The following is a 72089-nucleotide window of genomic DNA, read 5'->3' on the forward strand; positions in this document are numbered from 1 at the left end:
ATTGCATAGAGAGGCAGCCTAGAGGTAGAGAGAGATGTCCAAAGACTGCTGGCTCTTCCACCCACCAATGTTTCATTCTTCCCAGGCACCAGAGATGTGAGTGGACAAAGCTGCAAGATAATCTCTGAACTGCAACTATAGAAAGACTTCAAATGAGAGCTGCCTGGTGGAGCCCAGTCAACCCTGCACGCATGAGGGAGAAGATGGTTATTGTAGTAAGCTACTGCTGGGGGAGATTTAGCAAGAGAAAACTGAAGCCCTGTTGTAAAGTAAGATACACTGATATTTGCAAAGCCATTTCTTTGATGAAATTAAAGAGTTGCTCTGTGCCTTAACCCTCTTCTCTGGAACCCATTAGAATGAGAGTCATCCTCTCTTCACTCTGGCAGGACACATGAGTTTGCTGGATGCTTGTCTTCCTTTGAATCTCTTAATCATTCCTCACTTATTTCTAACCTGCTAATGGGAGAAGAGGCAATTGTCAGTCCAGTAGAGAAAAACTCTGACTGTGTTCATCCATTTTCATACTGCTATGAAGAAATACTCGAGACTAAGTAATTTATAAAGAAAAACAGGTATAATGGACTCACAGTTTCACATGGCTGGGGAGGCCTCACAATCATGGCAGAAGGTGAAGGAGGAGCAAAAGCACATCTAACATGGCAGCATGTGCATTTGGGGAACTGCCCTTTATAAAACCATCAGATCTTGTGAGACTTACTCACTATCACGAGAACAGTACGGGAAAACCCACCCCCATGATTCAATTACCTCCCACTGGGTCCCTCCCATGACATGTGGGGATTATGGGAGCTACATTTCAAGATGAGATTTGGGTGGGGACACAGCCAAACCATATCACTGACCAAACCTAAGGTAATGGACAGAACTGTAAGAGTACATTGGTTAAAAAGACACAGAGGTAGAGAAACTTGAATTGTTTTGTCTCCTGACTCGTTCATATCTTACACTCTGCACTTCCAAACGTTCCTTTACGATCTTTCCCTTTTCCCACAGATTTCTGGCACATCCGAATGAGTTCCCCTTAGTCCAAGTGTAAGCAGATAAGGACTGGGATTTTATTTCCTCCAGTGATCTCACTGCAAGCTGCTCAGATTTGACATAGCAAAGGGTAATAGACAGGCCATCTCTCTCCAATAAAGCCAGAGTGACAGGGAAGTGTAGTCCTGGTTCACAAGGAGGCCCTGAGAGCTCTGCCTGAGTCCTGTGAGAAGAAGCTGGGCAATGTGCCAAATGTCATAAAAGCTTTATGTGGCTTTCTCTTGAAGGGCCAACCTGGAAGACAGAGTGCACAAATAACGTAATAGTGGATGAATCTTGTCTTTCTTGAGAACATCTTCCTGTGCCAATTTCCATTTATTTCCTTTCCAAATAGTGGCCCTGTGCAATGATGTGTTCCTCACCAAGAGTGTGGTTCAAAACAAGGTGAGATTGGGTGGTCATGGAAATGTGGGAGTTGTGGTCTTCTAAAAAAATTGACCAATCCTTCTGATAAAATCTTTGGGAGTCTGGGATTTAGGTTTCCTTACACTGTTTCTGGGGTGTTTGGGGAGGGCCTAACACTAAGCTGGCTAGTGTTTTCCACAGAAGCATGTCTTCTGAGGAACCCACCTAAAGAAAAGAACCTGGGTTATTTAGTCTAAGAGACTGCTGGTACCCATCTTCTGAAGAGGTGTTTTTAGAGGTTAGTAAAGACAGGGGACACTATTTGCAAGAAACTGAAATGGTTTTCTCCAAGCTGAGGGTGAAGCAGGATATCTGGAGAATAAAAACTATGTACAGGTGAAGGAAAGTAACGCTGCGTGAATTATGCAAGCTGTAGAGAGGTAGGATTATTTTCACAGGGCTTTCTGAAAGGAAAGGAACAGGGCTGCTGATAATCTTTGGTGAAGACTCTCAGTTACTGAAGTCTCTCAGTTTAGGCAGCAGATGTGGCTGCAATCAGTGGCCTTATCTTGGGAGTAGAAAGTAGAAAGAGTAGAAAGTTCTTCTCATCTTGAGAATAAAAAGAGACATGACCATGTGGAAGCACTGGGTACAAAGACAGCAAGCAGGCCCTGGGATGACTGCATATGGTGAATTAGAGCACTTACCCCAGGAGCTGAGAGGGAGAGCTGGGTGTTGAATTTCCTGCTAATATGTATATATGCCAGCTAGGCCATAATTTGTTCTTTTTTTGGGAGACAGTATCTTACTCTGTCACCCAGACTGGATGGAGTGCAGTAGTGCAAAGATGGCTCACTGCAGCCTCAATCTCCTGGGCTCAAGCGATCCTCCCATTTCAGCCTCCCGAGTAGCTAGGACTATAGGTACCTGGCTTTTTTTTTTTTTTAACTTTTTGTAGAGATGGGGCCTTGCTATTTTCCCAGGCTGGTCTCAAACTCTTGGGCTCAAGCCATCCTCCCACCTCAGCCTCCTAGAGTGTTGGGATCATAGGCACAAGCCACCGCACGCTGTCTAGGACAAAATTCACATCCCTCACCAGAGAATCAGGCCACTAATATTAATGCCTTTATGTTTGAATAAATGTACGAATTGATTTTGAATCAATTTTTTCACTTACGTCTCATAACAATTTATTGATGCTGGTGGAGAAGGTGTTATGTGTGTGTTGTTCCCATTTTACAGATCCGAAAACTAGTCAAGGTCACCCAGGGAGAAAGCAGTTGTCTACCAGTAATAGTGGCTGACACTTACTGAGCCTTTCCTACATGGCAAGCACAACAGCAAGCATCTTAATTGTGTGTTAATTCATGTAAACCTCCCTACTCTGCTACTGGCATTATTATTTCCCTGGTTTTACAGAGGAGAGAATGTCAGCAATAAGAGGCAAGTGACACACTGGACAGTCCCGTTTGAAGCCCTCATACATGAAATCAGAGGACTCTATTTTGAGAGGCAGGCTCTGCTCATTGCCTTTGAGAATCCCACATTCACAGCTGTTATTTACATTTAAATGTGGCCTCTGTGTGATGTCAGGGACACGGTGCCCTAGGCTACTGAGGGGAAACTAGAGTGACGTAGTGACAATTTATAGCTGATTGCATCATTTCTCATATACTTTATAACAAGAGTTTGAGGAAGGAATGCCAAAAGACTGGGAATCATTCCTCCAGTTTCCAGTTTTCATGACATGCTATGCGAAGAGCCTGGTAATTTCACAGGAAAGGATCTTGATTCCATTTAGTCCCAATCCCTTTTGCCAGACAGAACATGCTGGAAACAGCATGACAAAGAAGGTTATCACAAACATCTTCAGAGTTTCTAGACTGAACAGTGGGAGCTTCAGGAGGTGCTCCCTGGGATAAAATGAGTTATGGAGACAGGGGACATTTGTCCTGGGGTTCAACCCACTGACCTGCTGGGATATCCGTGTGGGATAGACTTCAAACAAGGTCTCTGAGTCAAAACACCAGGGTTCAAATGACAGCAAGTTAATTAACCTCTCTTCATGCCAGCCTTAGTTTTGTGATCAGCAAACTAGGGATAATAATATCATCTCCTATAGAATTTAGGGAGGATTAAGTGGGTTAATGCTTGCAAAGCCCAAATGCCTGGCACATGGAACACTATTTTGTGGTATTCATCTATATTAGGGTTTCCCAACTCAGCATCATTGACACCTGGGCCTGGATAATTCCCTGTTGTGGGAGCCATCCTGTGCATTGCAGGATGTTAGGCAACATCCTTAGGCTCCACTCTTTAATCCTTACCTCCTGGGTGTGATAACCAAACATGTCTCCAGGCCGGGCATGGTGGCTCACGCCTGTCATCTCATCCCTTTGGGAGGCTGAGGTGGGTGGATCCCCTGAGGTCAGGAGTTCAAGACCAGCCTAGCCAACATGGTGAAACCTCGTCTCTACTAAAAATACAAAAATTAGCTGGGCAAGGTGGCAGGCACCTGCAATCCCAGCTACTTGGGAGACTGAGGCAGAAGAATCACTTGAACCCAGGAGGCAGAGGTTTCAGTAAGCTGAGATTGCGCCACTGCACTCCAGCCTGGGCGACAAGAGTGAAACTCTGTCTCAAAAAATAAACAAACAAACAAATATATCTCCAGACATGGCCAAATGTCCCATTTGGGCAAGGTTGCCCCTGACTGAGAATCACAGATTTATATAAAATCATATAATTGTATATGTAAAATTATTTAAAGGTATTATAAAATTATATACATGTACGTAATTTATAGTTACATAAATTATATAACTGTGTTGGGGTTGCCATGACAGTTTCACAGACTAGGTGCCTTAAACAACAGAATGTGTTTTCTCAGTTTTGAAGGCTCGAGTTTGAGCTCAAGGTGTTGACAGGATTGGTTCCTTCTGAGGCTGAGGGAGAATCTGTCTCGTGCGTCTTCCTGGCTTCTGGTGGTTTGCTGGCAATCCTTGGTAATTCTCGGCTTGTAGATGCAACATCCTGTCTTTGCCTTCATGTTCATGGCATTTTTCTATGTGTGCGTCTCTGTGTCCAGGTTTCCCCTTTTTATAAGGATCCATCATATTGGATTGGGGAACACCTTAATGAACTCATCTTAACTAATGGCATATACAAGGACCCTAATTCCAAATCAGGCCACATCCTGGGGTACTGGGGTCAGGACTTCAGCACGCAAATTTGAGAGAGACACAATTCAACTCCTAGCATGAATAAATGTATATAAATGTGGGGACTACAAACTCACATGCCCACAGCAGCAGGTAATATAGAAGCAAGACATGATAAGTTACAGCAAGTGGATAATATAAAAACAATACATGATCTAAGAGAGGGCTGGGTTGGCCTGGAAACTTGGGCCTAGGCAATTGCTGTCAGGAGGGATTGTAGCTTCATTGATGGCAGACCTAATTTTTGAAGAGAATCCTTCTAATCCAGGCTTTCAGTGGAAATTTTTCAAATTAAAAATGCCAAAGAACTCAACCATTTTTAACTCAAGTTAATTTAAAAATAGTTCAACACCCCCCCCCCCCCCCCCCGCGATACACATCTACAAGTAGTACCTAGCCTGTGGACAGCCAGCATGCAAGCATAAGAATCATTAAATTAATGAAGAACAGAGTTCAGAAACATATTAATTTGTACCACTGAGGCAGAATGGGGATTAATTAAATCCCTAAGCTTTGAGTGACCATGTAATGTAGTGTCCAAAGTGGTACACTATTGATAATGAAAGGAAATGCTATTAATAATTCCATGTAGACTAGAATCATACCATGCAATTGGGATATATAATCATGCTACCTAAATTGCATCTTAATAGAAACTTATTTTAACCTGGATGATCTCAGTAGTTGAGGAAGGACAATGTGGTGGTATGGAGTGGCCTCAAGGGCTGTGGGGCAGCCACTCCATACCATCACGCTCTACCAATTACTCTCTAGTAATTGGGGTACCAATGACTCTCTAGTAAGTGGGGTACCAATGACTCTCCAGTAAGTGGGGTATCACTGTGTTGCCCAGGCTGGCTTGAACTCCTGGCCTCAAGTGATCTACTCACCTCAGCCTCCCAAAGAGCTGGGATTACATGTGTTATCCCCTATACCTGGCCTTGTTCCTTTCAAGTAGAGTCTCTTCAGTGGTGTTGGTCCCAAAGTCAAGTCTTTGTTCATACCAATCTCATTGCCCTTTTCTACTCCTCTGCAGACCCACATCCCACTGATCACAGGAGTCCTTCCCTAACCTATAGCATCTTTGGATAATTATCTGCCTTGCTTGTGGCACTGATGATCAATCTCAGCACTTTCAACAGGGACTCCTGCACCTGCTTCCATCTTACATTCATTCTGTCTGGAGTGTGGTTCCTTTTTCTCTAGCTGAGCTGTAACCACTCTCGATAACTCCTTCATGGATGATAGTATTAATACCAGCGTTTTACACTTCTCTAGCGGTTTACTATTAACAGACTTACTTTACTGTCTAAAAAACATTAGGAGTCAGAAGAAAGATGGGGGTAAAATGGATGGTAGAGAAGAGATTTCATTTTGTCAGTCCAGCCTCAAGGGAGATGGAGCCAAGGCAGGGCCATTAGAAGCTTGGAGCCTTCCCCTGGACTTCTGGGAGGAAGCTGGCATGTGATTGATGGGGGAGGCAGGTCAGTGTGCTACGAAGGGATTTGCTTTGCTATAGTAGGGAGTTCTCCCAGAAGCCAGAACCAGCTGGCTCAGTGCATCTGGAAAGGAGCCAGAGAATCCCTTGGCAGGCATGGAAGCTTCTTTCTCTGGTTCAGGATTTTACCAGAAGTTTGCCCACCACCACTCCCTGAACATCACAGCTATGCATGTGAGACATGGAGAGGTTAAGCAGTTTGGTCCAACATTCCACACTTCAAAGGTGGAAGAGCTGAGTTTTGAACACATCTTCTTGCCATTAATGACTATGTACTTTCCACTAAGCCAGTGGCACATGTAGAAGAGTCATTAGGGATGGTTGGTTAAAATGCAGATTCATGCTCAATCCAGGAATCCACATTTTTACTAAATACCCCCAGTAATTCCAAAATTGGTGGTCCATGCGTCACACTCACATTGAGAAGCCCCTTTCTAGTTCAAGCTGCCTCTCAAAAATGGCTGTTTAAAGCTCTAAAGTACTCATCAGTTTATAAAGTGCCAGGACAAATACGTTCTCCTTTGGAAAATGAGTTATTTTACAAATGCCTCAGAAAGTAGATGATCTTTGCGAGCCTTCCAATCTCCAAGAACCGATGCATCTTTGCTTACAGGACTAGCGTGAGAACTTGGGTCGATGGCGGAACATGCAGACCCTGCTCTGTCACCTTGTTTGGCAGGCTCCCACTCCAAGGACGTGCTGGTCATCCTTTCATAAGAGTTCTGTACATTGGGGTTCTGCATATTTACAGCAGAGGCAGTTGTATGTTTGACCTCAGAACCAGAAGATAAGTGTCAATGGAAATGACGGGAAACTCATTGGCCCAGAGATTATGTGAACACATCTAGAGAAGCAGTCTGTTGTCTTTCGAGTAGCGAACTAGGAGACTGGAGACTCGGTTTCTATTCTGGACCAGCCACTAGCTTGCTAAGTGAATATGAGCACATCACTGTGCCTCAGTTTCTTTCTGGGCAACATAAAGGAAGAAGACTGAACTAGATTGGTGGTTTTCATAATACGGTCTTTGAAGCCCAAGGGTTTGGACGAGGAGCCTTAGGGGACACCGAAGAGAAATGGGTCAGTGGGTATAGGGACGTTGGAACTTCCAACCCTGTTTTATTAAATAATTACAGCAACTCAGAATTTATTTACTTTGTTTATTTGACTTCTGTGTGAGTTATCTTTAATAATATGGGCTCCAGGCAGGGCACCGTGGCTCACACCTGGAATCCCAGCACTTTGGGAGGCCGAGGTGGGTGGATCACGAGGTCAGGAGATAGAGACCATCCTGGCTAACACGGTGAAGCCCCATCTCTACTAAAAAATACAAAAATTAGCTGGGCTTGGTGGCAGGCGCCTGTAGTTCCAGGTACTCCGGAGGCTGAGGCAGGAGAATGGCGTGAACCGGGGAGATGGAGCTTGCAGTGAGCCGAGATCGCACCATTGCACTCCAGCCTGGGCGACAGAGCGAGGCGCTACCTAAAATAAATAAATAAATAAATAAATAAATAAATAAGCCGGACGTGGTGGCTCACGCCTGTAATCCCAGCACTTTGGGAGGCCGAGGCGGGCGGATCACAAGGTCAGGAGATTGAGACCATGGTGAAACCCCGTCTCTACTAAAAAATAGAAAAAAATTAGCCGGGCGCAGTGGCGGGCGCCTGTAGTCCCAGCTACTCGAGAGGCTGAGGCAGGAGAATGGCGTGAACCCGGGAGGCGGAGCTTGCAGTGAGCCGAGATTGCGCCACTGCACTCCAGCCTGGGCGACAGAGCGAGACTCCGTCTCAAAAAAAAAAATAAATAAATAAATAAATAAATAAATAAATAAATAAATAATAATAACAATAATATGGGCTCCAGTGCTAAAAACTCGTTAGAAAGATCATCCAACTAGATAATCTTTAAATATTCTCTCACTTAACGGTTCCTGTGATTGATCTTTGCAGTTCCATTTCAGCATTACCAGACTTAAAATTTTAAAAAAAATTTCTTTTATATCTGTGATATATTTCATGTCCTTGCTTCAAGGGAAGCTGAGTCTTCAAGTCACTGAAGTTAGTGTCTCTGGAACCCCAAACTTTGAGTGAATTCAGATACCAATCAGCACATCAGAAACATTTAATTCATTGACCCTACTTCCCTGCAACTAAGAACCCCAAGTTCAGGTGAGCAGGAGGAGGTTGAATAGTAAATATTGGACTAGTTAGGGCCAATACGTATTTAAATAAACACAGCTGAGCAAACAGAAGACTTAAGCAAAGGCTGGATTTACGTAGCCATTTCCTTAGTGTGTTATGTGCCAAATGAATTCAATGGCTTTTTGACTTTTTTCCTTCTGATCTTAATTGCAACCTGTTTGACTAAGTTGATGAAACTGATTGAAAGGTCAAGACATTAAAAAAACCGGAGAACCTTCTTAGTCAAGAGCATTTTTAGCTACATTTTTCATTATTTAGTGGGGGCAAAACAGAGGGCTTAAAGAACTTCTTGAAATTTAAAACAGAATTATTTGTGTGTCTTAATATTGTCTACATTCTTTATTGCACTTATGAAATGGTAGAAAGCATTTTTGGGACTGGTACATTCATGCAGTCTGGGTGCTATGTCCTGGGTGACTCAGCAAAATCTTCCAAAGTAGCTACTGTGGGGTTTTCCTGGGGCTGGTCTGAGTTGGAGCATTGCTATTTCTTAGATGAGGGTGCTGATGTTATAACTTGAGATTCTCTAGCAGTTTACACTTCTCTAGCACTTCACTACTTACAGGCATACCTTACTGTTTTTTGTTTTTTGTTTTTTTTGAGATAGGGTCTCACCCTGTCGCCTAGGCTGGAGGGCAGTGGTACAATCTCGGCTCACTGCAACCTTCACTTCCTAGGTTCAAGCAATTCTCCTGCCTCAACCACTCTAGTAGCTGAGACTACGGGTGCCCACCACCATGCCCGGCTAATTTTTGTAGTTTTAGTAGAGACTGGGTTTTACCATGTTGGCCAGTCTGGTCTTGAACTCCTGACCTCAGGTGATCTGCCCACCTTGGCCTCACAAAGTGCTAGGATTACAGGCGTGAACCACCGCACCTGGCCACCTGACTGTTTAAAAACACTAGGAGTGAGAAGAAAGAAGGGGATAAAATGGATGGTAGAGAAGAGATTTCATTTTGTCAGTCCAGCCTCAAGGGAGATGGAGCCAAGGCAGGGCCATCAGAAGCTTGGAGCTTTCCCCTGGACTTCTGGGAGGAAGCTGGCATGTGATTGATGGGGGAGGCAGGTCAGTGTGCTATGAAGGGATTTGCTTTGCTACAGCAGGGAGTCCTCCCAGAAGCCTGTACCAACTGACTCAGTGCATCTGGAAAGGAGCCAGAGAACCCCTCAGCAGGCATGGAAGCTTCTTTCTCTGGTTCAGGATTTTACCAGAAGTTTGCCCACCACCACCTCCTGAACATCACAGCCATGCGTAGGAGATACGGAGAGGTTAAGAGGTTTGGTCCAACATTCTACACTTTGAAGATGGAAGTCAGGTTTTGAACACATCTTCTTGCCATTAATGACTATGTACTTTCCACTATGCCAGTGACATATGTAGAGATTTTCAAGCTATAGCATCAGCACCCTCACCTAAGAAATAGGTCTCATCACTTAATTAACACACAGAACATGCAGACAGGGTCTCCATGTAATTTATTGACTTGGGATATATTTTTTTATTTTTGAGATGCTTTTCATTTGATGCATGCATTAGTAATAATGCAAGCTTCTATAACAGCTGAACTCCCAAACCTCAGTGGTGATACAATAGAAGCTGTTGCTCACTCATATTGAGTCCAAAGTAGGTTTAGGCCTTTTGCCTTCCATGCAGTGATTCAGGGACCCAGGCTTCTTCCACCTTGTAGGCAAGGCACACTGGTTTCTTACCTGTTTTAGCCCAGATGTGACACTTGTCACTTTTGCTCATGTTCCAGTGATGAAAACTAGTCACATGACCTTACCGATAGAAGAAAGATAGAATACAATCCTGGTCCCACAGTCATTTTTCAACAAAAACTCTGTATAATAGAAAGGAAAGCACAAGTCTTTGATGGGCAATTAGTTACCTTTGCCACAACTAGCAACAATAAACTTTTGGTTGTTAGATAATCATTCACTAAGCAAACATTTTTGACAGCTTCAATCCCAGAGTTTGATGGCATTGTCAACCTTAATCAAATCAACTGATGAGAAATGCTGAAGAAAATGACACATTTTGAGGATTGGAGAAATGTTCATTCATCTAACTTGGTATTATTTAGGGCAAAACCTTGTCTTTATGAGTACTGTACTAGCAAAGGGTAGCTTCTTTCATGCAGGTCCAAGGGAATTATTTCCTTTGTGTCTCAGCTTTCTTTTCTGCAAAATGAAATTGTTGGAGTAGATAGTCTCTAATATCTATGTTCTAGCAATACACATTTCATTTCTCATGTTATTGAAATCACTGAAACAAACGTATCTGTCTTTGGTGTGATTAAAGGTTGTTCTTCAGGGAAGGCATACATAAACATGTGCTAAAAACTAGCCAGAGGAAATGGGGAGCTAAATGTTTGCTTTTCTCAATGGGTCTTGGCCATGTTTCCACTTATTTAAATGTAAAATATGTATTATTTAACCACAACTTCAATGCTAGGAGCAAACACATAAAAGCAGATGGTTGAACAGCATGTATTTTGGAGTTTTAATCCCAAACCACCTATACATGCAATTTTCAAATAAGAATAAGCCTAAGTTTCAACAAATATGAACTTTAAGAATTCTTATTTGAACTTTAGTCTTAGATCGAATTTTCAGATAATAAATTTTGTGTCCAACTACTTCATGCCATTGTTGGTTTTTGAAAAAGACAAAAGAGTTGCAAAGTGGTGAGGTTTCCCACTGAATCACTGTCCATAATAGGACTCGATCCTGAACCTTTGGGGCAATGCAGTCAATCACTCATTCCACCACTGAGAAGGTGGCTTTGCCTCAAAAGAGTCCCCCCAGCTTGCTCCATCACTGTTCACAGGACTTTGGGTGGGTAAATGCAGGGAGGTGTTAATGTTTTAGTGCAGAAGCACCAACTGATGCAAGTTAAAACAGGAGAGAAGACTTGTGACACATAACTGCTGAAAAATACATTATTCTCTGCAGTGGATATGTGGAAAGAGGCTTCGTTTCTTCCATGGGACAGATCCCTCACTCAGCTGCAGGCAGAAGGCAGAAAGACAGTGATGCTTCCTGGGGGACAGTTTTCTCCCAGGAAAACTCTGCTCAACAATCAGCTCCTTTTGTCCACATTATTTATTTTTATTCACTTACTTTTTTTTTCTATAGCTCCTCTGTCCCTCAGATTCCTGAAGGAAGAATTTTAACCTTTAAATGCCCTGTAGCCCCTTTATTTCAAGTGGCATCAGGGTGCAAGAAATTAGCATAATGCTGGAGTCAGAGTCATCTGGGCTTCATTTTGGGATCTGCCACCTGATAGCTCTGTGATCTTAGGCTGTCTGTGTCTGAGTTAACCCATTTGTAAGGTGGGCCATTGTAAAGTTTGAATAAGATAGTTCATGCAAAGCACTTGGCACATAATAATGACTTCACCCATCTGTAATAGATCATCCTTGCATTGCTATAAAGAAACACCTGGGACTGGGTAATTTATAAAGAAAAGAGGTTATTTGACTCACGGTTCTGCAAGCTGTACAAGCATGGTGCCAGCATCTGTTTGGTTTCTGGGGAGGCTTCAGGGAACTTTTATTCATGGCAGAAAATGAAGCAGGAGCAGGCACGTCATACAGAGAAAGCAGGAGGTAGGGAGAGGTGCCACACATTTACACAATCAATCCTCAAGAGAATTCACTCCCTATCAAAAGGATTGCGCCAAGACATGAGGAATGCACCCCCACAATCCAATCACCTCCCATTAGGCCTAACTCCAACATTGGGAATTACATTTCAACATGAGATTTGGAGGTGACACATATCTAAACTATATCACTATCCAACCATCCATCCATTTATCCAGCCATCCACCCATCCATCCATCCACCCTTCCATCCAACGTATCTACCTATTTATCCTGTCTTCTCTCTCTATATATATATATTTGTAAAACAGGTATCATATATAGGTTAATAGGTAGAAAGAGAGAGGAGAGATTGAGAGGGCTGAAAATGGTAGTGGAAGAGGTGCTCCAATTATTTTGGGGTAACTTCCACTTAGACATTTGGTGATGAAATATTTCAGATATACAAAAAAGTGAATCTTCATATATATTTAAATGAATCTGTGAAGCAACCAGCAGCTTGATTAGATGATTGCTGTTCCTGTGCAAGACTATATACTTTTATGTCTGTATCCACTAACAACTGGCAATATAAACTTTATTTTATTATTACTTTTTTGGAGGCAGAGTCTCACTCTGTCACCCAGGCTGGAGTTCAGTGGCTCCATCCCGGCTCACTGCAACCTCCGCCTCCTGGGTTCAAGTGATTCTCCTGCCTTAGCCTTCCAAGTAGCTGGGATTACAGGTGCATGCTACCATGCCTGGCTAATTTTTGGTATTCGTAGTAGAGATGGGGTCTCACCATGTTGCCCAGCCTTGTCTTGAACTCCTGAGCTCAGGCAATCCACCTCCTTAGGCCTCCCAAAGTGTTGGGATTGAAGGTGTGAGCCATCATGCCTGGCCTGACAATATAAACTTTAGGTAAACGATAAAATACTGTATACCTTTTTCTGCTATTTGCTTCCAGTGTCTGTTATTATCTTTTGAGATGTCTGTGTTGACATACATATGTCTAGTGTAACCACCTTAACTTCTGTGTAATATTCCATGTGTTTTCTTTCTTTTTCCTTGGGACGTTTCTTTCTTCAACCTTCCTGCCTCCTGCCCTGCTTTACTTGTTCTCCTGTCAGATTTCCCTCCCCTCATCCCACCCAATAAAAAGGTGCATCAGTGAAAGAGGATGAGAGAAGCCACCCTTGGTTTATGGTTGACCCATGAGAGTGAACTGTGCTCTGCTTACCATGATGGAGACACAGAATTTTTGGTGTGACTTAAAAAGCACATCACCCACCCGTTAGGCATAAACACATTTTATTAAATAACAGATGTCCTTGCTCCTGGAGTAGGGGTCTGGAATGTGTACTGTGCATATTTTATGGCAGGAAAAGGCCCTGTTTAAGGCACCTTTCCAGAATTCGCCTCTATACTAGGACAAACCATTATCAACATTATTAGGGTACTTTTGTTCTCCTGTCTGCCTCTCTTCTCTTTAAGGAAATGATGTAGATAGAAGTCTCTCACCTGTCCTGTCCTTTACCCTCTTTGAAAAATATTACATTTGATACATATTAAAATATATAATGTATGTATATGTATATTATAAATCAAAATAACATAATTGACATTCATGAAGCCATCTGTTCACCTGAGAACTAGAACATCCCAACCCCAGGGCTCCACTGTGTGACCTCCTGGAGGTGAAGACATAACTTAAGGCATTTCTTGGCTCTAGTCTTGTGCATCTGTTCTATGGGGGAAGGGGCGATGTATCAGGCAGCAGGTGAAGGATGAGCCATTCTGTTTTTGCCTGAAATCATAGCTGCAGGAGGCTAGGTGTGAGCCTGGTTAGTGACACTGGAAATTTAAATCTGTGAAGATACATGTAGGTAACTGCTTAATTCATTTCCTCTCTTTGGGCCTCCATTTTCTTGCCTGTACATGGAAAGGGCTGGATTAAATAATCTCTGAGTTATCTCCTGTCTGTTGAGTAAAACATGCTTCTTTATGTTGTGTCTCTGTATCTTCATTGTACGCACCATTAAGGTAGCACCAGTCTGTGGAAAACAAAAATCAACTGCATCATCTGACTGCTCTGTCCAGTTACAGAATGTCCTTCCTTGGGTGCAGATATGGCTTGGCTCTGTGTTGCCACTCAAATCTCGAATTGTAGTTCCCATCATTTCCACATGTCATAGGAAGGACCCTGTGAGAAGTAATTTCATCATGGGGGCGGGTCTTTCCCATGCTGTTCTCATGATAGTGAATAAGTCTCATGAGATCTGATGGCTTTATAAAGGGGAGTTTCCCTGCACATGCTCTCTCTCTTGCCTGCTGCCATGTAGGACATGACTTTGCTTCTCCTTTGCCTTCTACCATGATTGTGAGGCCTCGCCAGTCATATGGAACTGTGAGTCAACTAAACCTCTTTCCTTTATGAATTACCCAGTCTCAGGTATGTCTTTATTGGCAGCATAAGAACAGACTAATACAGGTGCCATTCACAGGGGTGAAAGAATTCCACTGCTTTTCCTGAGTATTCCAGGGGTTTGTGTCTTTCTTCCCTGAAAGTGACTCATGGCATCAGGGAGCTGAATCCTATCCAAACCTCAAACCAATCCTAGTCATTCATTGTCTTTGAACTCAGTTTTTCCTTTTTATTTATTTATTAAATTTCCTTTTCCCTAGTGTCTAGTTACTGAGTCAAAATTATGGTCTTTTTAAGGGTATGAATATTTTTAAGAAGAGGAAAAAACAGATTTGGAGGAGGGTGAAGCAGAGGATGGATCCTCACTTCAACTATTTGTGGGCCAATCAGATTGAGGACGAAGGAAAATATTCTAAGATAGCCACAAATGGGAGAGCAATGACTCATCAAAAGAGGTTCCAGGGATGCAGTTTTGGCTGATACAATAACTTTTTGACAATTCTAGCCATCTTGTGAGGAAGCTTTTTGTCCAGGAAGGCGTTTGAATCTTGATTAATTGATTAGATCAATAAATATATAATATAAATATAGTCAGGCCCTGGCTAGGTTCCATGGGGGAGGCAAACATGAATAAGTCATTGTCCCCAAAGACAGGGACTTATAACCTGGTAGACATGTACCACATTCTACTTTGCAAAAGAATTAGATGCTCATCTTCAGAGCCAAAATGTCCAGAATGGTGTTTCCTAGGTTTTCTTCTAGGACCCTTACATTTTGTGGTTTTACATATAAATCTTTAATCTGAGTTAATTTTTGTATATAGTGAAAGGTAGGGGTCCAATTTCATTCTTCTACATACAGCTAGCCAGCTATCCCAGCACAATTTGTTGAATAGAGGTTCCTTTCCCTATTGCTTATTTTTGTCAACTTTATCAAAGATCAGATGGCTGTAGGTTTGTGGCCTAATTTCTAGGTTCTCAATTCTGTTCCATTGGTCTATGTGTCTGTGAACAAGTTCCTGGCAATTACCCTTCCCACTAGATGATCTGTGAGGTGCCAGCAAGGTCTTGAAGCATAGGCTGAGCCGCGATCCACCTCAAGCAAAGGGCAGCCTGCCCCTGAGCCATGATGGTGGCACCCTCCAGTAACTTGAGTTGGCACTCACATGGCATGTCACTCTTCTCTGCTTGTCACAGAGGGCTTTTTCTTTGTCTAAAAACTTTTCTGAGACTTTGGCAATGGCACCAGTGTGGGACAGGAGACTTGAAGCCCAGGCATCCAGACCCTAGTTCCCTAGGGCACCCTCCTGAGTTTAACTTTTCTCCCTAAGCCCGAATACTGCAGGATGCATTAGTGCTCTCTCATCTTTGGAGGTGGTTACTTTCTATGCCCTAGAGGGGATGCTGTCATACCACACACGGACACTTTAGGGGGTAGAGTGGAGTGGGTGGTGGGCAGGAAGTGACCCTTAGTGCCCTAAAGATGATTTCAGAGAAAGACAGAAAGAGCAGTCTGATCTGCCTGTGGATTCCCACAGTATTATTAGCCCCCCAGCTCCTCCTCTCTGTTCCTGCTGATGCCACTCCAGTTTTCTTCCCAGGAGCAGAGCATTAGTCTTCTAGTCTTTTCTCTCTTCCATTCCTTGCTGGTCTGGGCCACACTCCCTTAAAACTGAGTATCAGCAATGTCGCTGGCCTTGTTAGCTCCAGAATGACCCCTGACCATTCCCAACAATTTTCCTACCTGTCCACGCCCCAAAGGCATTTTGACCAAAATGAATGAGGAGCTCGGAATGTTTGAGTGTGGTGACCGCACCAATCTTGCCTCTGTTGGGAAGGGTGTGTAGCCTCTACCACCAACATGACTCTGGGGTAGTCACCACCCTCCAGCTCCTCCTCCAAATATTGCCCCATTAGTTGACCTAGGTCTCACATGTGAACATGGGGTGCTCTGTTTCCAAGATCTGCAGAGTATCCCCTTACCCAAGTTTGTATTGTGTCTACATTATTTGGTCCAGATTAAAGGCCTTACTTACTGTGGTCGCACTCTCCTAGGACTCACTGACATGTACCTAGCTCGTCTCTGAACATGCCCTGTATCCTCTTCTTCCAGGACGCTGCCCCAGCCTACTGGATTGCGCAATCCCTTCCTCGCATGCCCATTTCAACTCCTAGCAATACCTAGCACAGTATCAGTCAGTGCTGTCTGATTCATCCAGGTTGAAGGACTGTTTCCTTCAGAACCTCCAGGACTTGTGGTTTCTACCTCATTGATGGTCCTTGGAGTTAATGGCCCTCTACTGGCTTGAGACGTTTTCTTATTTCCATACTTGGTTTTTATATTCTTGAGGCTGGAGACTGCTCTTATCTTTGGACTCCCCCCTATCAACGAAGAACCCTTCTAGGGGTGCAGTGTCCTTTGCCCAGAGAGAATGTTCAATATTTGTTAAATGGAACTGTGTAGGACAAATGGAGGGAGGGGCAGAGGTTGGGAGTTGGCCTGCAAGGGTTTTGCACTCCCTGGTGGGGCTCTTCATTGAGGCAAAGCAAGTTTAGAGTGGTGGGCCATGTCACCTGGATGCCCCAGACTCTAGAAAGCAGGCAACATAAATATGAATTACAAGTATAAATCGGAACTGATGAGGGAGTCTTTTTCCTCCCGGGGAAAGTGAGGTGAAAATCAATATGGAGAACAACATATTTTCCCCTCACTGATGGGTAGTCTTTGGAGCCCTTTCTTCATTTGCACTTTTTCCTTTATTGCTCTCCCTAGGCTTTCCTTTGTACCATCTGCACATATTGTAACCACCCAGTGGGTTCACCGTGACTGCTGCCTAAACAGAGCCAATTTATCAAGACAGGGGAATTGTAATGAAGAAAGAATAATTCACACAGAGTCAGCTGTGCAGGAGACCGGAGTTTTATTATTACTCAAATCAGTCTTCATGATTATTCAGGGATTAGAGTTTTTAAAGACAATTTGGCGGGTAGGGGCTTGGAAAGTGGGGAGTGCTGACTGATCAGGTTGGAGATGGAATCATAGGAGGTTGAAGTGAGTTTTCCTTGCTGTCTTCTGTTCCTGGGTGGGATGGCAGAACTGGATGAGCCAAATTACAGGTCTGGGTGGTGTCAGCTGATCTACCCAGTGCAGGGTCTGCAAAATATCCCAAGCACTGATCTTAGGCTTTACAATAGTGATGTAGAATCCCCAGGAGCGATTTGGGGAGGTTCAGACTCTTGAGACCAGAGGCTGCCTGACCCCTAAACTGTAATTTATAATCTTGTAGCTAATTTGTTAGTCCTGCAAAGGCAGACTGGTCCCTCCAGGAAGAAGGGAATCTTTTAAGAATAGGACTGTTATCAATTTTGTTTCAGAGTGAAACCACGAACTGACTTCCTTCCCAAAGTTAGTTCAGCCTATGCCCGGGAATGAACAGGACAGCCTAAAGATTAGAAGCAAGATGAAGTCGGTTAGGTCTAATTTCTTTCACTGTCATAATTTTCTCAGTGGTAATTTTGCAAAGGTTGTTTCAATATAGCCTTTTGCTCTTCCTTCTCTGCTGGGTATAGAGAAAAAAGGGAGGTGTGATGGGAGTCTCTGGTTCTTGGGATCACTGTGTTCACAGGCATGGAGCTTAGCATTTGTTATTTTTGCGTTTAGGCCCTGACTTCCTTTATGGCTGGCCAGTGGCATATGCGGGCATAAACTTGGGGTCACCTTGCATCTTGCTCTACAGCTGCACAGTCAGGATTCCCAGCTATGTGATCCCTGGCAAGTTTCTTAGCCTCTTTCTGCTCCCCTTTATTTTTTTGTCAAATGGCTAGGATAATAACCCCACCCCAGTCATGTTTATGGAAATGAAATAACAACAATAGCAGCAGTAACCAGAATTTATTGAGTAGTTACTATATGCCAGGCCCTGTATTATGTTTTTACATGTATTAAGTGTTTTAGTCCTCATGGCAGTCTTATGCAGTATATATAGAAGTATTACCATCTCTACTTCATAGAGATGGAGACTGGGGCACAGAGATGAGAAACTTGATTATGGTGACACAGCCAGTAACTGGTAGAACTACGATTTGAACCCGGGGAGTGCCGGAGTTCAAGCTCTGACCACCATGTGATGGTCTATACCAAATGCCAGGCAGAAATGATGTCAAAGAATGTGGCAGAGCAAGGACTTCTGAAAATTATCTCCTTCATAAAAGCAGCAAGAAAACTGACATAAAATATCAGAACCAACCATTTCTGGAACTTTAAATTAAAGGTTTGTAGAAACTTGGAGGGTGTTTATTTAAAAAAAAGGCTAAATCTCAGAACAATAAGCTTTATGGTGTTTTACGTTGCTCTGTTCCCCTCTCTGCCTCCAGTTCTGTAGTAGCTTTGAAAATTCACAGCCTGAGACTAAATGCAACTTGCTCATGAAGTCCTTGCTAATCCATCCCCTAGACATGTAGTTCTCCAGAGGGTGGCTTATGACCTGGCTTTAATATTTATTTCAATTTCCTTTGTATTACAGCTAGTCCATTATTTAGCTATATCCTCATCTCAGTTGAAGGACTTTCAGGCTAGGGACTGTTTCTTATTCTTCCTTCATAGTATATCCCAAAGTGCTTTGTATATAGAACATGCTCAATAAATATCTCCTTATCAATTAAAAAAAAAGAAAATTCACAGCCTGAAAATGAAATTACAGTGAAATCTAGCAGTATGGCAGCCACCAATGGGAGAGGATAGTGGGCCTAGAATTCCTTCAAAGCCTCATTCCCACAGAATTGTCATTATTTTACCTTTAGGGTAGTTTCCTGGAGGATGCTACTTACAAGGCTGTCTTTGTTTGCTTGACTTGAGCTTGTCTAGTGAGAAAAGCATTTTACCCAGGGACACCTGTTGAAAACAATTAGGGGTAGTTGATAAATTCTGTGGGGCAATGGCTAGCTGCTGGGACAAACAATAAACTTATAAGGAAAACAAAAACCAAAGATTAAAAAAGAATAAAACTGAAGCATGAGATGTTCACTGGGACTTTGAAGAGCTTTGACATATTCCAGGGAATCCAGAAAGGCACACACATTCAGAAAGGTGTGTGCATACTCAGGAAAGACCTCCATAGGACCTATTCTCTCACCCATGGCTCACCTTAGGGCTGTGTGCAAGGAGGAAGTGAAGGCTAAGGTAGAGTTGTAAACTAGCTATCTGAGTGTTGAAGGTATGACTGAACATGTAAATTGAGCTCCATTGTAAAGACTAGGAGATTTATTGGTTCCAGAAGTTTAAGTGAAATAAATCTCTGTCCAGTCTTCATCTGGTCATTAAACTAACTGAGTAGAGACTTCAGTGGCCACATATGAGAAAGAATGTAGACAATACAGAATTAGTTCAGAAAAAAAATAAAATAAATAAACAACATACAGCAAGAAAAGGAAAGAAAATCATCTAGATTGAAAAGTAAAAGTAAAACCGTTTCTACTTGATCTTATAAAGATGACATGATCTTATATAGAGAAAAATTTAAAGAATCCACTGAAATATTATTAGCACTAATAAACAAGTTCAACATGGTTGCAGGATATAAGAATAATGTGCAAAATCAATTGTATTTCCATATCCTAGCAACGAATGTATTTCCATATACTAGTTCTGTGTTAATGGATTGGGAGACTCGATATTGTTAAGATGGCAACATTCCCAGATTTGATCTACATGTGCAATGCAATTGATGTCAAATTTCCAACTGCCCTTTTTTAAAAAATAGCCAAAACAATCTTGAAAAACAGAAACAAAGTTGAATGACTTATGCTTTCTGATTTCAAAGCTTACTGCAAGTTGCAGTATTCAAAACAGTGTGGTACTGAAATAAGGCTAGACATATAATCAGTGAAGTAGAATTGCGAGTCCAGAAATAAACCCATATATCTATGGTCAATTGATTTTCCACAAGAACACCAAGGCCATTCAATAGGGAAAGAATAATCTTTTTAACAAATGGTATGGGGATAATTGGATACCTACATGTAGAAAAATAAATTTGGACCTCTACCTCACATCACACACGAAACTTTAGCTCAAAATGGATCAATAAACTAAATGGAAGAGCTACAACCTTAGAAGGAAACATAGGTGTAAATTTTCATGAGCTTAGACTGGGCAACAGTTTCTTAGTTATGACAACAAAAGCACAGCAACAAAAGAAAAAAGAGATAAACTGGACTTCATCAAAATTAAAAACGTTTATGCATCAAAGGACACTATCAAGAACATGAAAAGACAACTCAGAACGGGGAAAAAAAATGTTGCAAATCATCCAGAATGACTAGTATCCAGAATATATAGGAGAATTTAGTATCCAGAATAAATAGGGAATTCTTATAACACAACAATAAAAGGACAAACAACCCAACTGAAAAATAGGCAAAGACTTGAACAGATATTTCTTCAAAGAAGAAATACAAATGGCTGGAGATAAGAGCAAAGGTGTAGAGTATGCACAGTTTCAAATGAGCCCCAGAGTTTGTTTTTCTTATTAAAAAAAAACCCAGAAGTTCCTTTCCCAGGAGACTTGTGTTAAGGGGCCAGGATTTCTGTGGGTTGGGCTTGTGTTATGAGCCATGCAGTCAGAGCAGGCTGAGCATGATGGCTGTCATGCCACAGTGATCCAGTGCTAGGAGGAGGTGGCAGTCCTGGGTCTACACTGCTGGGGGCTTGGTGTGTGATTTGCTGTAGACAAATATTTGGTCCTTTTCAAAGAGGAATCCAGTATCATTCAGCCAAGAAGCTAGGATCTGACAAAGCCCCAACATCAGTCTCTGCTGTGCAATGCTACTTTTTATTTTATTTTACTTCTTTCTTTCTTTCTTTCTTTCTTTCTTTCTTTCTTTCTTTCTTTCTTTCTTTCTTTCTTTCTTTCTTTCTTTCTTTCTTTCTTTCTTTCTTCTTTCTTTCTTTCTTCTTTCTTTCTTTCTTTCTTTCTTTCTTTCTTTCTTTCTTTCTTTCTTTCTTTCTTTCTTTCTTTCTTTCTCCTTCCTTCCTCTTCTTTCTTTCTTTCTTTCTTTCTTTCTTTCTTTCTTTCTTTCTTTCTTTCTTTCTTTCTTTCTTTCTTTCTTTCTTTCTTTCCCTTTCTTTCTTTCTTTCTTTCTTTCTTTCCTTTCTTTCTTTCTTTCTTTCTTTCTTTCTTTCTTTCTTTCTCCTTCCTTCCTTCCTCTTCCCCTTCCTTCCTTCCTTCCTTCCTTCCTTCCTTCCTTCCTTCCTTCCTTCCTTCCTTCCTTCCTTCCTTCCTTTCTTTCTTTCTTTCTTTCTTTCTTTCTTTCTTTCTTTCTTTCTTTCTTTCTTTCTTTCTTTCTTTCTTTCTTTCTTTCTTTCTTCCTTCTCTCTCTCTCTCTCTCTGTCTGTCTTCCTTTCTTCCTTTCTTCCTTATGGAGTCTCTCTGTCACCCAGGCTGGAGTACAGTGATGTGATCTTGGCTCATTGCAACTTCCACCTCCAGGATTCAAGTGATTTTTCCTGCCTCAGCCACCCCAGTAGCTGGGATTACAGGCACACACCACTGCACCCAGCTAAGTTTTGTATTTTAGTGGAGACAGGTTTTTGCCATGTTGGCCAGGCTGGTCTTGAGTGCCTAGCCTCAAGTAATCCACCTGCCTCAGCCTCCCAAAGTGCTGGGATTACAGGTGCGAGCCACTACACCTGGCTTGACTTATTTTCTTTGCAATCATCTTTTTGTTGTTTCGACCTTTAACTTTATAAAATATCTATTGGTTTAGGTTGCAGGACAGGTGTGTTTATTTGAATAAATAAATCAACAAATGAATAAATAAACCAGTATAGGCCAAATGTATATGTCATTAATTAGGTTAAACATGGCAGAGCATGAGGTCAGGACCCTGATGGGTTTGGCTGAAATTTTTTGAAATATTAATCTGAGACACATAGCTATGAGTCTACCTGACTAATGACCAATGATCAACTTACGATGTGGCTTCCTCACTCCACAGGAACCCCCCAGGCAGAAGCAGGGACTATCCACTTCTTATGCTCACTATTCAGCATGAATCAGCATTTTTGACATGAGTATTTCTGTGTAGGTCCCAATTATTTATTTATAGCCTTGGATATCAGCCTCAGCCTCCCAGTGTCCAAGCCTCCTTTGTTTCTTGTTCATTGTGGGTAGTGGTGTGCCACCTTTCACAATTGCCTCCTTGGTATATGAAGAACCAGCTTTGATTTATTTCATTCAGTGCCTGTCAGGCAAATTTTGCCTGCATGATGTTGACAGAGTGAGCTTTCTTGATGAGTAGCCCATTCTTTTTGCCCAGCTAGGCTGATTCTGAGAACTCCAGTTGTGGGCAAAATAGAGATTCCTCATAGTCTTGGGCTACCCTGTGCTATAGACCTCAGCTCTGTCTCTAGAGGGAGACAAATGGAAACGCAATGGGAAGTTGCTGCAACAGGAGGCCAGTCACTAGAGAAAAGGAGACCCCCACTTCCTGCCACCCATAATTTATTTTGCATTTGTGCAAGGGCAACCCAAGCTATGAAATGCTCTTGAAATCCCTAAGTCCCTCTTTAGAACCTACTGCCTTTGCAAAGTGCAGAAGTCAGAGCTAAATGGACATTCCTTTTGATTGGGTCCTGCCTTACCATCTGGTACTTAAAAGGTTTTGGAAGACCTTTTCAAGGCTCCGAAACACTGTTTTTAAATAAGATTGTTGGTTCTGCCCTCCTGAGCTGGAACCTCCGAAACCCTTCCTCAACATCTTCTTTCTGTACTGACCTCTCGATTAGTTGGGGCCAGAGGAAGTGGCTAGCAGCTGAGCATCAGGCATCTAGAAATGGATTATGTGTCTGGCATGATTTCAACAGGAGGTAGGACGGTCTATTCCAGTTCTGCTTCGTCCTGCTGTGTGACCAGGACAAGTTGGATAAGTTACTTTTCTGGTCTCATTCCCCACACTCACAAAATTCTGTTGATAATCACCCTTACTGGGCTTTTGTGAAATTAAAAGTTAAATTAAAAATTCTATAATGAGTGTTTAGCACATTCTCTCTGTTATTCAGTCAACATATCTTTTTTGGAAGGTCTGCTATAGGCCAAGTGCCATTCCCGTTGCTGGGAATAAAATAGCAAATAGTCACTTCTGGTGCTAAACCTAAATTTAAGCTAGATCATCCCTCCTAAAGGCGGGCACCTATCTTCTGCCTTATTGGTCTCCTGTCCTCCTGAATATTGTGTTTTTGCATTTTTTTAAACATTGTTTAATACTGGTGAAGACTGAACACTGGCAGTGTGCTGGCACAGTTCCAAGCTTTTACGTACACGTTTGTTACAATAAACAAGCAGGACTTACAGAGTGTCATCCTAAAGCCACTTTATCTCTGAGTCCCAGTACTTCCTCAGACTCATTCTCTAGGGCCAGCTAGTCCCCTGCCCTGTGATGAAACTCTGGGGCAGACTCACAACTTTTCTAGTTACTCTTAAGTAAGAAAACCCCCCTGGTTGCTCTAGTTTCCCTGAAAAATGTCAGTACAGTAATTCGTATGTCCAGGCCTATGGGAGGGTCATAACTTCTCAAGTTTATTTAGAGTGAAGGCTGCTTCTCTTCTCTCTCCCACTGCTTGGGCCTTGGGCATGCTGGAAGTCATTGGTGGGCAGGGCCATAACTTCCCACCCTGCTTCACGCTGCCTTGGGCAGAAACCAACCAACATGTAGTCCAGGTCTGTGTCTCCCTCCTGCACTCCTGCACCGCCTGCCACTGGCCTATAGGAAACACACTCCTGTCTTTTCTCTTAAAAACCCTGGGAATGGCTGGGCGTGGTGGCTCACGTGTGTAATCCCAGCACTTTGGGAGGTCAAGGTGGGCGGGAGTTCGAGACCAGCCTGACCAACATGGTGAAACTCCGTCTCTACTAAAAATACAAAAATTAGCTGGGTGTGGTGGCAGGCGCCTGAAATCCCAGCTACTTGAGAGGTTGAGGCTGGAGAATCACCTGAACCCAGGAGGTGGAGGTCGCAGTGAGCTGAGATTGTGCCACTGCACTCCAGCCTGGGTGACAAGAGTGAAACTCCATCTCAAAAAAACAGAAAACAAGAAACACCCCCCCCCACCCCCGCCCCCCAAAGAAAAAAAATCCCTGGGAACATGGGCATCCCTAACTCAGCAAGCTCTCCCCAGAGTTCTGACCAGACATGGTTTCTTGCCCTTCACATTTTTCTAGGTGTGGTTCTGATCCCAGTCCTCTGTGTCCAACAGGTTACAGGCTACCGAGACCACTGAGACTCTCAAGTGATCTCTGTGAAGCCCCCCACTCACTTCCCCTAACTGGAGGAGAAAGCAGCCCCTTCCCTACATCTTCCCTAGGAAAGTGAAGAGAAAACATCAATGACTCTTTCTTCAAAATCCTCTACTTTCAATTTTTAAAAAAATACTCTTGATGTGGGAAAGGGGCTCAAACTTTTTGTATTTTTGTCTTGGGGGTGCAATCGTGGATAATTCTATTTCTTCCTCACATCAACCCTATGAGATAGGTACTCTTATGCCTCTTTAAGAGAGGCACAGAGAGGTTAAGAAATGTGCCCATGGTCACACAGCTAGTAGGAAGAACCAAGACAGGCCTAGGCAGCCTGACCACAGAGCCTGTGCCCTTAAACTATATGCCATACCATCATCTGGTCTGAGTTCCCGACGCTTGGATTTGCCATCTGTGTACTTCTAGCCCATCTTTTAAAACTATATACGCTGACATGCTGATTTGTCTTATTGCTTCTGGCAGTTCTGTGTCACCTTGTCAAAGTTTTGACCAGGAATTACTCCAAACACACCACTGATAGCTCTTGAGAAATATGGTTGAAATACATTCAAGAGCTTTATTTTAATTGTTGGTACTCTTGATAAGAATTTTGGAAGCAAAGTCCATGTTCCCACGGTTATTCACAAACACACTCATTAAGTCAGTCAACTCCTCACTCTGGTTTCCCTGGTGCTGACTGCAGGCATGTATGCTCTTAGTTTGTTCTTTGCATGTCCTCAGCAATCATGCATTCAGTGAGTCCTGAACAATCACACACTTGCCCCAGGCCTTGGGGTTGTCCTTCCGGTTAGTAGTTGAGCTCTTTAAAGCAGGAATCTATCTTTTACTTCCTTGGTCTCCTGTCCTCATGCTCCCAAGTGGCAATATCTGGCTCATGCTGGCCTCTCCTGCTGCATCTTCTACCACGTTCCTTTTTGCTGCCTTGACAGAGTCCCCATAGACTTTTTAGTTCCTCATTCTTGCCATCTCTCTTCCCTCCCCACTTTCTTCCTCCGAAGCATCTTTCCACAGATTACCATTGGCCAGAACTCTCTTACTTTCTCACTTCATCTGGGCTCATTCCTGCACAATCTTCAGATCCCAATTCAAGGATTACTTCCTCAAGAGGGTCCTCCCTGATTTCTCTAAGGAATTCAGTCCCCTTAATAATAACTTTCCTAGCATTCTCTCTCTTTTGCAGTACTTGTCACTCTTGCAACTTTACACATACAATTTTGGGATTCTTGTCTGCCTCCCCCACCAATGGTAGGGCCTGTAGAGACAGAGGCAACGTTTTTCTTCTCTCTCTCTTTTATTTCTTTCCCTTGTGTTTTTTCAGCTCTGGGTTCCAAAGCAGCTCTGCCATGTGCTAGCTGTGTGACCTGGGGCAGGCTGCTCCAGCACACTCTGCTTCAGTTTCCTTATTGTATAATGGGGATAATAACAGAGCCTATCTCAAGGGCTTTTTATAAGAATTAAATAAGATAAACTTTGCAAAGTACTTACAGCAATTCCTGAGGCAATTTAGGTACTACGCAAGTATTTGTTAAATAAATATCAGGTTAAAGATACTTGAATTATACATAACAAAGGTGAATTAATACCAACTTCACTGTTAATTTCAGAAGTTCTGGTTCTTCCCTCCTAACCCCCTTGGGGTGATATCAAAGCAGGACCTGCTGATAGCCATGTCCTCCACAGCATAGCTGGTGTTACAGGGAGGGCCTGGAGACCTTATTAAGGACCTGTCAGATATCCAGCCCTGTTTTATTTCTAGCGCTAGGAATGCTAAAAAGTATGTGTCCAGGGAGGGTGACTCAGGGCATTAGAAGGGATGATCCACTGCTCGAGTTCCCAGACAGAACTTTTCAGACAGAATTTCTGGGAAAAGCAAAACCAGTGGTGGGCACTGAGGATTTCATTTTGCAATATTCTGCCTGCCCCAAAGCCTGGTCTGCTCAGGAGGCAGACACAGCCCCGTGGATTATGGGACATTTCTCAGGATCTTGAGACAATTAATGATGCTACTTTTGACATGCCCGAGGGTGGCTAAAACTGAAACACAGAGCAATTATGCAACCCAACCAGTCACGTAGCACCAGCAAGGCTGAGCTGGGTCAGATCTCTGGACTCCAGACTTACGTTTAATCTGATGAGATTCACAGCCATGCTGTTATCCCAGCATAGACTTTGTTTAGTCACAGAAGCTGTTAACATAATTTCAGAGATGTGTGTGGCCAGGGACTCCTGGGTCATCTGGTCAAAATGACGTTACCAGGAAATGAAAGTACTCAAAGCTCTAGAGAAAGTATGTGTCAGGATCAAATAGGAAAACAAAATACAAGTTAAAGCAAGAAGACCAGAACAGGCTTATATTAGTCCATTCTCACACCGCTAATAAAGTAATAAAGACATACCCGAGACTGGGTAATTCATAAAGGAAAGAGGTTTCATCGACTCACAGTTCTGTATGGGTGGGAAGGCCTCAGGAAACTTACAGTCATGGCGGAAGGCGAAGAAGAAGCAGGTACCTTCTTTACAGGGTGACTAAATGGAGTGAGTGCAAGCAAGGGAAATGCCAGATGCTTATAAAACCATCAGATCTCATGAGACTCAGTCACTGAGAGCATCATGGGGGAAACAGCCCCCATGATTCAATTACCTCCACCTGGTCCCACCCTTGACACATTGGGATTACAATTTGAGGTGAGATTTGGGTGGGGACACAGAGCCAAACCATATCAAGGCTGTATATGTAGGCAGAGAAACTGCTGTACTATGAAAAACATAGATATAGGGTAAGAGCATTACTGCTTCACTGATAACTTCTAGAACATGCTGAGGTTGGTGCAGCCTCCAGTACTTAAAATAACATGAATTCAGAAAAAGACAACTTGTAGTTCCATGTTTGTATTTATGTGTATCTAGTTATGTCAGAATTCACATTTATTTTTTTAAAAAAAGCTTTATGAAGACTCAAAAGAAGTTGGAAAAATGTCCATCTTTCACTTCCTACTCTTTCTCAGTTTCTTTTTGTTTCCCATTCAGTGAGACAAAGGGTAGTGGAAAAAGAATGGGTTTTGGAGTTGCATAGATCTGGGGTCAAGTACTGACTGTACTGCTAGTGATTTGACATTGAGCAACTTGCTTTGCCTCTTTGACCTTCAGTTTCCTTATCTATGAAATGGTTGTAATAACACTTGACCTCACAGGACTTAGGTGTAGTTGGTACATGATAGACACTAAGTTAGATTTGAACTGTAGTGTATCTTAGACTCATTTAAAATATATGTTTAAAATGGATTTATCAAAACAGAATAATATTGATGCAAGGATAGACAGAGAGATCAAAGGAACAGAATGAAGAGTTAAGAAATAGAACTGCATATATAAGGTTAATTGATTTTCAACAAAGGTTCCAAGATAATTTTAAACAGGAAAAGGAGACTTTTCAACAAATGATGCTGGAGCAATTGGACATCTGTCTGCAAAACAAAAACAAACAACCCCTCCCAAAAACCCTTGACCCATATCTTACATCGTAGAATAAAATTAACTTGAAATGTATCATAGGTCTAAATGTAAGGCTAAAACCATAAAACTTCTAGAAGAAAGACAGGAGAAAAACCTCATGACTGGGTTAAGCAAATATTTCTTAGGATCCAAACAGCACAACCAAAAACCTTGAAAATAAAATGGACTTCATCAGAATTAGATGTTTGCTCCTGAAAAGACACTGTTCAGGAAATGGAAATGCTAGTCAAAATTGATTTATTTCTTTAACATTGCTGTCTCCTAAAATTGAGGCCTGGGGTAGATATAATTAATAATTCTTGTGCAGTGCCATCCTCTCCCGACAGAGTGCACTTTCTAGATGTGCCCCCTCCCCCTCATTCTTTATGCCACTATTCACTGCCATCATTCTCACAATCCCTGTCACAAATGAGGGCTGGGAAGAAGATTGAGCTATGTGTTTTGAAGTTGGAATTCCCTTCTCTTAAATTCCATTCCTGGGAGTGACAGACAGGGAAAGGAGCAGTGATAAAAAGTCTGGAGATGGGCACACACATGATAGGAGGCAACCTGAAGCCCTTGGGAGCAACAGGGTACTCCTAAAAATGACAACGAAAAGCAGACACCGAGCATGCGCATTAGGCCAGACATGATGCTTTCTTTGCATAATTTCATTTAAATGTTGTATTGTATTGTATTGTATTCTGTTTCTTTAGAGATCTCGCTCTGTCACCCAGGTTGGAGTGTAGTGGCATGTTCAGAACTCATTGCAGCCTTGAATTCCTGGTCTCAAGTGATCCTCCCACCCAGTCTCCCAAGTAGCTGGGACTACAGGCACTCACCACCAGGCCTAGTTACTAATTTTTGTATTTTTTTTTAGTAGAGATGGGGTCTCACTGTGTTGCCCAGGATGGTCTCAAACACCTGGGTTCAAGTGATTCATTAGCCTCAGCCTCTTCAAGCACTGGATTACTGAAATAAGCCACTGCACCCAGCCTCATTTAACTCTAGTAGAAATATCCATGCAGGGAGTCCATGGGAATTGGGGCAGCAGGGACTCCAAGCAGGCGGGTTGTTCCTTCCCTGACTCCTGCAATCAGTCCTGCTCTTCCTTTGGCTCTGACTCGCTCTGTCCTTTGGAATTCATTCTAGATGTTTCCCCACGCTCATCTCTTTTCTTGGTTGTATTCCCTTGGGACTATTGGCTCAGGTTTGGGGATTTATTTTGTTTAAAACTTCAGCCTCTGTTTGGCTTCTTGGCACCAGGCTTTGTACTTCTGCTCCTTGAATCTGGTAACCCCTATCCCCACCTCCTCTCTGCCTACTCAAAGCTTCCAGTCTTTGGTGTTGGATAATCCCTGGGTGATGACCAATCTCGTATGTCCTAAGGTACACAATAAACAATACCAGGGTCAACAATCAACAGGCATCTCTTTCTTGGGTCCGTCTTGTTCTCGTGTCCCAGACATTCCAGTGTAGGCTTAGATGTAGATGATGTAGATGGAAGTGTTCTAGTGCTTGTGATGGACACCTGTTGAAAACGCCAAGTCTACCATGGCCAAGGTAGCTATGGAGGGTTTTACGTATTAACACAATGGGGGAGTGTATCTTTACTGGTGTAAGCACAGTTCCACTGTGTGGATGGTCGTGATGCTGGAGTGGTCTATCATGGGTACCTCCAGTGCCAGCTGGGGATTTACGGGCAAGCACAGGTGAATAGTCAAGTGGGAAAAACAGCAGCATTCAGATAATCTTCCTATTCTTCCTCCAGGTGTCTTCTTAGAATCAGGATCAGGTGCCAACCCAGGGTGGTTCCTGGAGCAGCAGCGAAAATTCCAGTGCCTAAGCTATATATGTTCCAGCAGGTCAGGTGGATGTCGCATGCGTCAGTTTGACTACAGCAGAACCACAAGAGATGTTTCCTTTAGAGTCTGGCTGCAATCCACAGGCCACAGACAACTGGAGGGAGCGGATCCCTCCCAGTTTCCTTCCACTTAGCATGAAAGCCTCAGAGTAAGCAGCCCAGGGAGCAGAGAGACTGACATTAAAGCCTGCAATTCCTCTTCCAATTTTGATCACAGCAGCCATTTAAACACAGCGTCTACCGAGGTTTAAAAAACTTGAACTGTGCTTAGTTGCACTCTGAAATAGTCCTGCTCCTCCCCTGACCTGCCAGAGACAGCAAAGAGATGTGTCAATAGTCTCCACATGAGGCTTCAGAGGAGCAGCTGTGTATGGCAGGACGGAACAAAACTGGCCCATCGTATCTTTTACCACAACAAGTTCCCACTTCATGCAGACCACTGAAAAGAACCTTGGATCTTTTAAAAAAGTAATTATTATAAACATAGGTTTGTGACCTGGATATGGAAGGCAGGTAGAATCTCTGCTTTTAGAGGGCTAAGCTACACCAGCCAGCCTTCAATCTTAGAAGGGCTAAGCTGAAAGGGACTCAAAAGGTCATGTGGTTTATATAATCCTACCTGCAGACGACACCCAGGCACAATGATTTTACAGACAAGGAATGTGAGGTGCGGAAAGGTTAAGGAAGGATTTATCATATTTGCATAAGGAGTGGAAGAACTGAAACCGAAGCCCCAGTTTCTCGACTATAAATCCTGCACTTGCTTCCAACTGTCTTTCATCCAGATTATGGGATTCAGCTGCCTCTGAAAACCTGTAGCCCAATGGCGGTTATTCCCAAGAGCTGGATGAAGCATGAGCTAATTTTCAGTGAGAGTGGACTTTGGGGTAACGGTTCCAACTCAGCGCATTCCTTTCTCCTCTTTTCACGCATCATCACGGCCACCTGAAAACCCTGGCTGGGCGCTGGGGCGTGAGGAGCAGTTCTGACTTCCCAGTCTTTCTCTTTTTCACAGCTGCAAAGTTCAGGGAGTTGAACTGCAGTGCTTTCAGTTCACTGCTCACTCTGCCACGATCAACTTCTGTTGTAAATTTTCCTCCCACGTGACGATGCACTTCTTGACTATATATCCCAACTGCAGCGGCTGAGTTGTCAGAGCTCAGAGCCGGACAGAGCAGAAGAACCCTCTTGGACTGGACGATCTGGGAATTCAAAACTTGGGACAAACTGTCAGCCTTGGTAAGTGAGCAAGGCTACACTTTGCTTCAGCAACATTTGAAAGATGGGCATTTTTGCCAATTAATAGATGAATTTTTTTTCCCTTTATTTTCTTTCTGCTTTTCTGTGTTCTAAGGAAACACTGTTTTGAATTTAAAATAGTTTGATTTTGGAAACACAATGTAAACTCTGTTTCTGCTCTGTTAAAATGTGTTTCCCAATTTTAAAGATATTATTTACTGATGCTCCTATCTTACATTGATGTAAAAAAAAAATCAAAGTAATACTGCTCACTACAAACAGGACAGATGTGTACACTAAAAAAGAAAAAAGAAAAAAGAAAAAAAAAAGAGTCCTTCTTACTTTTCCCAGTGAACCCTCCCCGGGCTTCTCCCCCGTGCACTCCAAGCTCTCATAGCTCACTCCTGTCAGCTGTTTGGCGAAGCCTCTTATGCTATTTCTTTCATGCACTTTTAAGCTTTTTTGGTATTGCAGTTCCACAAACCTTGTGCTCCCCCTCCTCCCTGTGCCGGGAACCTGGGGGACAGCTCTAACCCGCGGCTTTTTCCCCAGCCCCTGCTGTGCAGGCAGCCTCAATGCTGAAGATGGAACCTCTGAACAGCACGCACCCCGGCACCGCAGCCTCCAGCAGCCCCCTGGAGTCCCGTGCGCCCGGCGGCGGCAATGGCAACGGCAACGAGTACTTCTACATTCTGGTTGTCATGTCCTTCTATGGCATTTTCTTGATCGGAATCATGCTGGGCTACATGAAATCCAAGAGGCGAGAGAAGAAGTCCAGCCTCCTGCTGCTGTACAAAGACGAGGAGCGGCTCTGGGGGGAGGCCATGAAGCCACTGCCCGTGGTGTCAGGCCTGAGGTCGGTGCAGGTGCCCCTGATGCTGAACATGCTGCAGGAGAGCGTGGCGCCCGCGCTGTCCTGCACCCTCTGCTCCATGGAAGGGGACAGTGTGAGCTCCGAGTCCTCCTCCCCGGACGTGCACCTCACCATTCAGGAGGAGGGGGCAGACGATGAGCTGGAGGAGACCTCGGAGACGCCCCTCAACGAAAGCAGCGAAGGGTCCTCGGAGAACATCCATCAGAATTCCTAGCACCCCCGGGACCCCTGCCGGTGGCTCCATCAGCCAGCACCCTTAGAGAGAGGAAAGACAGTTTTCAAGTGTCTGGTTTCACTTTCGCAGTGCGGCTGCCACTTTGAAAAGACCCTCCGCAAGCCCCTGATTTGGGGTGGGGTGGGGGACTAGGCTCAGTCAGAGTCAGCAGCCCCGAGGAGTCCGGGAGGTGCCTGTGGTTTGCACCCACCACTGAAAAAGCCGCGGAGATGTGGAGAGTGTACATTGACTTTGGGGCCTGGGTGTTGGGGTTCTGTTCAGAATTTGGCGGGATGATATGCTTGCCATTTTCTCACTGGATGCCCTGGGTAGCTCCTGCAGGGTCTGCCTCTTCCCAGGGCTGCCAAATGCTTAGGACATGCTGAGGGACTAGTTGTGATTTGCTATTTGCCTAGAGCTTTGTCCTTCTAGATCTGATTGACTGTAAGTATCTCTACTGTGTACCTGTGGCATGCCTTCACAGTGGGTTACAAGCTTCTTTTGGATTAGAGAAGGATTTTTGGTGGAAGAAGGCTGGAGATCTGAACCCAGCCCATTTGCACACTGTAAGAAAAAAAAAAAAAGTAACTTTTAAACCTGTTAACATTGGCTGGGGTTATAAGAGATGATCTGCTCTTTTGACCTTTTGTCTAACTTATGACCTTGAACTCTGACCTGTGGCCATGCAGCATCACATGCTGGCATGACGTTCTTTGGATCAGAAGAGCTTCCCCAGAATCTAACCTGTACTCCGGGTGGTGGTTCAGGGGACTCTTCCTGATCTTTCTAGAAGGGGTAAGTGGGGTTGAACAAGGCCAAGCCGTTAGCTCTGCTGCTGCTCAGTTTCCCAGCCTAGTTTTCTGAGCTGGGAGAGGACATAATGTGGTATTTCGTCACGTAGCTGAGACCTAGAAGGGCATACTCAGGCGGAGATTGCACAAAGCTGGGCTCCAAGTTCTGTGCTTCCTGATCCCGAGCCCTGACACTCGTTTGCTGTGTGGTCCTGGGCATGTCATCAAGAAGCTCGCTGTCTGCATGAGGTTCCTGACGATCTCCATCCCCAGGGGGCTGGGAGGAGGATGTCTTTAGATTTTAGGACTCTATGATAAATACTCCACAGCCTGGTGTGAGGAAGCTTGGACCAAATGCTTCCCCTTTGGCCGGTTAGTCTGAACAAGGATACGCTGATTTAAAGGAGCAGTTGAAGATTCAGAACACATATAACTGGGGAATTCAGGGCAAGCCACCAACCAGCCCTGCTGTAGTTTTCCCAGGATTGAAGGAAAGAGGCAGACACCACATTCTCCTCTGCAAAGTTCTCTGGAGAATGTGTGATGTTAACACTTGCAGCTAAAGGAAAGCAAAGTCTAAAGGAAAACACACAGTAATGTTTCCAATGTCTGCATGTATTCCTGTGGTCAACAGTTTTGCAGATCCATTAGGCCCTTAAAGACAAGGAGGAAGTAAAAGGTCAAATTTAATTCTATTTAAAAAAACTTTTTTTTTTTTTTTTTTTTTTTTTTTTTTTTTTTTTTTTTTTAAGACAGAGGCTTGCTCTGTTGCCCAGGCTGGAGTGCAGTGACGCGATCTTGGCTCACTGCAACCTCCACCTCCTGGGTTCCAGCGATTCTCTTGCCTCAGCCTCCTGAGTAGCTGGAATTACAGGTACTTGCCACCACGCCTGGCTAATTTTTTATTTTTTAGTAGAGATGGGGTTTCGCCATTTTGGCCAGGCTGGTCTCGAGCTCCTGGCCTCAAATGATCCACCTCGGTCTACCAAAGTTCTGGGATTACAAGTGTGAGCCACCGCACCCAGCCACTGTTTTTTTTTTTTTTTTTTTTTTTAAGAAAAATACTCTTTATGAATTGGAGGCACAGCAATAACTGCTGTTTCCGTGGAAGGGTTAACAGTGTAGGAGCTGGTTTATCAGTCCGCTTTGACATACAGCTAAAGGAAATTTATGTTTTGGGGGAAAAGGCCCTCCGTTCACTTTAAAATTCAGTGTGGATTTACGCCAAAGGGGGCTGTTTAAGTTGAAAGAAGCCAAGTTAAGTTTGGCCTCTTGCCTGGAATCACTTGAATTCTGAAATTTCACTGCGACGGACATGTGCCTTGTCACATTTTCCATTGCTTAATCCTGAAGTTTGGTGCAAGTCTCTCTGCACCTATTAAAAAGTGATGTATATACTTCCTTCTTATTCTATTGAGTTGTATAGAATTGTCTTTTGTATTTAACACTTTGTAATTTTCACAATATTTTTTAATTTAAATAAATAAACACATTTTTTCCCTCCTGGGAAGTCATGAATTACTTGTTTGATTCTTCAATATAATTCTTAGTTTCCAAGACATCACAGATACATTTCCCAAACCATCTCTGGATTTTGCTCCTCTCCCAAGTCAGTATCTCCTGAGGGCATATCTTATTTCTGTCTGAACCATGGGGTGCATGAGGCTTGGCTTTTCATCCTTTGAAATGCTTTGTAATGAATGGAAAACAAGCTGCAGATGGTCTTACACGGACTTCTCTGTGTAAATATGGCAGCCCTGCAGGCTTTGGACTTTGCGTATGCAGTGACAGCGCAATTGCTGCTAAGATGTTGCTCTAAGTGTGGTTGCAAGAAAACGTTTGACCTGCGTGTTGGCTTGGCAAATATTATCCACACGTGTGGCCCAGCAGCACCTGCTAATGGGCAAAGAGTTGCTGTATGAACAGCAACACAAACTTACCAACACAGTGAAGCACAAAGCGTGGGGTTGGGGTTGACTCTCCTCCCTCTCCTGGTCTCCTTCAGACTGGGACTGATTCCAGCACCTCCCACTCTGTCTGTCTGTATCTCTTGCCCACAGGCTGAGGCCGTGGCCAGCCTGCGGCAGCCTCTTCTTCATAATTTTATTGGCATGACCTGTTTTTGAATCCAGCAAATGGTAGGAAGCATCCTTACTTTTATGTTTCTCTGTTTCCTGTGAGATTGACTTTTCTGTTTCAAGTAAATGTTTCCATTCAGTTCACTAGTAACTGTCTACCTAAAGAATTTACCTGGTAACAGTACAGTGGAGCCTGGATCCTTCCCATACCATATCGAGGGCCCTGATCCACCAGTTGGTACTTTGATGATGTAAGACGAGAAGATTATTTTAAAAGGCAAGAGAGCCTTTCCATTTATCCCAGTTTAATGTCATTCTTCATAAGGAAATGGTTAAGAATTTTTTTATTTTTTTAAGCCATGAGCGGAAGGAGAGGGAATTCTAAACTCTAATTGTCCTAAAAATATGCAGAGTACACTTTGTCGTTTTAATGGGATATTTGTTTTCTTTAAAAGAAAGAAAAAAAAAAGAACTTCTAAGCAGAACCTAAGGCCCAAGGGGTTTAGTCTGTGTGGATTTACTCATGCATGTGAAAAACTGAGAAGAGAATTTGGCCCTGTTCACCTAAGATATTAAAAACATATTTTGAAAGCACTTAAATGTTAGGGATGAGGTAAATAGATCATCCTGCCTGCTCCACACTGTTCTAATTACACCTTTGTACGTCAGAGTCAGGCAGGGATGTCACACAGTAAAATATTTCTTTCATGGGTAAAATCATGGGATCAAATCTACCGGGAAAGGCTGAAGTCAAGCCAAGGAATGAATGCTCTTGGTTCATGATTCTGGTTGGAAAGTGGAAGCCCTGGTGCCTTTCAGAGCTGCGACTGGAGGGTTTCATGGTCAGACATGCACTTCTAGGGCTCAGCTAAACAAGGGTAATTTATCATCCTGTAAAATGCTGCTCTTACCATAGACATTGTGGAACAAACAGAACATGGAGCTTAAAATGTAACTTAAGCTCCAGCTTCAGGCAGAGCATACCTTTGCCTCATGCCCTTAGAGTCTGCACACTGTGCTGAAGAAAATCACAGGACGTATGCGACCAGAGGCAGAGTCTAGGGCTGGAGGGAGACCTGTCAGTCAGTTGGCCGGGATGGTGGCTCGGGCTGCGCCTGAAACGCAGGGAGGTAGGGAGTAAAGAGTGGTCAGTGGAACCTCAGCCTTGTTACGTCTGGCTTTCTAGCCTAACTCTGCTACCATGTTGCTTGTAGCTCTGGGGAAGCTACCTAAGCTTTCTGAGCTCCATCTTTCAACATGAGACAGCATGCTGGCTTTTCTCTTTAGGGAGTTGTTCAAAAGAACGGTGGAACGTCCTGAGAAATACTCAAAGAAAAGCAGATTCAGGCTTCTACTTTAAAAATGTGTCCTGGGCATGCATCTGCAAATGAAGTCCCAAAACATCCTCTTCTATGGACGCTTTCCTCAGGAGACTGCAGTGTGCTCAGAAAAAGTGCACGCTTTGCCAAAGGAGAAGGGTCACAAGAGGGAAAAACCACTGTTAAATTCAGCCTTCCCCCATTTCTGAAATGTTTTCTCCCACACAGGAAGGAACAGTTTGAGATGTGTGCCGTTACCATGGAGATAACCAGCTAAGGTCACTCAATGGAAGGAGTCTATGGCCCACTAGCATGGATCATTAGGGCCAGTCTCGGAAGCTGAGATTTGGTCCTGGGCTCAGAAGATGAGCTTTGAGTTCATGGCAGCCTCTATTCATGGGTGGGGGAGGGGGTGCAGGGACACGGCTGTTCTCCTTTTGTCTTGCCCAAGCCTGTCCTCTCTTCACGCATCCCCCTTGCATCATTTGCAATCCTTTCCTTGCACTTGCCCTGTCGCATTCAACGCAGGGCTAAGCTCTTGTTCTGCTGTTCCTAATGAATTTATTTTCCTGCTTTGAATTCTCTTGCTAAGAAACGTGATTGAGAAATCCTTCACATCAATAACTATACCTCTTTCCTGTTTTTAATAGTTTTCCTTCGCCTGTCCTCTCTTTATCTAGCCTCCCTCCCTTTCTTCCTCTCTCTCATCCTTCCATTACCCAAAAGGAACAAAAAGTATAATAACCACAGTGCATGATACTTATTCAGCACTTTTTACATGCACACATACCTTTGCAACCCTGTGCTTTGAGCTTCTCCTTTGTTCTAGGCACTTCTCTAGGTGCTAGGGAAAATGTAACACCTCTCTGGTGATGTTAGATTTTTCCCAGCACTTTATGGAGTAGCATTATATATATACACACATATATATGTGTGTGTGTGTGTGCACGTGCATATATACACATATATACACACACACACATATATATATAAGTGACAGACACTTTCCCTTTGATTACCTGATGTAATCTTCCCAAGGAAACTGTGAGATAGATCTACAATACTCTTAATCCAGGTAAGAAAGTTGAGGCTCCTCAAGGATTTGAGGGGAAGATGGGAGGAGGGCGAGGGATAAAAGACTACAAATAAGGTGCAGTGTCTACTGCTAGGGTGACGAGTGCACCAAAATCTCAGAAATCACCACTAAAGAACTTACTCATGTAACCAAACACCACCTGTTCCCCAATAACATATGGAAAAATAAGAAAATAATAAATAATAAAATAAAATAAAATAGGAGTGATTTAAAAAAAGAAGGCTGAGGCTCAAGGAAGTCAATTGCTGGTCAGTGAAACAAAAGATCAGGATTCAAATACAGGTCTTCTGAGATAAAATCTGGTATTCTTTTAATCACTAGGAAGCTGACAACATGGGGACACAGAATCTAGTCCCATCTCAGACATTAGGCAGCTCTGTGACATTGCAAATGTTGCTCAACCTTTCTGGTACATTTCCCCAAATAGAGGTAGTAATATCTTCTCTACCGTCTTCAAAACATTGTCAGAACTGCTTATAAAGCAGCTGTAAAAATTATAAGTATCTGTGTTTGATAGAGGCTGTGTCTAGACATTACCAGTATTCACCAATATTCAGTTCTCCTCCTCTTCTGAGAACATGGAAGGTTCCACTTCTCAACCCCTCTCCCACTCCTCCTCTCTTATCGACAGGGGCCGGGCAGGGCCATGTGATTCATTCTCTGTAAACAGAGTACAAGTGATGTATGTCACCTCTGAGTTGTGCCAGTGAAAAGTCCACACAGGATTCCCGAGTCACTCTCTTCACCTGCATGTCACCGAAAAGAACATGTGTTCCAGAAGGTATAGGTAATGGGTGGAGCCTGTGTCAGCCTGAAACAGTGAGTTACTGCATGAAAAGCAATGGCTCTGGATGGGTGCCCAAACCTGCAGCTGGCTTTGCATGAAACAATAATAAATCTAGATTACAGTGAAAGGTGGAAAAATTGGTTTTTTTGTTACTTCAGCATAATCTCACCCACCAGAATAATACAGGATATGACGACATTTAAGAGATGCTAAATGTTGGAAGACACCTTCTGGATCATCTAACCTAACCTCTCCGTTTAGTGACAGGGAAATTAAAACTCATGCAGTTAAGTGATTTGATCAAAGTCATAGAGGGAGGCCAGGTGTGATGGCTTACTGCTGTAATCCCAGCACTTTGGGAGGCCAAGGCGGGTGAATCATCTGAGGTCAGAGGTTCGAGACCAGCCTGGCCAATGTGGTGAAACCCCATCTCTACTAAAAATACAAAAATTAGCCGAGCGTGGCAGTGGGCACTTGTAATCCCAGCTACTCAGGAGGCTGAGGCAGGAGAATCACTTGAACCTGGGAGGCAGAGGTTGCAGTGAGCCAAGATCACATCATTGCACCTCAGCCTGGGCAACAAGAGCAAAACTCAGGTCTCCTCCATGGTCATGCCCACCATGGGGATTTACGCCCTGTGGTGGACATGGCCATGGAGGCCTCTTCCACGTCTTGGTGAAGACAAAAGACCCAGACAGTCTTTTCCCTTGAGCCGCCCCGAGTTGCATTGAGTCATTGGTGCTGCCTCTATTTACCAGTCCTGTGAACCTTGCTGGCAGGCAATTGGCTTCTTTTTTTCCTGGTCAAACCCTGGCACTTACTGCGCTTTGTGGTGGGTTGGATCTGAGCAGGCAAGAGTAAACACATTTGCCCAAAGCAGTGCAAGTTGACATCACTGGAAACTTTAATAAAGGGGAAGAAGTTATAAATAGGAGGAGGGAAATTGTCAAACAGGGTTGAACACAATTGCTCTGTATGAAGTGTACTGGCTTTTGGCTTTTGGGTTTGTTTTTGATTTTTGCATACATTTCTACTCGGCTCCAGCACCAGAGTGGTTCACACACAACCCTCCTCCCCCAGTGCAGAAAGCACCCAGGACTGATGACCCCTGAAGGCAAACGCTGGAGGTTCAGCTCTAGATTGAGGTTTCAGGTAATGCAGAAACCAACGGGCACATCACCAATCATTATTTTTATGAGCTTAGCCTTGATATGGAAGGAATAATTTCTCCCTCATTTCTATCTTCCTTTTCCATTCAGTACTTCTGTCAGGACGTGTTGCCTGAATAGAGATTCTGTTTGTTTCTCAAAATCTCCTTTTTAATTCTCTTCTCCCATTGTCCTCACGCATTGATTACAGCAGAAGTTATGCTGTCTTTCCCATAGGATTATAAACTTCTTGAGACTGAGAACCTTATAGTATTATTTTATGTCTAAGTATCTAGTTCGAGCTGGCATTCTGCAGAGGTCTCTCTCATTATGTTCTTTTCTTCTTATTTTACATTTTCTCTTTGGGTGATCTCATCCACCCTCAAACCTTCAACTATTAAGTAAATAATTATAACAAATGACTATCTAGTGTTTATCATGTGCCAGGCACTGTTCTCATGACATTTAATTCTCATGACAAGCTAAGAGATGAATATTTTTTATTTATTTATTTTTTCTTTTCTGAGATGGAGTCTTGCTCTGTCTCACAGGCTGGAGTGCAGTGGCATGATCTCGGCTCACTGCAACCTCTGCCTCCCGGATTCAAACAATTCTCCTGCCCCAGTCTCCCAAGTTACAGGCACATGCCACCACACCTGGCTAATTTTTGTATTTTTAGTAGAGATGGGGTTTCATCATGTTGACCAGGCTGGTCTCGAACTCCTGACCTCAACTGATCCACCTGCCTTGTCCTCCCAAAGTGCTGGGATTACAGGCATGAGCTACTGTGCCTGGCCATGATAGGGATTTTAAAGCCAGTTTTAGAGGTAAAGAAATGGAAGTATAGAGAGGTTAAGAATATTGACCTGGTTATACAGCTATTTAGCAGCAGAATTGGGATTTGAACCTGGCAATTTGGCTCCAGAGTTAATGCACCTACCTGCCTGCTGTGCTGCCTCTCCGTCTCCAGATCCTAGTCATTCAGCTGTAGCCTGGACTTCTCTCACGAGCACCAATGCCTCTGGCTCTATCCACCTATGTCTAATAAATACCACACATTCCTGATGTCAAAACTCAAACTACCATCTTCCCCCCAAAAACCTGTCCCTCAACTTACATTTCCCATAATCCATTAGTGACCCAACATGGGTCCAAACATGGGTCAAACTCAAGCTTCCCTCCCTTACCTTAGGTCACCAGGACCTCCCTGAAATCTCTTTCCATTCACGTGGTCATTGTTTACCCAAAAAAGTACTTCGTTTAAAAACACAAGGCCAGAACATTTTTATTCTTGAAATGAGAAAAAAAGCCACCCCTCAAAGCATGTTTATTTAAATTGATTTTGGTATTTCTCAAATTTAGCAAGGTGGTCCAAATAGACACCAGGATACCACCTGAAAAATAACTTGTAAAACAAATCAATGAAGGGCCATCTACCCATTTGGATTTTACCTTGACAATGAGATAGAGCTATGAAGAGCATAAGACAGGGATCTGTGTGGAAAAGAGGAAGGAGTAAAAATTCATCACAGTTTTCACAGATGCCCAGGACAGGGGATAGTCTTTTAACAGGCAGAAATATTCCTGGTGTGAAGGAGAGCAATCCATCCTGTTGGTCCAGATTGACGTAAATATTCCTCTGATCATTTGATTCCCTTGGTTTAGAATCATTCACTGCTTCATCCAACAGTTCTCTACTAAGCGCTGATTTTGTGATGGGCACTTCAGTGCATAAGGGAGATACCAGGAATAAAAGGCTCAAAGAGAGTTCAGTCTAGTAAGAGAAGTAACCTAGCACACAGACAACTACTAACAAGGTTGATAACTCTCTATTCACTGAGTCGCTTAATATATATCCTCTCTCCTGTTAGCCCACCAATGTGGTCTTGGTTCTTAAATCAGGCATAATTTCTACAAGAAATTCACAAAGCCGTAGTCTGGTTTACCAGCAAATCTCTTGTGAATTTATTAGCATGAGTCAGTCTCCCTGTAGGCACGAAAAATTTATTTCTTTAATCAGGAAAATACTGAGGACCAGAGGAATGTTGAAACAGGAAAAGACATGATCAGAACTGTGTTTATATAAATTAAAAAATAATTTAATCTTTGGGATGGAGCATGCGAGGCACTGGGTGGACAATGATAAAAACCCAGTCTCTATCATCATGTTGCTTGTAATTTTTTCCCACTCTGTAACATGGATTGAGGAAGAGAGTAAAATAAAAGCAGGGTTCTAGGCAAGACAAGTGCATGAACTGGGGCAACGGCAGGTGAAATGAAGACATAGAAGCTAGAAATACTGAGGAGTTGAAATTGACAGGATTTTGCAACTAGTAGAATATTAGAGAATGAAGGAGAGAGTTGAGTCTGTGTAATTGAGAGGGTAGAAGTGCATGTAATAAAAATCCTTTCCAGGATTTACTGTGTTGTGCATTTTGAGTTGGAGGTGCTGACATGATACCCAGAAAGCATTTGGAAAATCAGTATGGAAATTTTTTGAGAAGCTGGCACCATAGACAGCGATTTGGGAGCCACTCACATAGATACAGGTCCTGAAAATCTTAAGCACTACCGAAATAGCCAAAGGTGAGTAGGACTGAAGAGGAAGGCAAAGAACAACCGCTCAGGGAGCAGTGAATTATTGCGGCTTGGGAGAGGAAAGTGAGAAAGAGGAGGAGCAGTTCAAGAAGTAAAATCAGCATGGCAGAATGCTCAGGAACTGAGCAAGCAGAGGTTTTCTAGAAAGAGGAGGTGGTTGGCCATAGAGAGATGAGGTTGTGGGAGGGGAAGAATCTTCCTTTGGATGACTTGTAGGTGATTAGTACCTAAGACGCGGGTTTTGTGTGTGTGTGTGTGTGTGTGGGGTAGTATTTTGTTTCCAACTTTTATTTTAGAACAGCTGGCACATGTGCAGGTTTGTTACACGGGCATATTGCATGATGCTGAGGTTTGGAACACATCACCCAGCTAGTGAGCCTAGTACCAACTAGGTAGTTTTTTTCCATCTTTACTCCTCATCCTCCCTCCTTACTCTTGTCTTCCCATTGACTACTGTTTTCATTTTTATGACCACATGTACCCAACTTATAAATGGGAACCTGTGGTATTTGGTTTTCTGTTTCAAGATGCAGAATTTGTAGAGTAGCTGGATAGAGATATCACAGACATAAAAGATCGATGCATGTTGAGGGATAGGTCATTGTCATTATAAACTAACTCAGGAAGTTTGGTTGTGAAAAGCAAAGTACTGTATCCTCTGTCTAATTCAAGGAGTCAGAATTACAGCCCTCTTTCTTTTTTACTTGCCGTTGATTGCCACTTGGTTTAGGTTGCAGATTGACTTTCCCTCCTTTGGGTGGTATGGGATGACTGTTCTTTTCCATGTGTATTTCTGTAGGGACTGATGTTGTCCCAGGTTCATAGTGGATTTCTATGAAAGTCACCCAGGGAGAATGTTAAGCCAGCCTAGAGAAGTTGTCTGGAATTGTGTTATAGAGCTGCTTTGGAAAGCAGGGAATAAAAGTGACATAACATTCTCTCTCTGTCTCTCTCTGCAAACATCAGAGTGCACATACTTTGCCGCCAAATCTCTGCCTTTCGATGATTTTCTCTTCAGGTTATATAAAAAAGCATCAAAGACAACAGAGTGACAGTGTATTTAAAATTGCCCTGAATTTTATATTTCTCTAAGGTGATTTTTATTCAGGAAAACAATTTTTCTAGGTGCTTGAAAATTGATTGAGTGTATGATTTTATATAATGGTGTTTTTAATCTGGAACATGTCATAATGAAGTCAAGATATTATTTTATCTGATTATGTTTAATTTCTGGGTGTTGCGAAACTGATTAAAGTACCTTTTGTGTATATTGGTTGTAATTCAAATCACCTTAATAAAAGCAGATTTCTGAAGAAGTGAGTGGATGAAGATATTCTTGTAGAGAGTATATAATATTAAAATCATAGTCACTTTATGGGCTTCCACCATTATAAAAAGGTAACATTAAAAGCTATTGTCTGGTTTAAAACCCTCCTTGCATTTCATAATAGGGGTCCATAAAGAGACGTAGATCAGTCCTACAAAATCACACACAAACAAGATGGCCATCTCCAACAAGGAAAGGAAGGTGACTTTAAGTGGCCCAGGGACTGATATTATAGACCAGAGAAGCGATGGTACACCAAAAACCAGAGCAGATGAACTGAAACTATTTGTAATAATTTCATAGTTTAATAAATAGGTAATAAAAATTATTTTGTGGCACTGATAGTTAACCATTAGGACTTTGACAGCTTCAAATCAGCTGAAAAGGAGAAGGCTAAAGGAATATTATTATATTTCAATTTAAAAAATGTAATTTTGGTCTTCAAATAAACTAAACTATACTTTTAAAACAAATACCAAATTAGGAAAAAAACTAGAACTGCCATGTGAATTTAAAATGTTGATACTTTACTACTAGAAATCATATTTTTAGTAGAAAACGGGGCCTAATTTTCCTTCAGGGATTAGGTTCTAAAATCAGAGTGTAAAGCAAAGATTATCCTTGAAAGCCCTTTCTTTAATTGCTCTGAAAATTCCAGGACTTGGGTACTTTCAAGGTTGAAAGTTAAGAATAAACTTATGTGGTTTCTTAGAGTGCTTTGGTTATAGCCTACCTTTTTCTGGGCCAGTAGAGTTTGAGGGAGATGTCAAATAGGGCAAAAGTCTCTGTTTCTCTTACACACACACACACACCCATAAATGTAGTGTCCCTATTCTAGACTTTGCTGTAAAAGAGATGAATTATTTCTCTGTATTATAGTTGTTTTCTGTCCTAAAATCAATCCATGTTGCACTTCTATGCTATCCTTCCATGTCACCCAACTAAGAGGCCCTGCAAATTAGCTATGGTCTTGACTGCAGATGTGACAGGAACATAGTCCCAAGGAAAACAAAATGGTTTTCTGAGACATCTTTCCAAAACGCTGCAAGAGGTGTCAAAAGTATTTAAGATCTACAGTTTCAATGGTCACTGCCTTTGTATCCTAAGTTATACATGTGGTGTGTTAACAGTTAGTGAATGTCCACTAAGTGTCCCTTTTAATATTTACTCTCATTTGATCTTGACAGTGGCTCCATACTGTTCATCTTACATGCAAGAAATCGGGGCTTTGGGAAGCATCCAAGGTCACATTACTACTAAGGGTCATAGTTAGTTTTTGTCCTAACTACGCATCTAACTGATACAAACACATGTATTTTTTTTCTTACTCTGCATTATAGTCTTCCCTCGTTTTCCACAAAATAGTAGTAAAATTATGTAATTATTGTTCCCCCTGATGTGAGAGCATTTATATGAAGTTTCACTTAAATCTTGCATTTCTTCATGAGTTTGAAAACTTATAACCAATTGGGAAAGCCATGAACTTTTCAAAATTCTAAACTCCCGCCGAAATTATCTCAGTTGTCTTCTCAGCGTCATTCAGAGAAAGGGCAGTTCTGTTGTATTACAAAATGGAAATGAAATTATGCTGTGTACTGAGATGGCGGTTCTCCAGGGTGGTCTTCCTGTGCTGGAAATGAAGACCACTTTCAAGAGGAGTAACCAGAGCTCTGAGGGTTGAAGGACTGGGTAGGACCTGGAGGGAGAAGAAGAGGACACTCTGAGGCACTTCCCCGTGACTATGAGTGGTCTGAAAGAGCCTTAGTGACTTAGGGTGAGAAATTTGGTAGCTGTTGATTTGCACAGAATAGTCATTTCAGTACTTACTGTAGATGCAGAAGAGTGACTAGAAAAAAGAAGCAAGGCCATTTAAATTCATTGATTCATCAATTCAGCATTCATTTTTGAATTTTTATTGTTTACAAGATCATTTTGTTCTAGTGCCCTGAACGATTCAGAGAAAAACAAGACAATTTTTCTTTCAGGGATGAAAATACTTAGCTAATGAAGATAGCTAGATGGTACTTTCAAAATGCTTGAAACCCTTTCTTTTTAAATCAAAAAGAAATAAACTATTTATTTTGTTTGCCAAAGGGGTTATGAGTGAACACATGCAATTGAATTTAAGGCTTTCATGGAAAAAAAATCAACTGATTCCTTTTTTTAAATTTTTCATTTTCATGAAAATTTCCAGTCCAGTCTTCCAGATTGGTTTTTATCATGTCAGGTTCATACCCTGCCTTATCTACCGAATCTTCTTTAGCTCCATGGTGACAGACAACGCAAAAATGGAAAATATTCATCTAGATTTTAAAGTGCATGTTTTCACCAAAAGAAATGTAATCCGTGTGCTTTTAGCTCCTTAAACTTTTGATCAACATGTCACTACGGAAGAACAATTTTACGTCTAAAGAATATTTTCAGTTTTTAGAGCAGATCTGATTTTTAAAAATGGAAAGTCATGATAGGCTATGGGCAAGAAATTTGAAAATAAAGATTGTTAGGGAAAGTTTGACAACTTCCATTAAAAAATTTTGTTTGGTTTTCTATTTAGTCACAGCTGGAGGGGACACGGAGATTAGCCACAAAATGTAAAATCAAGTTTCATTTAGTTTTAAGGATAAGCATAAAGATGCTTTTCAATTATGTTAAAAGAGTTAAATACATATAATTCTTAGAATAGGGTCTCATATATAGTAAGCACTCAAATATTGCTATATGTTTATATTGATACTAATACAGCAAAAATTTGTCATTGTATTTTTATTTCCTTATATGACAGTGCTCCTTTCACATGCCAGAAACTGTGCTATCTTATTACCGATCACATTATTACTGTTCTCTTTGTCCGAAGAACATGAAACCCTAAGATTCTTAGTTTTTAGTGTGGAGTACTAATTGTGAATAAGTCAAGAATCTCTTTTGAATTTCACTATCGCCATTTCAACATGGGTATGGAGAAAGAATGTATTTGGAGTGTAAATGTATTCAGATACTTAGCACAAGTCTATCTAACAATCACTCTTTGAGTACCCTCTATGTGCTAGAATTTGGGTGTATAGAGCTGATGGTCCTATACTTAGGTAGTTTACAACATTAGAAGAGGAGACAGATGTACAAACAAATACATTTCATATGATGGGGTAAGTATTAGAATAGGTTGTTGGTTGTCTGCTATGAGAGCCAGAGTAGAGAATAAGCTGGACAGGTGGAGAAAGGCTCCCCATAGGTAACGGCATTTGATCTAGGTTCTAAAGAATGAATAAGAGTTACCTCAATTTCTTTATCTATAAACAAAGAGAGTTGGGCAGGGTTCCTTTATGCTTTAAACTTCTATGATTTTAATGCTCTGGATTTTACTTGGTCACTGATGAGGGACACTGGGCCTTTGCATTTTTATTTTTGCAGAAGACCTTGTCTACACAATCCTAAAGCTCCTCAATCCACAGTAAAAATATGTTGACTGTTCAGCTGTTCTGCTATCCTGCTAAATAGCTGAGCTTTTAGATTTCAGAACAAAGAATTCACAAAACTGGCTGAATGTTTCACTTTTCATCAGGACATTTTGGCATCAGGTGGACAGTAACTGTGGAAGAATTTCAGGAATTTCAGGATTTGGATGAAGTACAGAGAAAATAATAGCTTAGATTCTGATTTGAAGTGAAGTTCAATTATCGAGAGCCAAAAAAATATCCTTTCTTCTTCCAAGTGGTCTAAGATGCTTATTAGCTCTGGCTTTGGTCCTAGGGTATTTTCATAATGAAGTCGGCTGAAAGTTTGCAGGACAGATTGGGTTGCCATTCTTCATGGGTCTATAGAGGAGAGCAGAGCTAAGTTAGAGACTGGAGGAAATAAAAATAGTTGAATGAGGAGAAAGGTCCAAAATGTTACCTGAGTGATTTTATCATGGGACTCAGGTCTGCCTCAACAACTCCTTGGTATTTAGAATAATATATATTTTTAAACCAACGTTATTGAAGTTAAATTGCACACATTTTATGTATTCAGTTCTTTGAGTTTTGACAAACTTTGACACCCAAATAGCCATCACTACAATCAAGATATATAATATCATCATCACCCGAAAACACTGTACCCTTTCACAGTCCTTCCTCATCCCACACCCCCAGCCTTAGACAGTCACTGATCTGCTTTCAACACTGTAGACTAGATTTGCCTTCTCTGGAGTTCCATATATATGGACTCACGCAGTATGTACTCTTTTGTGTCTGACTTTTATCACTCAGCATAACATTTTTGAGATTCATTGACATAGTAGGGCATATTAGTCATTCTTTCCTTTTAACTGCTGATTAGTATTTCATTGGATGGAATACCACAATTTGTTTATCCATTCATGTTCATGGACATTTGGGCTGTTTTTAATTTTAAAGCTGCTAAAAACTTCCACGTACAAGCTTTGGTGTGTACATATTTTTATTTCTCTTGGGCAAAAATACTTAGGAGTGAAATTGCTGGGTCATATTGCAATGATATGTTTTAACTTTATAAGAAAATGTCAAACTGTTTTCCAAGATGACCATACCCTTTTGCACTCCCATTAGCCATATGTAAGAGTTTCAGTTGTTCAACATCCTCGTTTACCTAGTATCTTAATTTTAGCTATTCAAGTCAGTATGTAGTGGTATTACATTGATGTTTTAGTATGCCTTTCCCTAATGACTAATGATTTTAAGCAACCTTGCTTATGCTTGCTGGCCATTTGTATGTTCTTATTTGTGGAATGCTTGTTCCCATCTTTTCTGCAGTCGTTTTGAGACTCTTACACGGCACCCATATGGTTCGTGAATGTGCTTTGGGCCTTCCATGGTGGGTGGATTGAGTTTGTGCTTAAGGTTATTTTGAAGACAAGTTTCCATGGTTAAAAGCGAAATTTGAATACCATTGGTTTAAAGCAAAATTGTGAAAGAGGCAAATTGGCTTTTGGTGTTTCCATTCCTCTTTTCCTCAAGGGCTTTCACAATAAGTGGTGAAATGCTGTGCTGGACCCTCTGGGAGCACAGAGCTTATAAGGCCTCTGGATTCAAGAAAGCATTGGAGTAGAGAGGAATACGGCCAGGCTCTGGAGTCATGGAGATACGGGTTTGTATCTAGATTCTACCATTTATTAGCTCTGCAATCTTTAACAAATTTGTTATCCCCTTCAAGTCTATGGTTTCATCAGCGAGGAATGGGATTAATAATATCTAACAAGTAGGCTCTTCTGAGGATAAAATGAGAAAATAAATGTAAAGTATCTAGAAGCACGCCCAGCACATAGTGGATACCTGTCAAATCGTTGTTTCCTTCTCTTTCTCTCTACTCCTAAACTTGTCCTTTTTCTTCCCTTTATTTTAGAATCTTAGGGTACCCACTATGGCACTGCATTCTTCCCACCCTTTAGAGGTCCTAGACTTAGATAAATTCTGCCCCGTTTCATCATTTATCTGTTTCTATTCTCTCACAGAGTCTTGCTGAATGTGGGAGTAGCTAATCTGACAAACGTAATTTATGTTAAGGTGGCAATGGTTGATAATATTTCAAAGTTTCACTAAGCACCTAATCTGAACAAGATGCAGAGAAGAATAAGACATGGGGGAATTTGAGGCCTGTGGAAGGCTGATTAGAGTAGGTAGCGGTTTTGGTATCTTTGACCTTTCCCAGAACCTTATAAATCACATTCCATAAGTGGCTCTCTCCAGGGAGTTTGTCTGAACTTGGACATTTTTAATTACGTTGATTCTTTTCAAATCCCCCCTCCCCAACTTTTTTATAAGGTCTTTCCCACCATCTTCTAGCAAACCAGAGCCATATAAATGGCTTTACAAGCCAAGTAATGGTTTTTCAATAAATGTCTTGTTTTTCGCCAAATTTATAGTCTAACTATGATCCTGTACTTGTTGATTGCTTGTGATTTAGTGGCACATTTAATAAAAAATTTAAGACTTTTGATAAAACTAATTATCTGTAGTTGTTGTAGTGAAACCCTGACTGCATAGGGAGACCCAGTATCAGTCCTCCAGATTGTAGTTTTGGGAACATATCTAGCATCTTACTAAGCTAACAAATCTTCAAGGGAAGTTTGTAGCTCTACCTCAAAGATGTCACGAAATCACAGAATAATAGACTCTTATAGTTGGAAGGGCCTTAGAGAATAGCAAGTTTAACCCCATGTCCAGTTTTTAGATGATATTGTATATTATAATTATTAAAAGGTAATTTCTTGATGAATATTGGTGTGCTACACTGGTCACAATATTGACCTGGACATCTTCACTTCTGAGAATATTCTGAGACAGCCGATTCATTCATTTCTTGATTTTTACTTTTCATAATTAAATTCACGATTATTGATTCTGTTTGCTGTTAGTTTGCTTATTTAGTTAACATATCTTATTTTCTATCACTTTGGGAGCCAGGTAGTTTTGTAGAATATTAACATTATGCAATAAAACCACACTAAACCTCAGGTCTTAAAGTGAGCTAAGTTCTTCTTTGCCAAATTTTGTTTAGGGTCATGTTAATAAACAACTGAAAAAAATGTTCATAGCTTTCATGAGATAGCTGCCCACAAATGGGTTCTTATTCTGAAATTTTATCCATGCTACAAACAAAAAATATTTCCCCTGATGACCGAAAAAAGATCGGCTCCAAGCAGAGTGACTAGGCTGATATACGTCCAAGCAATCCCAATTGAATATTCCTGGAAAATCCAACTCTATTCTGAGAATGAAAAGTTTTAAAAGAAAGTGCATTGAGAACTTGGCACTATCTGCTTTTATCTGCTTTATTGAATAACTCCTTGTGGACTTCTCCAAAGAATCTTTGAAATAGTAAAAATGTCCTTCTGTATTAGTCTGTTCTCATGATGCTAATAAAGATATACTCAAGACTGGTTGATTTATAAAGGAAAGAGTTTAAGGGACTTAAAGTTCCACATGGCTAGGGATGCCTCACAAGCATGGCGGAAGGCAAAGGAGAAGCAAACGTATGTCTTATGTGGTGGCAGGCAAGACAGCTTGTGCAGTAGAACTCCCATTTATAAAACCATCAGATCTCATGAGACTTATTAACTTCCACAAGTATAGTATGGCGGAACCACCCCCATGATTCAATTATCTCCACCTGGCCCCACCCTTGACATGTGGCGATTATTACAGTTCAAGGTGAGATTTGTCTGGGGACACAGCCAAACAATATCACCTTCCTAAAACAGTGCACACTTCCACCCATTGAATGGAATTTATCAATATCAAAGCTTCACTGGAAAAGCAGAAGGCAACTTGGCTGAGAACAGCAATAGGCTAGACATAGAATTGTGATGACTTGGAACAAGATAGTAGGAAGAGTGTTGAGAAGAAGGAATATTCAATATCCATGTACCGAGTGTACTGAGAGTATGCAAAGGTGTCTGGCGTGTGGAAAGGAAATAGAATGTCAGTTTTCAATATTCAATATTCAGAAACAGTAAAGGAAGATTTGCAACCCCATATGCATGTCCTGTTTGAATTCCCCTGAGCATTCTGGCTTAGGGGTCTCCCAGGAGTCCCTCTCATTCCTGTTGCTCCTCATTTGGTTGTGTGTGGTGGTGGTTTCATTGTCCTGTTGACTTATGTTTGTGTCATGTTTTAAAGGCCACTGCATTTCTGCATGGTGTGTGTGTGTGTGTGTGTGTGTGTGTGTGTGTGTGAGAGAGAGAGAGAGAGAGCATGCATTTTTTTCACTTTGAGTGAGGGGCTAGAAAACCCTGGTAGAAAGGAGACCGTGAAGGCAGACATTGTTAATATGGAGCCAACCACAAAAAGAAGATAAATGCTTAAGATATAAGGAAATTTATAGGAAGAGGCTGGGAATAACCATCACTAATTAGCTTTTAAAGAGTCATCAGGCATATTCAACATTCAGGCCAAAGAGAGCATCAGAAGAGAAGAGTGCAAAAAATTTTTAAAAACCCAAATCCTGGAAAGACCACAAATTGTAATACATATTTTTGGAATTATACAGTGATTATGTTGAGTATCGAACAAAAGTTCAGGAGGAGGTCTGGCTGAAAGGATAAGAAAACTTAAATTTCTTTTAGGATTTGTGCTGACATTGTTTTTTTATTTTTTAAAAAGAGAATTCCAAGCTTATCTTTATTTCAAATATCTTCAAACTGGGTTTCCTCCCAGGCTCAATCTATTCTTCTACCCTTCAAAGGATCCATGGCTTAAAGAGATTTGTTTGAGGGATCTTTAATATTTTCTGTTAAGACATAGATAACAGTTGAGTGTGGACTGAAGTATTTAGGATCATGATATCCCAGATGGACTGGTGAAGGTAACTCTAATATTTTCTAGAAAAGATGAAGACAGAAATAGATACCTGTTTGTCCAAGATAAATAGATGTTGCATAGTTTGCTTTGACCTTTATAGTTTTACAGTCAGGGGACTAACGCTGTGGGCACACAAAAGTTAGCATGCTGGTTCATCTGGACTCATCGAGTTGAATTTTGGGGGTAGGATAGAAAAGGACGTCCTCTCTCTCCCTCAGCGCATTGGGAAGTCAGAGTCACCCGAAGGGTTTGTTAAAACTCACTTCTGGGTTCTACTGTCAGACTTTGTGCTTCACATAGTTCTGCTGTGGGGTCTGAGAACCTGTACTTCTAGCAGATTCCTAGGTAATGCTCATGCTCCTTGTTGAGTGAGGGGAGAGAGGGATCATACTTTGAGAACCAGTGGTCAGCCAATTCTATTATTTTATACAAGCAAAATTCAGAGAGTAAAATTTTATTATTTTAATGATATGGTTAGATTTGGTCAGGTAGGACTAGAATTTGAATCTCTCGACTCTAAACTCCATAGCATTTAGTGTATAAGGTAGCTCTACAGAAAAAAAATTAGAATCTTTAAAAGAAATCTCTGACTTATTTTATCTTTAAGCCTCAAAATGTATGGCAACCAATGACAATAATACATTTTAGGGCAGTTACTGTGTTCAGTAGAAGAGTGAATATAGTCTGAGGCAGAAGTCAACACAGAATAATGAGAGGGCACTAGGGCCTGTTGTTCTCGCTGAGCTACATTGTGAAAGGTGATTTGGCTTATTTTATTTATTGTGTGTCTTCCCCAACTAGAATGTAAATCCCCAGATGGCAAAAATTTGTATTTCTTCTAATTGCTCCAAGTGCAAGTCCTATACTGTGCTTGGTACACAGTGAGAACTCAATCAGTATTTGTTGGATGGATGAATGAATGGTACACTTATTGAGGAATCAACACTGGAATAGAAACATTCTCCTCTGTGGCCAGGAAATAAGAAAACCTTTTCCATCTTTTCATGGCCAGGAGGGAGCCCTACAGCTCTTCCAGGCTGGATGCGCCTTTGCCAAAAGGCTATTAAGTTTCCCAGAGCTACCTTACTTAACAAACCAACAATTAGTTTGGTTGCACCAATTGTGACCAACCTGTCAGCTCTCTCTTGAGGATGCCAAAGCCACCTTTAATAATGAAGAACTCTCATTGAGCCCTTACAACTTGTAAAGTCCTCTTTTAGGGGCTCTGTATGAATTACCTCATTTAATCTTTAGAATATCCCTAGAGGAGAGATGCTACTATTGCCCCATATACTAGATGAGGAAACTAAAGCCTAAAGAGGTTGGTTAATCCCTCAAGGCACACAGCTGATAAATGTAGGAACTGGGATTTCACCCCTGGCAGTCTGATCCATACACTAGGCTCTTCACCTCCAGACAATTTAATCTTTGTATGGCCTCATGAGTTGAATAGAACTACATCCATCCTTCAGTATAATGGGAAGTCTCAAAATACACCAGAACTGGGCCTGGGTTTTACCCTCCTTAAGTCAGACTCAAATTGCCTAAAATCAACCTTGACTTAGGGGAAAGGCTCTTGAGAATTGAAGTAATGGGAGAGCTATGGCAGGACTAATTGTGAAATGCCAGAAAACAAATCCAAGGTGAAGAGAAGTACACACATAGATATTTTATATATGTATATTAGATAACATATATTTATATATACATATATATAAAATCACAGACTTGAGAAACATGTAATGGATTTGAGATGTTTTCTTTGAATTCCAGTGGCTAAGAGTTCAGAGCAGAATTTTCTGTATGTTACTCATCTAGAGGATAAAAATTTTAAAAAGACTCTTTTTCTTTATTTGAAAGGGAAAAACTCGTCCAAAAGATAATATAGTGTTGAGTAAGACATTTTTCTTTTTTTGTTTTTTCTGAGATGGAGTTTCACTGTTGTTGCCCAGGCTGGAGTGCAGTGGCGTGATCTTGGCTCACTGCAACCTCCGCCTCCCAGGTTCAAATGATTCTCCTGCCTCAGCCTCCCAAGTAGCTGGGATTACAAGCATGTGCCACCATGCCCAGCTAATTTTTGTATTTTTAGTAGAGTTGGGGTTTTGCCACGTTGGCCAGGCTGGTCTCAAACTCCTGACCTCGGGTGATCCACCTGCCTCGGCCTCCCAAACTGCTGGGATTACAGGTGTGAGCCACCGCGCCTGGCCAGAAAGTTTTTCTTAAACTTTTCTCATTTATAGGCATGTAGACTTTGAAGTTAACACTTGAATTATAATATATATATATGTATATATATTTTACATTGTCTCAGTTGTTACATTAAATAAAACCAAGAGCAGGATATTCTTTGCTCCGGACACCATTTATTATGCGCTCTTTCCTGCTTATAAGAACATCTTGGAACACCATAATTATGTGAATGGATTGCTCTGTAGAAACCCCATTGTTCTGAACCTAAGAGATGGAAAAGGAAAGCTGATTACCTAAATAATATGGTTGAATCTGTGTCCCCACTGAAATCTCATGTTGAACTGTAATCCTCATTGTTGGAGGAGGGGCCAAGTGGGAAGTGACTGGATCATGGGGTGGGCTTCCCCCTTGCTGTTCTCAAGATAGTGAGTGAGTTCGCATGAGATCTAGTTGTTTACAAGCGTGTAGCACCTCTGCCTTCTCTCTCCTCCTTCTGCTTGTGGTACTTGTCATGCAGCTTAAGCAAAGTCGTATACCCTTCCCATAGAGGAGACAGAGGATCGAGATGCCGATCAAATCACGACTCACATTGAAAGCATCTTTTTTAACATGGCATCTGGCTCATATTCTGGTCAATGTGATGTGCCTGCTTCCCCTTTGCCTTCCACCATGATTGTAAGTTTCCTGAGGCCTCCCCAGCCATGCTTTCTGTAGAGCCTACAGAACTGTGAGCCAATTAAACCTATTTTCTTTATAAATTACCCAGTCTCAGGTAGTTCTTCATAGAAGTGCAAGAATGAATGAATACACCACGTTCACTTCTCATCCCACCATGAGTTCTTTTCTGGAGTGTTCGCCTCATCTCCACGCTTTACGCCCCCTGAGCCACTCAGATTTGCTGACAACATGAAACTGCTCACTGAAAATTAGAGAAAGAGTTTCTTTACTTACAGAGTGAGGTGTTGTAGTTTTCAAATAATTTGCTCATTAATTGTTAGTGAATTTGCTACTAACTTGGTATATTTGTCAGATTTTGGTGAATCATACTGTCTAATAACTTCTGAATCTCAATGGCTTACCATATACATTTATATTTGCTCATGTAGCGTAAGGCCTGAAGGTCCCTACCATATCTGCTCCAGTTGGCCTTCCACTTCCAGACTCAGATGGAAACAGTGGCCCCTTTCTGGGATATGTCTTGATGAGTTGAATTATGTGCCCCCTGCCAAATGCATCTGTCGAAATCTTAACCTCCAGTATCTCAGAATGTGACTCTTTCTGGAGATAGGGTCTTTTCAAAGGTAATCAAGTTAAAATGAGGTTATTAGGGTAGACCCTAATCTGATATGCCTGGTGTTCTTATAACAAGGGGGAAATTTGGAGGCATGCACCTGGAAGAATGGCATGTGAATAGATACAGAGAGAAGGTGACCATCTGCAAGCCAAAGAGAGAGGACTCAGGAGAAACCAACTCTGCCAACACCTTGATCTTGGACTTCCAGCCTCGAGACTGTGAGAGAATAAATGTCCATTGTTTATAACACTCAGCTTGTGGTACTTGTCATGGCAGCTTCAGCAAAGTCATATACCCTTCCCATGGAGGAGACAGAGGCTCAAGATGCCTGCCAAACCACAAGTCACATTGAAAGAGTCTTTTTTAACACGGCGTCTGGCATGTCTGCTCACATTCCAGTCAATGCAAGTCACTCGACCAAAGCTGGGAATTAGATTCCTTCCTGTGGGGGTAGGATGCACAGGGGAGTGAATGATTCGCAAAATATGATTCAGTCTACTGCAATCACACATTTTCATCTTGTTCATGCCAGAGGATTGGAAGAAACCTTGGATTTTCTCTTGCCTCTTGTATTAGTCCGTTCTCATGCTGCTAATCAAGACATACCCAAGACTGAGTAATTTATAAGGGAAAGAAGTTTAATGGACTGACAGTTCCACATGACTGGGGATGTCTCCCAATTATGGCAGAAGATGAAGGAAGAGCAAAGGGACATCTTACATGGCAGCAGGCAAAAAGGCTTGTAAACGGGGACTCCCATTTATAAAACCATCAGATCTTGTGAGACTTATTCACTGCCATGAGAACAGAATGGGGAAAACTGCCCCCATGATCCAGTTGTCTCCACTTGGCCCTGCCCTTGATACATGGGGATTATTACAATTCAAGGTGAGATTTAGGTGGGGACACAGCCAAACCATATCACCTTTCAAAGTCTTCAATTCAAATCTACATGTCAGTTGGAAGAGATGTCCTTCTTCCCTACTTTCCTTACTAACTTTGATGTGGCCATTTCAGTTTATATTTCTTTGATTTATAGGGTTATGGGTTGAGAGAAGAAGCCCTATGTAAAACAATCTAGGTCACCCCTTTCACGTATATATTTTCACTACCCTACCACTGCAGAGAAGTCTCCAGCCCTGCTTGAGTTTTTCCAGAAGGAGAGGGCTTACTCCCTCCTAAGGCTGCCATTCTGTCACTGACTAGACCAACAGAAACTTCCTTCAAATGTAGAGCTGAACATACTCATGTTTGGGGACTGTCAGGCTTTTATACATTCCCCAAATTAGGTGAGTCAACAAAAGTCATGTTGGGCATTGTATTAGGCACATAAATAAATAAAATCCGCATCTACAAAAGCACTCTTCTAGCTGGGCACAGTGGCTCATGCTTGTAATCCCAGAACTTTGGGAGGCTGAGGCGGATGAATCACGAGGTCAGGAGTTCGAGACCAGCCTGGCCAACATAGTGAAACCCCGTCTCTACTAAAAATACAAAAAATTAGCCAAGCATGGTGGCGGGTGCCTGTAATCCTAGCTACTTGGGAGGCTGAGGCAGGAGAATGGATTGAACCCGGGAGGTGGAGGTTGCAGTGAGCCACTGCACTCCAGCCTGGGCAACAGAGCGAGACTCTGTCTCAAAGAAAAAAAGAAGAAGAAGAAAAAAAGCACCCTGCTTCCTATTGTCATTTTTCCTCTTCTTATCTTCAGGCAGAGAAGATAGTATCCTAAGGGGCCCTCAGGACCACCTTGCCTAGCCTCAGTGAAAATGAGAACAGCAGGTTGAATTGCACAGGCAGCTTTTGTTGTGGTTTCAATAAGAAAAATTCTCAGTTTGAAGACATGATATCTGAAGCCATTGTGTTATGTGCATAAAGGTTCTTGGACTTGGTGTTATAGTTTCTTAGTGTATGATGTTTTAAAAACTAAATATGAAATTAAGCTCACCTTTTCCTCTTTTAATGTTTTTTGACTTGCATTTCATTTTGTTTGATATTGAGGTTGCCATATTTGCTCCTTTTTTGATATACGTTTTTCATTTTTCAACTTTTAGTGTTTGTTTTTATTTTGCTCAGGATGCGTGAGTGTGTGCATGTTTATTGTTTAGTTTTTGTAAATGGCAAATAAATATTTCTAACCTCAACAGGGTGGTCTTTGTCTTTTCATAGGAAAATTTTACCTGCTCGCTCTATTGTGATTGCAGGCAAATATTTGCTATGCTTTGAATTTTTTATCACCCGTATACACAAGTTACTGCCTGTTTCATTGCATGTGCAAGGAACTGGGGTAAAGTACAAAGGATATAAGTACATATCTTCTAAATTCAGTTCTTCATTTAATTACTCTGGTGATGTCTGGTTTCCCTCCTACTCTTTATAGCTGTTGACTGAATAAAGGGTGCTCACAGAACCAATCCTGTGGATGTCCAGAGAAGTCTTCTCTTACACGTGTTTTGGCTTTGATTTTCTTTCATTTTATTTATCCTTAGTCTAATACCACCTAGGTTCCTTCTTTAACAAATCTCTCATTTTAAACATTTTATGATGTATTTACTGTTTTCTACTGCTATTGTAATTTTCTTTTTTTAAAAAAACTATCTTTTCTTGCCTCTTACGAGACTCTGAGCAGGAGGAAAGGAAGATACAGGTATTCAGCCTACTATGATGATCCAATTCCCCAAGACGTTATTTTTAAACACTTTTGTTTTTGAGAGGTGGGGTCAGTTGAATGTGTGTGAGTATGTGTGTTTCTGTGTGTGAGTGTCTGATGCTTCATCTGCTGCAAAAATCCTGGGATCTATCTATTCTTTCTCTTTTCAAATTTTTATCCTGGAGAGAATGATGTCTCGTTCTCTTTTCTTTTTACTTTCACTGAATTCTACCTGAAAGGTCAAGTAAAGTGAGACAAGAAGAGATTATAATGAATATCATGCTCTCTTGCCTAGTCTGTTCAGTGAGTGGGAGTCGGGGATGTGCCTATAGCATGACTAATTTTCATCACTATGCCTTAAAAAATAAAATGTCCCTAATTATCATTAATTGTGTTCCTATTGTAAGTAGGTATAATCAAAATGGACAGTCAGTCATCTACTGTGTCATTAGCAGATGCAGTTTTGGGGAATGCTGAAAAGTCTTCAAGGCTCAGGTCCATTACCACACATAAAGTCTACAAACTGGGCATTCTGAGATGACACATATTAAGGAGAGTGTTCTTAGTGTGCTGAGATATTCAAAGGATCATTTTCATTTGCCTTATTTATTCCTGGAGTTAAAAGGTATAGCTGCTTAAAACTGGTTCTTAAACTTACATACATTATTGGAATCATCTAGAGAGATTAAAAAAACACTGATTGGTGGGTCTGTTCCCAGGAATTTTTGATTTAGTTGGTCTGGAGTGAAGCCCGGATGTTAAGAGCCTTAAAAGCTCCCTAGGTACTGCTAATGTGCAGGACATTTTTGAGAACCACTTCTCTAAAACATCAAATAGGTAAAAGGCAGAATGTCAGGGTCATACCTCCAAATAGGTGACCAATAGCAGCAGGGCAAAGTCTCATCAAAAAATCCTTAGCTTGACTTTCAGACTGTTACTAGTTAGTTGTTCATATCTCCTTATGTAGAATTTCTGGCCTTCTTATACCAGTCCTCTCACTTCATCTCTGTCGCACACATTGACTTTTTCACCTGGGAAAGAATCCTCACAAAAGAGGAGAAAAGGGGGGGATATTTTCTTAGGGAATTAAGATTTTCTATTATGTGCCTCTCTGACTTCTAAGGAATGGCACACATCTTTTTATTTTCCTTCCTTCCTTCCTTCCTTCCTTCCTTCCTTCCTTCCTTCCTTCCTTCCTTCCCTCTTTTCTTTTTTCTTTTCACTTCCTTGCTAGGTAACCTTAAATGATCTCCATTTTCAGAAGAGAAATGAGAGAATGTGCTACAGTCACCAAAAGAGTATGGTACAAAAGCACATAGACCAGTGGAACAGAATAGACAGCCCAGAAATAACGTCCCCTATCTATGACCATCTGATCTTTGACAAACCTGACAAAAGCAAGCAATGGGGAAATGACTCCATATTCAGTAACGGTTCTGGGATAACTGGGTAGCCACATGAAGAAGATTGAAACTGGAACCCTTCCTTATAGCATGTATATACAAAATTTAACTCAAGATAGATTAAAGACTTATATCTATAACCAAAACCCATAAAAACCCTGGAAGATACCCTAGGGAACACCATTCTGGACACAGCAACCGGCAAAGACTTTATGACAAAGGCACCAAAAGCAATGGCAACACAAGCAAAAATGGACAAATGGGACCTAATTAAACTAAAGAGCTTTTGCACAGCAAAAGAAACTACCAACAGAGTAAACACACAACCTACAGAATGGGAGAAAATATTTGCAAACTATGCATCTGGCAAAGGTCTAATATCGAGAATCTATATGAAATTTACAAGAAAAACACACAACCCCATCAAAAAGTGAGACAAGAACATGAACAGACACTTTTCAAAAGAAGACATACACGTGGCCAACCAGCATGTAAAAAAATGCCCAACATCACTAATCATTAGAGAAATGCAAATCAATACCACAATGAGTTACCATCTCACACCAGTTAGAATGGCTATTATTAAAAAGTCAAAAAATTACAGATGCTGGCAAGGTTTTAAAGGAAAGGGAACACTTATACACTGTTAATGGGGAGGTAAATTAGTTTAGCCACTGTAGAAAGCAGTTTGGAGATTTCTCAAGGAACTTAAAACAGAATTGCTATTTGACCCAGCAATCCTATTATTGGGTATATACCCAAAGGAATATAACTTGTACTACCATAAAGACACATGCACACATATGTTCATCATAGCATGATTCACCATAGTAAAGACACAGAAACAATCTAAATGCCCATCAATAGTAGACTGGATAAAGAAAACCTGATACATATATACCATGGAATACTATGTAGCCATAAAAAGATGACTTTTTGAGACTTTGTCCTTTGCAGGTACATGGATAGAGCTGGAGGTAATTATCCTAAGCAAACTAACGCAGGAAGAAAAAGCCAAATACTGCATGTTTTCGCTTATGAGTGGGAGCTAAGCATTGAGTACACATGGTTACAAAGAAGATAACAACAGGCGCTGGAGCCTACTTGAGGGTGGAGCATGAGAGGAGGGTGAGGATTGAAAAACCACCTATCAGGTACTATGGTTATTACCTGGGTGAGGAAATCTGTACACTGAATCCCTGTGACACGCAATTTATCTGTATAACAAACCTGCACATGTACCCCTGAACCTAAAATAAAATTTTTTTTAAAAGACAAAAATAAAAATAAAAATAAATAAATAAAAATACACTTATCAAAAAAATAAATAAATAAATAAGAAAGAAATAAGAGGATGTGCTCATGGAGTTGTGCCATCTCTGTGTGTGAGTTGCAGTGGTGATAAGAGGAATTTGGTACTCCAGCCCCAGTCTGCAGGTAATTCTTCTCAAAACTCAAGGCTTCCTTTATTTTTCATCAATTGGGAATGCCAGCACTTGATTGCCACACAGCCTCTTCCTTAAATTGTATTTTGAAGATTAATGATTTGTGGAAGAACATTTAAGGCTTAGATTTCCATCAAGAGACTCATAAAATAAGTATGTAAAATAGAGCTGTGGAAATAGACCATGGCTCTTGAGAATTTTAAAATATGAATCTGAAGCTGCTTACATTTGGATTCTTATCTATTTCCCATTGGGAACTGAAATGGTCCAACTGTTGGATCGGCATCTGCGTGGAGCCTTTGGTCTCAGTGCTATCAGTGCCCTCTAGTCAATTTTTTTTTTTTCTAGACACCCTCTTACCTTGTTCTTGGTGGACACCCATGGGTCAAGAATGTTCAACAACAAAGAGGTGCGATAAGAAGTAATACTCACAGCCCTGGCTTACGGTGGATAGCTATCAGAATGTTGAGTTCCAACAGATTTGACTTATGGCACAATTTTGATTGCCTTAATTTTTTTCAAGAGATGTTTTGCTTTATCTACAGCTCAGAACTGTTTTCAAACTTTTAAGAAGTTCAGAAGAAAGAAAAACCACTATGTTATTAGGAGAGAATGTCACTTGAGGTAAATCATTGGTTAGTCCAGTGTAGTGGGTCTCCATGGGGACAGTGCTGGCCCCAGGGACAATTGGAAATTTGTGGGCATGGTCTTGGCCATAATATTTAGTGAGTGGGGGCCCAGGATGCCAGAGCCCTGAAATGCATGGAACATTTGTGCACATCAAAGAACTGAGTTCCCCAGGATATTTAAATGTCCTGGACTTCGTGAATGGATATCACAGGTGTATAATGATTAGAGTCTTTTGTTCAAAATGTTAGCAAGGGTTGTTAACTGATATAGGAAATTTCGTCACCAATGGCAAAGCTCTATGTGATTTGGAGCCACTATCCCATACACATGTGCCAGTTTACATTGCAGCTGACTCATTTACAAGGATGTTCATGGTGTCATGAGAGAGGCAGGCATCTCCCAGCTTCACTAGTCCTCTAGTACAGTCACACAGGGGATATTTACATCTTGACTTAATTGCTATTTTATTACAAATTACTTTCCTTTAATTTCTGCTTTATATTTCTCTTAGGGTGTTACATTGAATTTTAAAAAATTGTATTTATAATTAGATTACATTTTGTATAAATGAAGGGTTTGATTTGATTGAGGACTATCGTGGTTTTTTTTTTTTGTTTTTTTTTTTCTTTGAGACAGAGTCTTGCTCTGTCACCCAGGCTGGAGTGCAGTGGCATTATCTTGGCTCACTGCAACCTCCACCACCCGGGTTCAAGCAATTCTCGTGTCTCAGCTTCTAAAGTAGCTGGGAATACAGGCGTGTGCCACCACGCCTGGCTAATTTTTTGTATTTTAGTAGAGACAAGATTTCACCATATTGCCCAGGTTGGTCTTGAACTCCTGAGCTCAGGCAATCCATCTGCCTCAGCCTCCCCAAGTGCTAGGATTACAGGTCTGAGCCACCACCCCAGTCAGCACTATTGTTTTAATGCCAGATGTGATCCAATGTCTATTTAAAAAAAGTTGCTAAGTCAAAATAAATAAGTGAACATACTATTATTTCAACCTTTATATAATTTATTAAAATAACATTTACAGACATTGGCATTGTGCCAGGCCAACAGAGATGAATAAAATTTATTGTTTCTGAGATTCTCAGTGTAAAGAGAGAGATGAATCAGAAAGTCAATAATTGAAACTTGGAGAGACAAATACAATGAAGACAGGTGAGGAGAGTTGAGGGAGGCAGTCATCATTCCTGGGGAAAAAGAGGGGATGCAGAAGGAAATATCAAAATAGGCTTCTTCCTGGGAAAGTGAATCTGAAAGGCTGAGTGACGGTCCTTCGGTCTTGGCAGTTTCCTAAGGTATTTGGATTTTGGCTTAGTCTAGAAGCCTATGGTTTGAAAGAATTTGCCTCTATTGACTTTCATCAAGTCAAAGCTGTGGTTGAGCATTGCCCAAGCATCAGAAAGGAGCCTATGTGGTATAATTGCCAGGTGTCAATGCACCACCTTACTCAACACCTAATTAAGAGCCTCATCTCTGATTTATGTCAGAAGCAGACAGGCTGTAGTTTTAAGCACTTCTCATTACTTTTTACTCATGTAACCTTGGGCAGGTCATTTAACTTCTCAAAGCCCTGAATTCATTGTAATAGAAATGAGAAAACCGGTGACCTTTCAGTACCCTGGAGTGGGGGCACAACTTCCAATTCACAGGACCTCAGCTTCTCCTCACCCCACAGGGCCTTAGGGAGTTATTGAGGGAGAAGCACTTGTTTGGCTAAAACACTGGGCTAAGAATTAGGAGGCCTGAATGTCCATCCTGGTCCTGCCGCTGTCTTGCTCTGGGCCTTTAATCAAGTCTTTGAACTCCTTATGGCCTCAGTTTTCTCATCTTAAAAACAAGGTAGTCGAACAAGGCTATCTCCAAGGCCCTTTGAAGCTCCGACATACTGAGTGTGTCCTCATGGCTCTGTCTCTGCTCAGCAGCAGCAAATTTCTACCGCCACCTCCACCGTCACTTTCTTTTAAAACATTCTTTTGATAATTCTCTTTGAAATAAGCCCTCATTTTGGGTTTCAGTTAAGCTAAACAAAAAAAAAAAAAAAAAAAAAAAAAAAAGGCCGGGTACAGTAGCTCATGCCTATAATCCTAGCACTTTGGGAGGCCAAGGCAGGCGGATCACGAGGTCAGAAGATCGAGACCATCCTGGCTAACATGGTGAAACCCCATCTCTACTAAAAATAAAAAAAAATTAGCCGGGCATGATGGTGGGTGCCTGTAGTCCCAGCTACTCGGGAGGCTGAGGCAGGAGAATGGCGTGAACCCAGGAGGCGGAGCTTGCAGTGAGCTGAGATGTGCCACCGCACTCCAGCCTGGGCAACAGAGGAAGACTCCGTCTCAAAAACAAAAACAAAAACAAAAATCTGTGGATTTGTTTTCTTTTCCATCAAAGTAATTAAAAACTCTTGGACATTAATCCATAAGTAAACAAGGTTTCTAGGTAGGAGATTGTGAACTATGATTGTGTTAAAGATAAACTAATCTGTGGCTCACGCCTGTAATCCCAGCATTTTGGGAGGCTGAGGTGGGAGAATTACTTGAGCCCAGGAGTTCAAGAGTAGCCTGGGCAACATGGTGAAACCTTGTCTCTACAAAAAAATACAAAAATTAGCCGAGTGTGGTTCGGTGATACGACGAGATCTTGCTTCCCCCACATATTGTCCTACCTGGCTCTCTCTCATTATTCAGGTTTCAGCTGGAGCATCGTCTTCTCGGAGAGGCCTTCCCTGTCTCCCTGCTGGCAGTCACTGTCTAGCACATCTGTCCCCTGCCGGCTTCATGGGAGCAGGGATCTTGTCTGCCTTGCTTGCCTGCGAGTCGCCAGCACCTGAAACAGTGCTTGGCTCTTGGTCAGAGTTCAATTTAGGCCTTGACCCCGCGTCCCTCACCGCTACCCAAGGCTGCTATTTAGAATGAGAAAGACAGGCAGCTGCTGTAAGAGAGATGAATTAGATAGCATTAGATAATGGTTACAGTGATACATCCTATTCTTTTAAATCCTGACTCTGAAGATCCTGGCTCCCAAATGAGGCTTACCAAATAGCTACTGGTTTTGAGCAGTGATTTAACTTCTCTGGACCTCATGCGTTTTAAAATGGATGAGTTGGATTATTAAAATTAACACCTCACTTGTGTGCAGCCCCCTTTCTTCTGTGCCAGCCCCAGGCCCCACCATTGATGGGCTTTATGTCATTCTTTCCTCTGTCCAGCCCTTTGGGACGTCTAATTTTCTCCATTCGCAGAGGAAACCTGAGACTTAGATTAAAAAACCTGCCTGTAACAGTTTGCTAGGACTGCCATAACGACAGGAGAACTTAAACAAAGAAATTTATTTTCTCACAATTCTGGAGGCTGGAAGTCTGACGTATCATGGGTTTGGTTTCTTCTGAGGCCTCTCTGTTTGACTTATAGATGGTGGCCTTTGTCCTATGCCCCCACGTGGCCTTTTTTTCTGTGCATGGACATCCCTAGTGTCTCTTCTTTTTCTTCGGCCACCAGACCTATTGGATTAAATCCACATCCTTTTTTTCTTTTTGAGATGGAGTCTCACTCTGACACTCAGGTTGGAGTGCAGTGGGGTGATCTCAGCTCACTGTAACCTCCGCCTCCCAGGTTCAAGCAATTCTCCCTTCCTCAGCCTCCTGAATAGCTGGGATTACAGGCACCTACCACCACGCCCGGCTAATTTTTTTTTTTTTTCCTTTCAAGACAGAGTCTTGCTCTGTCGCCCAAGCTGGAGTGTAGCGGCGCAATCTCAGCTCACTGAAACCTCCGTCTCCTGGATTCAAGCAATTCTCCTGCCTCAGCGTCCTAAGCAGCAGGGATTGCAGGCATCCACCATCCCGCCTGGCTAATCCTGGCTAATTTTTTTGTATTTTTAGTAGAGGTAGGGTTTCACCATGTTGGCCAGGCTGGTCTTGAACACATGAGCTCGTGATCTGCCCATCTCGGCCTCCCAGAGTGCTGGGATTACAGGCGTGAGCCACTGCGCCAGGCCAAACCCACATCCTTTTGATCTCATCTTACCTTTCCTTCCTCCCTAACATCCCTATCTCCAAATTCACCCGCATTAAGGGTAGAGCTTCAAGATACAAATTTGGAGGTGACCCAATTTAGTCTCCAACCCTGCCCAAAGCCATGGCACTAATAAACAATAGAGACATTATTTGAATCTAGGCCACATTCCCAGCTCCCCTAACCACTACTCTATACTGTCAGCAGGATTTCCTCCCTACTGACATCCATGAAAGATCAAGCTTGGAGAAGCAGGAGGCATCAGCTCCATCTCTGCAAAGTGGATATTGGGAAGGGAAGGGCAGATGGCTGATGACTGAGTGATTGCCTGGCGTTCCTCCGTGGACGTGCTCAGACTGCATAATTCAATGAATGCTGCCGTATCTCATTACTCTGGGCATGTCTGATGGGAAGGTCACGGTAACAGGAGTTACTGAGCATTACAATTAGCCAGGAACCTCTCCCGACCTCTTCTAAAATTATTGGAAGACAAATTTCACTTCAGTTCTCTCTTGGATAAGGTGGCAGTTATCCAGGGACTTAAAAAGGCCAGCAAAGTTTATAAAGGCAGAGCTGATATTTGCTGGAGTATCTCATTGGAACCATTGGTTGACAGGAGTGTGTATGGCTGCCAAGGCCCAGGAATGAGATTTTCCAGTAACGCTGGTTAGATGGCTGTGGGTTGACGGCCAGGCATGACAGAGTGTATCTGAGCTGTCTTTTGCCACCTGTACAAATGTCTTCTGAGCAGCTGCTGTGATCCAGGCACACCATGATATGGTACCGATTCCTCATGACTCCCGCCCACATTAGTAGACGAGCTCAGCATCTAAGTTTTGACCCATACTCCAGGACAGTGCTTTGTATCAGAAACCCGGATAATAATCTTAACTCTCTTAAATTCTGCTGCTGCTGCTCCCATTCCTCCTGCTCTTCCTTCCACTGCCTCCTTTCTTTCTACTTACTGCATGGCAGGCAGTTGATCCACAGTGTGTCCTTTAATCTTCATAAAATCCATATGAAGCATTTACTGCCATCACCACTGTTTTTATACATAGAACGAGCCTACCCAACAGCCTTCAGTGGTGGAGTTTAAGGTGACATTGTTCCACGTTTCTTCAATCAGTACCTCACCTGTGCTGTGTTGACTGTTCCTTCTCTGCTGGGTAGAAGGCTCCTTAATAACATAGTGAGCAGATTTGGTAGCTTCCTATTCACCATCAATTCTTCAAAACCTCAGTCCAATTTCAAGCTCTTCCTCGTCTTGCATCCCAGCCACTAACGTGTAAATCCATCATTCTGTAATAAAATTTTTCACATTTAATATTATTTTAGTTTACGGGTATCTCTATGTCATGTGACATGATGCCAATGAGTTTTCTCTTATAAATATTTCCAAAACACAGCGTTGAAGATTTTCACGTAGGCTGATCAAATGACTGATGTGCAACACCATGAGAGATTTTGGCATTTGCTGTTAATTGTGAAACACTGTAATTGGTAGCATCTTGAACTCTCTTTAGCAGTATTAGAACAGATTTCATAAACAGCTTTCCTTCTTGGTTTGCACTTGAAGATATTTAGAAATGTTCTAATCTTCTCTGAGAGTTGGATGTATGATGTAGGTGCTGGGCTTGGTTTGCTTGGCGCTGTTGCTTTCCTTGATAACTTGAGCATGCTAATACCCTATTTAGATAACAGAGAAGAGCAATCAGATCTTACACATTCCAATGTGTGATCATCTTTATTATATTGCCTAAAAGCAGCCTTAAACACCTTTTTGGACGTCTTTGTTTGTTTTGCAAGTCTCATGGCCTTCTGGCTTTAATCAAAGCCTTGTCCATTATGATGAGAAAATAAATGTCAGAAAAATTTAAATTTACCTAAATGCAAGACACATAAAAGGATTATAGTCCTTCTTTGGTTTCAGAGAAATTGGCTTTTCAAAAACAGTTTTTAAGTTAACTGCATTTTTGTGAACATTAAAAACTGCATTGCATCAAAAAAATTGAAAATTAAGTATATGTAAGCAAAATCATATTTAAATATAAAGTTTCATTGAATTTTATTACCAACATTCTAAAATTTCACAAGATATCAATTTTACTCATATTCTGTATGTTCAAATATATTTCAAAAATTGATATGCTGAAGCTATAACAGTCTATAATGCCCTTTAAAATCTATTTGTTCAAATCATGTTTAAACACTATTTACTTTTAGAAATGAAGTTTTTGTTTCTAGAAAATACTTATGAAATTCTAGCAATAATTAGACTTAAGCTAATTGTTAACATAGAAAGCCAATGCAAATTGTTAATAAAAAATCAAGAAGAAGCAATTAAGAAAATAAAGTCAATTATAAGCCATGTAAGAGCATTTAATACTAGATAATAGCAAAAGCAAAAATCATACATATCTTCATTTTTTTTGAAGAAGAGATTGTGAAAAATAAGATAGATAAAAGGGTTTACATGTACTCCCCAAACCAAACTTATCACTGGTGATAAGTAAGTGACTAAAATACTAACCATTTTAACTGGGATGATTCACCAGGGTGGTCGAGGGGAGATGCTACTTCGTGCAACCCCTATATGCCCCAAAATAATAGTTACTGGCTTCAAAAATTAAAAACAAAATCATAAAGTTGTTGTTTGAATACAACTTTAATTGCTGGAAATATCTGAATGGTTGCAAATGTGGTTTTTAATTTGTTAACACTCTACAACATTGAACCACAAGGTCTCCTAGCTCATGAGTGAGTGGTGGCTTATCAGTCCACAAGATTTGTGCTGTCGAAGGCCACTGCTAGCTTCTATGGAGGGGAACACCAACCCTTTTCTGGCTTGTTAGAACTTTCAAGACCGTTATGTCTTTGTTGCTAAGCATCTGGCCAGGGTCATTTTATGAACCAGACTGTGAGAGTTTCCCGGAATGTGTGTGAGAGATACGGAGATATGATAGGTCTTAACATAGCAGCATGGTTGCCATTACGGATGTGTGTGTTGGGAGACTGGGTTGAAAAAATATATTCTCTTTGTATTTGGCACCTGAATTTTTCTTAGGGAGAGAACTATCTTGGTTTATAACCAACCCTCTACTAAGACCTTTGGGATAGTGAGGAAGAAAGAGTTTGAGGTCAGTAAAACAGAGCCAAGATAATAAAAAACAGTGAAAATGCCCAGAACAAGAAAATAAGCATTGTTCTATTCTCAGAGTGACGGTGGGCACTACAGGGGTGAATTGGCCAGGGGAACACTGGAAGGCAGGTAGCCTAATATTTAAATAGGTTGAGAATGGAGATGCCAGCTTTTCAAATGTATTGTTTATATTTCTGCACCCCTTTCAAATCTATAATAAAGTCAGCTCCCTTGCCCTTTATTTCCTTTAGAAATTGGGGAAATGGAGGAAAGGATTATGTTTCACTTCAAGGTCCATAGGGGGCAGACATAAATGTCAAGATGGTCCATCCAGCCAAGGTTGGTGCCAGAAAGTTCTGAGATCAAAAACTCCCCCAGGAATGTGCAGATAACATGAAAGATGGCTTCAGATTTGCACAGGCAGTGGAATTGGGGTTTTATCCAATTATATATAGATCTCAGGATCCATGAAAAGATCATCTGATATCTTGGTTACGTAGAAAAAGGAATGCAGACCTTAAGTGGATAATGAAACTGCTATGAAAAAGACACCTTTTGGACATTAACTTTCAATACAAGGACACTGGCACGAGAGGAGACTGCTCACAGCACCTGCCCTAATGTCTTCATACTTTGTTAATGGAGAAAGAGGCCCAGAGAAATGAAATCCCTAGCCAGGTACTCTAAGTTAGAAATAAGAAAGAACTGTACTCACAATAATTTTGTGTCATAAAAATGGAAAATATTGCCTTGAGGGGAAAACTGCCAGTATCTTAAAGTGTGTCTGGCTTAGAAAGGAGAGACGTCATTAATTGACAAAATGATTTGTTCTGCTAAGTCAGAGTGATGAAACTTACTTCCTGGCCTCACACATCCTTCTGGCAGATCCAATTCATTTTACTGAACTGCATGTTCTTGGGACTCTTGCCATCTCATTACAGGTAAGAAAGCTGATAAGAGCAGCACCCATTAGACCGGGTGTTTGTGCTGCCTGGGGATCTGTAGGAACAGCCAGAGCCAGAGGCGAAGTTTGAAGAAACATGAAGTACAAAATAAACTATAGGTTCATGATTCATTTTTTCCAACTCGCTCTTTTACAATTAAATTTTTTTGGAAGGAAAAATACACAGTGAACTGAAAGGCATCATTACCTTCTGATGACCAAATTATTCTTTAGAAATACTAAAATAGTGATTTATTATAGATGTATGAGTCCAGAGTCCTCCAGAGAAATGGAACCAATAGGATGTGTAGATACACAGAAAAATAGTAAAGTATTGGTCTACATGACTATGGAGGCTGACAAATCCCAAGACCTGCAGTGAGCAGTGGTGTAGCTAGTTCCAGTCCAAGTTCGAAGGCCTAACCAGGAGAGCCAATGGGGCAGTTCCAGTTTGAAGGCTGAGAGGATCAAGACCCAGGAAGAGCAGATGTTTCAGTTTGAGTTTGAAGGCAAGAGAAACCTGATGTCCCAGCTGAGAGGCAGCTGGGCAAAAGGAGTTCCATCTTTTTATTTATTCAGGCCTTCAACTGATTGAATGAGACGCATTCACATTAGAGAGGGTAAATGCTTTATTCAGTCTACCAAGTCAAAGGTCAAAGTTTAATCTCATCCAGAAACATCTTTGCAGTTATCTGGTTACCCTGTAGGACAGTCAAGCTGATACATGAAATTCATAAAATAAAATGTTTTAAAAATAAAAATGCATAAAATAAAATGCATCAAAATACATAAAATTAAATACATAATATAATATAATATTAACCATCACAATATTTATGGAGGACTATATATGAGATCAGTTTTCTCATGTGGTTTATGAAAGTTGATCTTATTTAAGCAGAACTTTTCAATACAGAATGATTTTCTTGTCCATGTTTAATTTGAGGTCCTTGTTTTTTCTCCCAGGTGAAATGCCTAGGTCAGTATATATTTGTGATTTTTGAAAGGTTAAAATCTGGCAGAAACCCATTCCTTAGAAAAATGTTAACATTTTGGATTGTCTACAGTTATCTGAGATTTATTTTTCTTTTCTTTACTCAATATATTGAAAAGTAAGCCCAAGGTTATACAATTTATTTTTCCACTCATTTTTTTCATTGATCTTTCTGTTGTTTTTTTTTTTTTCCCCTGGGGACTCTTTGCAAGTGAATGGGCCTCATCTTCTCAACACCCTAGTTTCTTTGCTACCCCTTTCTGCCTTGAACCCCCACTTAATTTCTTTGTTCTTTTTGAGTCCCTCATTTACCTTTAGCTGCACTATCATCCTCAGGAGCAATATCATTTCTTAATTTCTGAGAAGGTCAAGGCTACATTATATGAACTTGAACTTCACTTCAAATGTATCCATCTTGGCCAGTATTTTCTGCTTCCCTTTCCTTCTCAGAGGAAGAATTTCTCCTTGTTTTTTCAGGTTAGGTCCCAAGTACAGAGTACAGCTCTCCAATTGCACTCTGATCTCTTTTCCTCCTTATTCCTCAGAGTCACTCTTCAGTTATGGTTCTCACTACATTGGATGGTTTTTATGCAAAATGTGTTCTCATAGACTCCTTGTCTTCAACTCCCTGGTGACTCCCTGTCTTCCAAGGTGTCCTTGTAGACTTCTTGTCTTCAACTACCTGGTGACTGCTTGTCCTCCTCATAAGCTCTAGATACCCATCCAGGCTCCCTCCCACCTGGGTAGCCAGTTCTGTATGGAAAGACAGCCAGCAAGTTCAGCCTACTATAAAGCCGAATCACCACTCTTTCCCCTTAACTGTTGATGCCTCCTCCTCTTATAACTTCTATCTTGGTTGGTAACATTGCTATCATCCCTGAATCCAAGTGAGAAAGCCCCCTCTCCCTACTCTTACTTCCTCCCACCACTTGCAACCCTGACTCCACCTAAACTTCTCTTGATTTTTTGTTCATGGTATTTCTCCGTCCAACGCCTTTTCTTCATTCCCACTGCTCTAGTTTTAGCCTACATTTTCTCTTGCCTGGAATATTGCCACGGCCTGCTAACTGCCTTCTCTGACTCCATGGTGTTGCTGAAAACAGGATATGTGGTGACCCAGAACAAGCCTGAGGAAACCAGGAAGCACTTTGGTTACTAAACACACCGTGAGTGGGAGGGCTTCTGCTCACTGAGTGCCCCATTCGGCTCCAGTTTCTTCAGGCAAAAATAGGTCCAGGGTCCCAAAGCTGCAGACCTTTGAGTTCACAAACACTGGGCCATTCCCTCAAGTAAGGGATGGATAATTCCAAATCCGGACTCAAATAGGACACTAAAATTATGGTAAGAAGTTGGTCTGAAAGACGTAATATTGCAAAAGGAGCATCCAAATAGGCATCATGGGAAAAGCTAATTCTTACTCTTGGACTTTCTTACCCTTATTTTACGGTTTAGTATAAATATTATTTTGAATGACATTTTGGGCAGGGATGGCGACTGGATGGGAAACGTACTCTTCTTGGGATTAAGGGCCTCTGAACATTTTAAGCTGACCCTGCCTTGAGGACATGATCAGGTTGCCATGGTGATGAGTTTAGGAAG

General features: G+C 41.6%; 1 protein-coding gene and 1 long non-coding RNA gene across 2 annotated transcripts; one reads left to right on the forward strand and one right to left on the reverse strand.

Annotated features, from left to right (window-relative positions):
* Positions 1-17260: 17260 nt before the first annotated feature.
* On the reverse strand, positions 17261-27317 carry LOC140712687 (uncharacterized). Its single transcript, XR_012094400.1, has 3 exons — positions 27122-27317; positions 19162-19225; positions 17261-17488 (listed from the first exon to the last, which is right to left on the reverse strand). It is a non-coding gene; the product is annotated as an uncharacterized lncRNA (long non-coding RNA).
* Positions 27318-30611: 3294 nt separating this feature from the next.
* KCNE4 (potassium voltage-gated channel subfamily E regulatory subunit 4) lies at positions 30612-34636 on the forward strand. Its single transcript, XM_007966444.3, is given in 2 exon segments — positions 30612-31239; positions 31792-34636. Coding segments are annotated over 2 exon segments (666 nt in total). The 5' UTR covers positions 30612-31109; the 3' UTR covers positions 32328-34636.
* The last annotated feature ends 37453 nt before the right edge of the window (positions 34637-72089 follow it).

Source organism: Chlorocebus sabaeus, chromosome 10 (assembly GCF_047675955.1).
Source record: "Chlorocebus sabaeus isolate Y175 chromosome 10, mChlSab1.0.hap1, whole genome shotgun sequence".
NCBI classification, from domain to species: Eukaryota; Metazoa; Chordata; class Mammalia; order Primates; family Cercopithecidae; genus Chlorocebus; species Chlorocebus sabaeus.